The sequence below is a fragment of the Lactuca saligna genome, chromosome 8 (genome assembly GCF_052625555.1).
Source record: "Lactuca saligna cultivar CGN05327 chromosome 8, ASM5262555v1, whole genome shotgun sequence".
NCBI lineage: Eukaryota > Viridiplantae > Streptophyta > Magnoliopsida > Asterales > Asteraceae > Lactuca > Lactuca saligna.
Genome location: NC_136424.1, coordinates 83,438,521 through 83,510,609, shown reverse-complemented (window position 1 = coordinate 83,510,609; position 72,089 = coordinate 83,438,521). Strand labels below are relative to the sequence as shown.

Sequence of the window (72,089 nt, the reverse complement as noted above, 5' to 3'; positions counted from 1 at the left end):
CCGGAACACTACCTACATCCTTCATGGTCTCTATCTTTGTATTCGAGATATAAGCCAGAAATCCTGAACAACCATTTTATAGGAACCTCCTAGCCCTCGCAGCCGAACAGAGGGTTGGCCCCTACGATGCCCTATCACCATGTATCACCAGTTCTCCCCCACTTGGGGTTTGAACCCTCACCAACTGATGCTCATAGTCAATCATGGACCTGTTGGCTCCCAACCAATCTATTCCGATAATCACTTTCAGCCCTCACAACGGTATCGGGACTAGGTCGACACAAAATCTATCGCCAAGCATATTCAGGACACAGTCCCGATACACCCTCGCAGCACTAACAGTGTGGTCATCTGCAATCTACACCTTGAGTAGGGAATTCAAAGATCCCGGTGCGTCCCGAAACTTCTTCCTAAGCGCAAGAGATATGAATGATCGGGTAGCACCCAAATCAAACAAGACAAGAGTAGACATACCATTAACTAAAAAGGTCCCTATACAAGCATATAGTACCCATAAGCGAATCAAATACATATAGCAGAGAAGAATAAATACGTACCAGCCACGATGTCTGGTGTTGCCCGAGCCTCCTCGGTGGTCAACTGAAATGCACGACTCTTCACTTCTGCGACATCCGCCTTAATAGGGCAGCCATCAGTAATCCTCAGTGTGGCGGGCGTAGGCGCCGCCACTATCTCTTCCCATCCCAGCTACCGCGGACAGTCGACCTTTTTATGGCCAGTCTGGCTGGAGTGGAAACATATCAAGCCTTTTCTGGGGGAGTCCTTGCTTACGTGGCCTGATTGACCACACGTATAACACACCGGGTTCGACCCCCGGCAAGCTCCCCCATGATATCTCCCACACTTAGCACACCGGTCACGGCCCTGCTGGCCCTTACTAGATGGATCTGAGGTCTTAGGCTTCTTAGCCTGACCTACTACTGCATGCGCCAGCTCAGGCTTCCGCTTGGTGCGGAAGTCTAACTCCATCTCCCGCTCACGGGCCTTCTTCACCATTTCATTTAGGGTTTTGCACCCCGTAAAACTCACAAACTCCTGAATATCATCCCTCGGCATGGAATGATATTGGGTCCGCCTGATTTCCTCATCGGTAGCATAGTGCAAGATCAACAAAACTCATTCCTGAAACTTGGCGGTGATCTCCGCCACAGTCTTGGTGGTCTGCTGTAAGTCATGAAACTCCCTCACTAGTCGTTGCACCTCAATGGGTGGTGTAAACTCCAAATCAAATCGCCAAACAAACTCATCCCATGTCATCTCAGCCACCCCGGTTGGCCCCACCTGGCTAGTAACCTCGCCCCACCAATCTTGGGCCCTATCCCTCAGCATACAAGAAGCAAACCCAACCTTTTCCGCATCTGGGCAGGGACTCGTATGCTGAGCGTTCTCGATATCCGCCACCCAACATTGGCTGCCAATAGGGTCCCTGACCCCAAAAAAATCCAGCGCTCCGCACGCCTTGAACTCCCAAAACGAGGGAGTTGGGGCCCCAACCTGGCCCGCATCAATCTCAGCTCTGAATGCCCAGAGCCTCTCCTCCATAATCTCCATAATTCCCACCTTGACCGTCCCAAAATTGACTGGTGTAGCGTCAAGGATACCCCTGGTAACCTCGGCTACAATAAGATCGTGCAGCCTCTCATCAATGACATCAGTAGTGTCTCCTGATCCCGCCCTGGATCACGATCCTCCCACTCCAAATCGTGTCATCACCATGCCGAACTAAAATATCATAAATCACAATGATCAGGATTTCCATATAAGGGATCTTCCCGCGCTAGTCCTATTTGGAATCGTCAAATCCAACATTGATTTGGGTACATGTCCTGTGCTTCCAGTAGTACGGTCCCAATACTACCTTCCACACCTAGCTATACCTTTCCCCATTGCTCTACCTGAAAACTCCAATTTGTCCCGCGACCAAACCTTGTCCCATAACTACCGTGCACAAAAATCTCAGGTTGTCCTAAGATTCACTTTACTTATATCAATCAAACCACTCATAACATGTTGCCTTCATGCATGCAAATTGTACACAGAAAAGGATCAAATAGACTTTCGAATAAAAGATTCACCCTAGGACTACAACCAAACAAGGAACAGGAAATAAGGCCAAATCAATCATTCTGAGGCTATAAGCTCCTAACCGTATACAATTTTAAAAGCATACACATAGCAAGTTCCATATAATTAATAGGCTCGAATATCAGTATAACATTGCTAACATATTGGGGAACCACTTACTTGGCTCGGCTAATCACGCATGTCGCAGTCTCATCTTTTCATTTCCTTTTAAAAATAATTTTACCATTTCCTTAGTTTGAGTCCTAACAGACCCAAGAGTGTGCCCGAATCCCTCAAACCAAGGCTCTGATACCAACTTGTAACGACCCAAATTTTACAAAGAAAAATTTCATTTTAATTAATCAAGCACATTTGCATAAATCACGAAATCCCAACACAATTGTTTTCAAATCTACATTCATAAAATCTTATTTTTAAAACATCAGAATGTCCCCAAGCGATATTAGTGAAATAGAGATAGAGTGCACGTCGCGCCATCATACCTTGCCTTTGCCCTTGGGCTCATATGTACCTGAAACAAATCAACAACATGTAAGCAAAATGCTTAGTGAGTCCCCCAGAGCATATCCCACACACAAACCACATAACACATATAAGATTAGCCATAAGCTACATATAACACATAAGCCATGCATTTAACAAATAAGGAAGCCCTAGAAACCCTACCGGGTCTTACACCGAATGCCACGGGAACCCCCACGTGGTCTTTATCTGCCATCGGAACCCCCACATGGCCTTCCTGACAGGGGAACCCCCATAAGGTATTTTTGCCTTGGGAACCCCCACAAGTTCTTCCTACCAAACAATACATAATACAAACTATACGAACAAATATAATAGGATACCATGGAAACCCTCCAAGGTCTTATACCAAATCCCATGGGAACCACCAGGTGGTCTTCCATGTAATTGACATACTATCATATTGCATAATCAATGAATAAACCGCAACTCATAAAATGGGTCGGGCTTGGTGCCTTAGACCCATTGATGTGGTGAGAAGACTCACCTTTGGAATGCTGGACTGGTATGCTAAATTCAGATATATCCTATGTTGCCTCTTCTCAACTACCTATAACCAGCAAGTGATTCAATTAACACCATCCCATAAATTCCCTCAGAGTCAACCCTGGACAAACTCAAATTCAAGGTTAACAGTCAATGTTGACCTCAACTCATCGAGTGGAACCTGCCACTCGTTGAGTTCCTGGCATCTCTCACCGACTCATCAAGTCACCCGAGAGACTCGTTGAGTTCCTTGATGTTCACGGCCGTAAACTCCCAACCGAACACCCTTTACCATGAACCCTTGTCCGTGAACCTTCGACCGTAAACCCTTGTCCGTGAATGAGAAAACCCTCTCGACTCGCTGAGTCACCATAGCGACTCGACGAGTTCTCACGTATTCGGTCCTTCTAGTGGGATTAAGGCCTCAAACTTCCTATCCATAATATTTTATTGAACATGTCACGTAAAGTTGCAAACTTTACATGCATGCAAGGCCACATATGGCTAAAACACCAAAACTAACCTTCAAACAAGGTTTTCATGCATGGAGAGGGGATAAGCTTAATAAAAGGTGCAACTTTATTATATTTGGGACCTAAGGAGGTCCAAATCTGGAATCATATTCTTGTGATAGGTCTGGATCTAATTTTGCTTCCATCTCCTCAAGGTTGACCATAACTTCCAAAAAGAAATCAAGGCTTAAGGTAGCAGATTAATACCTCAGATAGATTCCAAACACGAAATAGATGCTTGATCTAAAACTTCTCCCTTGATAGTTCCTCTTCTAACTTAGAATCCTCCCCAAAATCTCAAAGATAAGCTCCCAATTGTTCTTACTTCACACACTAGAGGGTGTGCGGCTGTGAACGTCCTTCTATGGTGTTTAGGGAGGCTACTAGGGTGGATTATTTCGTTTATATAGGGAGCAAACCCCAAGACTAGGGTTTTCTCTAAACAGCTCTGACTCACCGAGTCGGGCCTTCTGACTCGCCGAGTCAGTACCGACCCGCGTCCAATGTGACATGACCCTACTCGACAAGTTGATCTCCCAACTCGCCGAGTCCATGCATAAAACCTTCCTAAGTTGGTAACTTTCCAACCAATACCCAAACCAGGTGGTACACACTGGCTATTATCGCAGGTTTATCCAAACTTTCTCCAGGATTACTAAGCCTTTGACCACCCTAACTCAAAAAGGTGTATCCTTTAGTTGGGGTGAAAAGCAAGACACTACATTTCAAACACTGAAGCAGGACTTATGCAACGCACCTATCATGTCTCTACTAGAAGGAGCGGAGGACTTTGTTGTCTACTACGATGCATCCAATCAGGGCCTAGGCTATGTGCTCATTAAGCAAGGAAAGGTCATTGCTTATACCTAAAGATAGCTGGAAGCGCACGAAGTTAATTATACAACTCACGACTTGGAGTTGGGAGCAGTGTTCTTCGCATTAAAGATATGGAGACATTATCTCTACGAAACCAGTTAATTATACAAGTCATGACCTGGAGTTGGGAGCAGTGGTCTTCTCAATTGTCTTAATGACTCATATAACCAGGTCAAAAGTCATATTCTTATAATGAAACCATTGCATGATGTTAAAAAAACTTTTTCAATTGTGTCCAAAGAAGAGACTAATCAAAAACATGGGAATATTTTTGTTTTGTCTAATAAAATCAAAACTCTTCTGCTTTTGCTGATAAAATGACCGATAATAAAAAATTTATTGGTAGAAATCAGAATCAAATTTGTAAAAATTGTGGAATTAAAGGTCATACCATTGAGAAATGTTATAAGCTTATTGGATATCCTAAGGATTTTAAACCCAAGTCTGACTTTAATAAGTTATTTACTGTGTCTGGTACTTCTTCTCATGTTAGTGAAAGTATTAATGCTTCAGTTGCTTCTTCTGAAAAGTCTGATCATCATCTTTTAACAAGTGACCAATACATAAAGTTAATGTCACTTCTTCATGGGAAAGAGTTATTAGAGGGTGTACCTGCTAATGCTAATATGGCAAGTATGACTTGTAATAATGTTTTCTTTAATAAAAGAAAAGGGATTGTTGATTCAAAAGCAAGTCAACATATGACTGCTTTTGAATAAAAACTTTCCGATGTGGTTGATGTCTCCAAACTTAATCTAAGAGTTGATCATCCTAATGGTTCAACTACTAAAATAGGTAAGATTGGAAATATTAATCTTTCTGACTCTCTTGTTTTGTCTGATGTCTATGTTATTCCTGATTTCATCTAAATCTATTGTCTGTTCAAAAGCTTTGTAAAGAAAAGAAGTGCAAAGTTGTTTTTTATGAAAATAACTGTTTTATTTAGGATTCACTGTCAATGGAGACTGTGAAGACTGGTAAAGAAATTGGAGGTCTTTACTATTTGGAAAATCAATTGTTAGGTAGGTCAAGTTCTATGATTAATAGTCATAAATGTTTTGTATCAAAATTAACATTGCATAATAGAATGGGACATCCAGTTGATAAAACTTTAAATTTTTTAAAACCTTTTTTGAATTTTGATAATGAGTCAGTTATTCCATGTGATGTTTGCCATAAGACTAAACAAACTAGGTAACCTTTTTCTTTGAGTGAGCATAAGTCTTTTAGTCTAGGGGAACCTTTTCATTTAGATGTTTGGGGTCCCTATAGAGTTCTTGCTATTGGTGATTTTAGGTTTTTTTTCTCACTGTTATAGATGATTTCACTAGAAGTACATGGGTTTTTTTTGATGAAATCCAAAGATGAAGTGTTTGGTTGCTTTCATGAATTTATTATGTTATTGGAAAATCAATTTAATGTTAAATTAAAAGTTATTAGATCTGATAATGGAACAGAATTTGTTAATCTAAAAATGAATAGTTTCCTTGAAACTAAAGGATTTATTCATCAGACTTCTTGTGTAGACACTCCACAACAAAATGGAGTGGTAGAACGGAAACATAGGCATTTATTGAATGTATCTAGGTCTTTATTGTTTCAATCTGGTTTGCCTAAAAAAATTCTAGGGAGATTCTATTTTAACTGTTGTTTTTTTTTTTTTTAATAAATAGAACTCCATCTCCAGTTTTAAATGGTAAAACTCCTTTTGAATTAATCTATAATCATGTTCCAGTGTATGATAAAATTTGTGTGTTTGGATGTTTAGCCTTTGCTACAAAATTAAACATTACTGATAAATTTTCTAAACATTCCAAGAAATGTGTTTTCATTGATTATTCAAATATTAAAAAATGTTACAATTTGCTTAGTCTTGATAATCGTTCTTGTTTCTTTCCAGGGATGTGAAATTTTATGAGTCTGCTTTTCCTTTTAAGTTGGATTCTAAATCAAATGAAGTTTCTCAATTTCTTGAGAAAACTTTTTTAAATAATGACTATTGGGATCCATTTTCCAATGATGAACTTTTGTTTTCTGGAAATTTTGATGATAATCAAAATAGTGGAGTGCTAAGTTGTAATAATCAGGATGGTGATACAGCTGTTGATCAACCATCAAGTGCAATTGATTTTTGTATTGATGGTAGTCCTAGTTTAGATGCAACTATATCTAATCAGGAATGTACTCTTGGTTGTGAAACTTCTGGTTTGCAACTTGAGATTGTTGCATCAGATTCCACTAGTAGTTCTAAGGACAACTTTAATAATAATATTTCTACTTCAGATTTCCAGTTGATAGGGGCTAGAAAATCTAATTGTGAGTCTAGATTTCCTCAAATATTTAATGATTTTGTTATAGAAGGAAAGTATAAATATGGAATTGAAAGATCTGTTAATTACTCTTGTCTTAGTCTTGATAATAAGTGTTTGCAACCACTTTAAATAAATCTGTTAAACCACAATATTATTATCAAGCATCCTTGGATCCTAACTGGGTTAACGCTATGAATGAAGAAGTTGAAGCTTTGTATATAAATAATACTTGGGAAATTTGTGATTTACATGCTGATATAAAACCCATTGTTTGTAAATGGATGTATAAAATAAAGTATAAATCAAATGATGAAGTAGAGAGATTTAAAGCAAGGCTTGTAGCTAACGGATATAATTAGAGAGAAGGGATAGATTTTGATGAAACTTTTTCACCTGTTGCAAAAATGGTTTCTATCAGGATTGTTATTTGTCTCGCAATTAATTTTAATTGGAGTTTATTTCAATTAGATATAAACAATGTTTTCCTATATGGTGAGTTGGATGAATATGTTTATATGTCTTTATCTATTGGTTATAATGATAATGGTAATAACAAAGTTTGTAAGATACTAAAACCTTTATATGTGCTGAAACATGTTCCTAGAAAATGGAATGAAAAATTGTGTGATTTTTTACTTGAGTTTGGATTTGTTCAAATGAATTATTTTTCTCTATTTCTTAAAACTTCTAATGGTAATATTTTTATTTTTCTTGTATATGTTGGTGACATTATTTTGAGTGGCAATTGTGATGAAGAAATTAACAACGTTAAAAGTTTTTTGAAATCCAAAATTTTAATCAAAGATTTGGGAAAATTAAAGTTATTTTAGGAATTTAAGTTATATATATATATATATATATATATATATATATATATATATATATATATATATATATATATATATATATATATATATATATATATATAAAGGTGTTTGTTTGTGTCAAAGGAAATATTGTATGGAATTGTTACATGAATTTGGAATGTTGAGTTGTAAACCAGTTAAAACATCTTTGGATTGTTACGTTGTAATTAGAGGATAAGGCATTAATGTTAATGATATACTTGTTCAAAATGTTGTTCTTTATAAAAAAATTATTGGAAAGCTCATTTATTTAACCATTACTCGTCGAAATATTTCATATGTTGTACCGGTATTGAGTCAATTTATGCATTCACCAAGGAAATCTCATTTTAATATTGCTATAAGGTTACCCATGTTGGGTTTTGTATACTACAACATCCTATGGTGCACATACAACCCTAACTGCCTTGGATCTATGTTTTCTCTAATTATACATGTAATGGTATTTCCAAAGCATTAAGCCTATAACTAGCATGCAATTTACATAAAAAAATACGAAATACTAGTTAGGATGACATACCTTTTATGTAGCTTGAAACCTTGTTGTATTTTGGCCTTAAGAGCTTAGCACCAAAAGTATGAATGCCTCAAATGGCTCACAACTCACCTAGGACAAAGGTGGCTCTTGAGAGAGAATCTCCATGCACCAAAAATACCTCATGAACTCCAAGAATATGTTTGTAGGTGTTTTTTTTTTGGCTAAGGAGTACATATTTATATGTTAGATTCCTAGGGTTATGGGTATAACCCAAATCCATACCCATTGGTATTATGATCCATGGTTCATGTGGCCTAACTCTTTATGTGTCCATACAAAAATTGGTCTAACATGGATCATAAGCCCAACACATATAAATATAACTAATTACCATAATTAGTCCCCACAGATTTAATTAGTCTCTTTTGATCACTAAATTAATTTCAAATTAATTCTTGATCAATACTAATTAAAACATATGATTTCATATTAATATATTAGAACTTATAATATATTAATAAATCATATATAACCTTCTCTCAAGAGTCCATCCTAACAAATTGTCCTGGTGTTATGCAACCTAAATGGACCATGCTACTCTCGTGTCGAGTACATACCAATAATAGTTATCGGATTAGACATCTAATCCAACATTCTCCCACTTGGATAAGTCTAAAACTATTATTGCAAGTATGACTCCAAAATCCAGACTAGCAATCGTAGCTCTTAAAAGCCGTTGTCGAACTCTAACCTAGTCAATCACGCGTCTAATAGATAAAGGATCATATATATTCCTCCATTATAGATATCATATGGACTGATACACGGATTGTAATTATTCTCTCTTTCCATCTGTTGTTTCCCGATTTCCGATTTTTATGACGACCGACTAATTGAACAAATCAAATCAGTCCAGGCCCATCCGAGCACTTAGGTTTGTCATCACTAAATCATCGAGGGGCCTACAGATATCGCTTTTATCCCTCCAAGGGAAAAAGGAATGGATAAACTTCGACTCATATGCTTGCTTTATTTACTCATCAAATCACACACAATAATATGTTTTATAACACCAAATTACTGGTGCGTGTTCACATTATCAATGTGTAACCGACTTGTAGACTGCAACTCATATCTATCAGTTTCAAGAATATAAGATATTATCGTATCATGATCACTCGTGATAAAATCCATGAAGTGATTCAAATGATCGTGGGTTTAATCCAATACTCGAATCTTATTCGAAGAGCACTCAGGAATACTGTAGCTATGTTTAGGCTACCTAGATAAACTACAGACCCATTCATGACATTCTTGCCTCAATACTTACTTCCAAAATATGATCGACTGTGGACGGTTTGAATAACCTAGTTATTCGGGAAGTCAAAACATGCAAAGTGAAACACAAGAATAATTGAATCCAATATGGTCTCAGAACTTATGAATATAAATAAAACACTTTTTATTTAATCACCATATTGATTACACATTAGTTATTGTATAATCTCCTAATACTTGAATTAAAGCAATAGTTATACCTTGCTCCAAGCATGCACACTATGTTTGTATATGGTCCTTACTTTGTGAAATAGATCAAGTGAAAAACATTTTGATGATGCTCATTTCACAATTCCAAATCCTTATGACAAATGTAAGAATACAAGATTCTTTGCCATTTACTGAAACCTGTTGGATTCTAAACTCATATGTAATGATCCTCTTGTAATGACTATGCACAAAAGTCACAAAGACTTAGCAACAGACATTACAAAGTATTCCAATGGAGAGCAATTCCATGGAAATGAAGTCTCATATTCGAAGTACATTCCTTTGAACATACTTCTTGCATTTAGTTTTCTAATTTTCTTATCTCCTAATATGGAAAAATTCCATATTTGCCATACTACAACTTATTATTAATAGACTTCAGTCTATTCATAATAATGTCAATATGGTCCATCCATTACTATACTCCCAACTGTCCTTAAGCGACCAATCATTGGCGAACCTTAGATTGTCCTTAACAGTTTCTCAAACACTTCAGTTATAACCGGTTCTAGTCATTTTCCTTCTTAATGCCCTAGGAATTTGGAAAAAATTAGAACACGAGAATATTATAGCATATGCAATCGATCCTATACCCGAAGTATATGGGAAGATTTACAATGTCTAACATAAAGACATGAGACTTGATGGGTCTTTTGCTATAATATTTCCTTTTTCCATGTTCTCATAATTTTGATTTCGAAGAGGGATGTCGTAATCATAATAAAATTTTGAGAATGCAATTAATATTTCCATATACATAATTTCCTTATGTTGAACCATTCCAACATAACATTCATATATATATATATATATATATATATATATATATATATATATATATATATATATATATATATATATATATATATATATATATATATATATATATATGAATAAACGTGATTAAAATCTCAACCTAAGCTTTTAGAATTAAAATGAAGTATAATTTCCTCTCCCTTAATTATAGCAAAACAACTTTTCAAACTTTACAACTCGCAAATTGAAACTTTTGTTTTCTATAATTAACATTGCTAACTTGCAACACTTCACATAATAATCATGCTTCCACTAACATGATAATTATATCCTTATTAGCATAACATTTATGCTCCCACTAGCTTTGACATGTATCCAGAAATTAGCTGGACTTCTAGAAATCAATATTTTTTTGACTTTCTTACCAAAGTTCAGATTTCTAATACAAGATGCTTCGATAAGACTTTATCTAAGCTTCCCAAAATCATACACCTTTCCTTAGATAGCTCACATGTGTCTAACCTTTCCTTAGATAGCAAAACAACTTTTCAAACTCTGCAACTTACAAATTGAAACTTTTGTTTTCTATAATTAACATTACTAACTTGCAACACTTAACATAATAATCATGCTTCCACTAACATGATAATTATATCCTTATTAGCATTACACTTATTCTCCCACTAGATTTAACATGTATCTAGAAATCAGTTGGACATCTAGAAATCAATACTTATTGACTTTCTTACCAAAGTTCAGATTTCTAATACAAGATGCTTCGATAAGACTTTATCTAAGCTTCCCAAAATCATACACCTTTCCTTAGATACCTCACATGTGTGTCTAAACAATTATGAAGAGGGATTCTGTAATCATAATGTTTAGACCTTTTTGCCATTTCTCACAATTAGAACTATGAAGAGGGATCCCATAATCATAAATGAATATGAGAAATGCAAATATCACTATTGCTAACTATTTAAAATCTACTAAGTGAAAGCATTTCCTCACCATCATTTTCATGAGTCAGAGAGAAACCTTATGATACATAGATTTTTATGGTGTATCTGTTTTTATCCATGTGAATTTGTCAAATCCATAATCTTAAGACAAGGTTAGTTACAAAACCAAGCTCCTATGGACTGAACTAATTCAATCTTAATTTCTTGCCACCTGGCAGCACAAGGGCCTACTATTGCTTCCGAGTTTTTATGCAAACATTTGAGAGCTCATAGAACTCATAAGCATAGTCAACTTTAACTGGAATAGGCACAAAAATCAGAATATGTCAATATGATAGATTACATACCTCAAGTCTTGTGCTAGTGATAAACAATAGGTTTTATTCCTTATTAGTTCTTGAAACTTTTCAAGATCTTTAAGACTCCCACTGACCTCTTGACATATAAGATTCTCTTTGTTAGTAACTATTCCTTGACAAAACAAATATTCAAGAGTTAGTGTGAATTCTTATCAAGATAAACACTTCACACAGTTGGTCTTAGTTGGTCTTTGTTTTATCCAAAACATCACAACTTACCAATTTCAAATGTACTAGAGTAGAAAAAATTTTACTCTACATTTGATAAGTGTTATAAACCTTTCTTAAGATTATGTCACTCGACTTACAATCGTGGAGTATGACTCTAAGACTTGTTTTGGAACGAAGTATGACGCATCTTCTTGATTTAACCATTTCAACAATTCACGATTCCTCTTCTTAGCCAAACAAATGCACCAAAATGTCCTTAGAGGATCAATTGTGATATGGCTTCATAATCACTAAGATAATCATAAAACATGATATTTCAAGTACACCCCCATCTATTCAGATTGGAGAAACTTTTTTCTTTCTGTTTAATTTGATTCTTCTTATTCGTTCTTCCAAACATTGAAACTTTTTTCAAAGATTCAGAATTACACTTAAACTTGTAAGCATAACCATATTTACTAAACTTTAGTAAATCATGGCGAATAGTCTTATCGTTCTTTGTGATGGACCTGATCAGCGCACAACCAAGTGTATCTGATCCCCTAGTCCTTCACTTGACTAACATATACATGTGAACAAGGAATTAGTCTTAATTTCCCAAAGATGAAAATTATCATTCATCACACAATACAAATTGCATTATTCCAAGTTTCTATCCAACTGAAACTTTGTTGATGAGAATCTTTCTTTATTTGGTAAATTATGATACTACCACAAATAAAAGAATCAAATCCATTTTCCAATATTGCTATTAATGGAATCATATAAACAACAATTTTCACAAATTCCATTGTAAGGATACTTAAAGTAAATAAAACTTTTCTTCATAAAATTTTCGGAAAAACTCTTCCTTAGAATGCAATGAAAACTATATTGTTATCTATTCCTAAGCAATTTATCATAACTCTTAAGCAACAACTCAAAATTTTGATCTTCGAATCATGTGATCGAAATCCATCTTCGCGATCAAATTCAGCATACTCTTCTTCTAAGCTTCCTCTTTTTTTTCTCGATTCTATAAAACATCAAAATGCAACCTAGTCACATCATGTAATAAGAATCTCCAAATAGGAAATTAATAGAGTTAGATAGTGGACTTACCTGAAGCAGAGTCAAACTTTTGACTTTACCATCCTTATGATCTTTCAGGTAAATAGGGAAACTTCGCAACCAATGCCCCTTCTTTTGGCAATAGAAACATATGGACTCTTTGAAATGGTACACGAGACTATCTCGGGCTTTGCCTTTCTCTTTACCATTGGATGAAATGACTTGACCATGGTCGATCCTTTTCCATTGGGAAGATAAAGCTTTTCTGGACTTCTAATGTTACCATTATCAATGTCCATGGAAGTTTGGGAAATAGATCTTCCAATCAAATTTTTTTTACCAGTGCTCTAAATCATTGCTGATTCAACAACAACAAGAAAATAGGTAAGATCATTAAGGGTCATGTCGTGGTTTGTCACATAGTAGTCCTTAATGAACTCACTATATGACTCGGGAAGCGATTGAAGAACCCATTCAACAGCCAACTTCCTTAAGACTTTGACACCCAACTCTTCTGACTTGTCAATATGTGACTTCATCTCAAAGATGTAAGCACATATAGACATTTCTTGCCAATAGGGATTGAGTGACCTTGAACTTTTCAAGAACTTGTAGGTTAGGGAGAATAATTGGAGGAGGTGGAGGAAGTGAAGTATGATTTCCAATCCCATTAATGCATGATAAAGGGATTAATCTTTCACCTTGATCGCCATGTGGGATATCATCTTCATTAGAAAAGCTTTGTCCAAAAGGATAAGGAAGACCATAGTTGTCTGAACTAGACATCTATGAGGGAGAAATTCAACCAAGTTGATTTAAGTCCTTAATATAACACCCAATATGAAATATCAAGGCTAGGACCAAACAAAATATTTTATAACTTGGAAGATGGATGTCGTAATCCAAGTCACAAAATATTTAAAGGTGGGTAAATGACTATTTACCAATTTCCACCACGAAAAATGATTTTTTTAGGTTTTAAGCGAATTGAAACTCCTAGATCTTTTAAGATTCATTGAACTATTCAATGACATGTTTAAATCTTTATTGTGCCCTTCAAGTTTGTGACTGGGCTGCCGAGGATCACAAACAAGGAGTGAATAACCATGCAAATTAGGTTGGTATACCCAATATTACAACCACCTAACCAATGAGCCGGTTAATCACACACAATCCATTGATCTATGATTAACATCAAGCTACCCTTTGCCACACATTGTCAGTCCCAGATTAGTATGCCGGTTAACCTCACACACTCCATTGATCTATGATATACATGGGGGTAACTTTACAAATTCAAAAACTTGAGGGCAAGTTTTGAACAATTCAAAAACTTTTGGTTTCCATAACTTATGAGTTTAATATGGTTTTTATGGAAGACTTTTCAAATTCCATAACTTGAAGACAAGTTATGGAAGACATAAAACATTTTATGATGACATTAAAAATAGAGACTCTTCCATTTTAAAAACCTATGAGACTTAATGTGCCTTTAAATGAAAAAAAAAACCTCTTCATTTTCCATAACATGAGGACAAGTTATGGAGTACATAAAAACCATTAAGATCAATTTACCAATTAACACAATCATCAAGTAATTTTCCTATGAACAAGATCAAACTCATAAGCAAAGATAATTCATATAAACAATTTTCAAGAACTTAGCTAATCAAATGAACTAACACAAATCTTGAAACTTTGACAATTATCCTTTATTTGGATGAGAATAAACAATACCATAGCATCAAAATCAAATTTTATGAACAAAAACACTTTGTGGTAATGATTCTAATCCAAAACAGGCAAAAAAAACTCGAAAATCTGCATCCAGGACTGCAAAATCATCGAGTGCATGAGCTGACTCATAGAGTTGGTCAAATATGTGAGTGTACTCAACGAGTCACTCATCCAACTCGGCTAGTCCAAGGCTAAAAACATGCGACTCAACGAGTTAAGCACTGAACTCGACAAGTTCGACTGTCAGAGCGCATAAAATTCAACTTTTTAGCTTTGAAAACCAATAAAAACATCAAATATAATAGAAAACAACATGGCTTTGATACCACTGTTGGGTTTTGTATAATACAGCATCATATGGTGCACATACAACCCTAAATGCCTTGGATCTATGTTTTCTCTAATTATACATGTAATGATATTTCCAAAGCATTAAGCCTACAACTAACATGCAATTGCCATAAACAATATGAAATACTAGTTAGGATGACATACCTTTTACGTAGCTTGAAACCTTGTTGTATTTTGGCCTTAAGAGCTTATCACCAAAAGTATGAATGCCTCAAATGGCTCACAACTCACCTAGGACAAAGGTGTCTCTTAAAAGAGAATCTCCATGCACCAAAAACACCTCATGAACTCCAAGAATATGTGTGTAGGCGTTTTTTTGGCTAAGGATTACATATATATATGTTGGATTCCAAGGGTTATGGGTATAACCCAAATCCATACCCATGGGTATTATGATCCATGGTTCATGTGGCCCAAATCTTTATGTGTCCATACATAAACGTGGTCCAACATGGATCATAAGGCCAACACATATAAATATAACTAATTACCATAATTAGTCCCCATAGATTTAATTAGTCTCTTTTGATCACTAAATTAATTCCAAATTAATTCTTGATTAATACTAATTAAAACATATGATTTCATATTAATGTATTAGAACTTATAATATTAATAAATCATATATAACCTTCTCTCAAGAGTCCATCCTAACAAATTTTCCTGATGTTATGCAATCCAAATGGACCATACTACTCTTGGGTCGAGTACATACCAATAATAGTTATGGGCTTAGGCATCTAATTCAACAACTCATATATTTGAAGTTAAATCCTAGAAGGGGTCTTCTGTTACAAAAAGTAATCTAAATTTAAAGAACTTTGTTGATGTTGATTGTGCTAAGTGTTTAGTATCTAGAAGATAAGCTACAGGTTATGTTGTTTTTCTTGGTGATATTATTGTGTCTTGGAAAAGTAAGAAACAAGATATTGTTTCTCGGTCCTCTACATAATCAGAGTATAAAGCACTTGGTGTAATATCCTGTGAAATTATGTGGATTTTGAAAATATTATTTGATGTTAGGTTGAAAGATCTAACACCTGTTTCTATTTTCGGTGACAATGAGTCAGCAATAAAACTTGTTCATAATCCAGTGTTTCATGAAAAAACAAAACATTTTGATGTGGACACTCAATTTATAAGAGATAGTGTGTCCAAAGGTGTTGTTGAAGTTCATAAAGTAAGTTCATATTTAATCTGGCAGATATTTTTACTAAGCCTTTGGGAGTTGTTCAGCATAAATGGATTTGTAAAAGTATAGGGCTTATTGAACCCTTTCAGAATAAGTGTTGAATCAGTTTTGAATTATAAGTTTGCGGAGGGGTGTTGAATTATAATACAAACTTATAATTCGTAGTATCCTTTTTGTATCATTTTAATATTTTAGTTTATTTATTAATATATATGCTTGTGTTTATTATGGTTTGGTGCAGGAGGGTATATTGTGTATAATTAATAAAAGTCTTGGACTGGAATGATGATGTGGTGAGTTATGATACACACGAGTTATAATTGACCCATGTTATTGTTCAGTGACCCAACTGACAAGTAAATGGTATAAATAATATGTTTGTGTAGAAATTGGGGATATACGCTTATTTCATCTTCATATAGATATCGTCTTCCTTATTTTGTCATTAGGGTTTCTTGTACTAGTCTTGCCTTCTGTTCTTAATCAGTCAGTCATAAGGTGTTTAGATTAAGGAGTGATTTGTAGTGAGGAACTTTGTAAAGAGACGAGTGCGATGTGTGGTGAGGTTTTGATTTGTAAGTAACCTTGAAAACCAACTAGTTCTTAATAAAATAAGAGTTGTTGATGTTGTGTATTTTTTTTCTTTGAGTTTCTTTTAAGAAATACTTTATATAAATGATAGGCTTTATATAAAGTTGGTATATTTATATTAACACTCAACTAACAATAAATAAATAATTTAGCCATCACGTTTTGTCTCCTTGAACTTACGACTGATTTTGACCTAAGATATAGGCTATATTTCTTTTTCATTGTTTAATATATGACCCATGCACTACTAGAAAAACAGCCTTTTACGACGCTCATTGCGCGTCGTAAAAGGCTCAGACGACGCGCAAATGCGCGTCAAGGAAGGCCCTGTCATAAAGAGAGACGACGCGCATTTATGACGCTCATTTAAGACACGCAATTATGACGCACATTTACGATACGCAATGCGTATCAAGGAAGGCCCTGTCATAAAGGAAGACGACACGCATTGGCGTGTCGTAACATTACGACGCGCGTGTTAATGACACACAATGCGTATCAAGAAAGCCCCTATCAAGAAAGGCCATGTCATAAATGAAGACGACACACATTTTTGCGTATCATAATTTTAAATGATTAAAAAAATTATTATTTTTAGATTTACTAATTTTCGAATTAATAATACATTAAAAATCCCACAATACAAAATAAAATACCATAAATAAAAAAGATAATTCATTTCACTAATATGTCAAATACATATAATTATTCCAAAAGTGAGTAAATGTTATAAAAAATGAACTCATTTATATACAATTGCATCATCTAGCTTACTATGTGCCAACAACTCTCTGTGTGTTTTCTTTTGCTTGAGTCTCGTTTCCTCCAAAGCTTCTAGCCATGCCAAAATATGATATCTTGAGTCTCGTTTCAAGAACCAAAAGAAATAACAAAAGTGTATAATTGATGTATAAATATATTTTATGCCAACTTATGACATGAAAATATGTTAGGGGATTAAGTCGAAGAAACTACCCAGGACCGAAAGAAAGAAGCTAGCTCAAACACCATCTGCATACGGATTGATCATGAGTTATGAAGTTGTGTTATAGCCCTAAAAACAAACACTTTGTGGAAATGAAGAATCAAATGCAATAAATGTCCAACCTTCGATCCATGATAGCTTCAATGTTGTTATTTCTCATTTTCTTTTGTGCCTCCACATCAAAAGGGTCTGCATAAAGTAGCTCCTGTGTTTAAGAGTAACGACCAAACTTTTCTCATATTGTAAAGAAGACGCAACGACCAAACAAAATTGACTTAGTTTAAAAGTAAAGAAAAATGCATGTAGGGCTACGGTAGACTGAGAGAAAATGACTTACTTTAAGAATAAAGTAGCTCCATTCTTGGATCCGATACCACCAGGTACCAACAAAAAATTCAGAGAAACTTTTAAAAATCTATACATAATAGAAGCTTAATCGCACAAGAATAAAATAATCAAATTCAATGATTAACCTATAAATTAGAGAATATGAAAGAAGATAAACGTGGAAAATAAACAAATCAATTTTCCCTAATTCAAAGAAACAAGTAGACTGAGAGAAAATGTTATGTTTATTTCATTTATATTATTCTATAATAACTCCTGTTTATGAAAATAGTTATAAGAAGAATTAGGGAAATTCACATAGATAACTGCTTGGAAAAAAATCCATTATAATATTATAACAAACACTTGGAGTGCAGTAAGACGATAGAACTTACATAGTAGCTTCTTCAAGCATCCATGGAGGGTTTCGTATTAATTAAAATCAGATTACTTTCGAAAAAACAAAAAACATGAAGAGAACAAAGAAGCCCTAAAACAAAATACAAATGATGAATGAAGAGATTTGAGGAGGTGAAGGCAGACATAAAGTGTCCTGTCTCACCCAGTTGTTAGACGCATGCTAGAATCCTAGGGTTGTTTGACAACTCTGAACAATTTCTATTGCAAAACTCCTGTTGTGATATGTATTTCATAGTATAAATCATTAAATAAGTGTTCTCTGCCATTGAAGATTATACTTTGTTGTAGTTTCTTTTGATTTTAAACTTATATTCTTTAAGAAAGAAGGAGAGGAAGGGTGTTAATGGAATAACACAAATTAAAGCTATTTAAAAAAAACCACTTGCCTGGAAGATTATTTGAAAGGAATATCCATATTTACCGGCATCTTTCTATCTTGACTTTCTCTGTAAACAAACAGTCAAACAAGATGAAGTGAGAGCTATTATAATGCTTCTACTCAGCATATATATATATATATATATATATATATATATATATATATATATATATATATATATATATATATATATATATATATATATATATATATATATATATATATATATATATATATATATATATCCTTGTATGGCTTGCAAAGGAGTTCCAGTCAAACGCAATCTGTGAGAGCTATTATAATGCTTCAACTCAGCATTTAACTTGCAAGAAGCATTTTTTATATGATGCCCTTCATCAATTATAAAATAACGCTAATGTATCTTGCTCAGTTTTGGCTTATCATGCTTCTTATATTATTCTTTTATCCAACTTAGTATATTTTAATTTATCATACTAAAATTATATTTCTTACCTTCAAGTCCACGTAAGTTTGATGGTTTGCATCATCAAAAGCACGCATTTTAACATCACGCCATCTGCAAATTTTTTACAAAAAAATATTAGAATTGATAATAATAATAATAATAAATAAATTTTTATTTTTTTTTAATGTAAAAAAAAAACATAGACATTCCAGCTCCAAGCAGGGTCTCAACAGCTTCCACAAGCACTTGTACTTCAGACACTGAAAAAGGTCTCCTGGTTCTTCTTTGTGAAAGTTGATATATTTTAATTGAATCTGCCACTTGTTTTCCTTCTTCTTCTTCACTTATTGCATTCACATGTTCTACTTCATTCTTCTCCAACACAGGACTAGGAGGTATCAACAATGGAGTTTCTTTCTGTATAGGATATGAAGATGGAGATGGAGAAGAAGGCTCAGGTAAAGTAGGCTCCAATGTGAATCCTAAAGATTCAAGATTATATTTTTGGGAAATCCCTATTTGTTCCAAAAGATAGATCCCAAAAACAAAATTCCACTGAACTAAAAAATAAACAGAAAATAACTTGCATTGTTGCTAAGAAACAACCCTCGAAAAGCATATAATTGTCCAAAAAAATATAACTATACCCTCTATACCAAAAAAACTAGTCCAACTCAAGAAAGAAAAACAGAATTGGAACCAAAGATCCATAGAAAAATCCAACACAAAACATCTCAAATATTCCAGACCACAAAACTGGGACAAAAACTAGTCAAAAGGGTAAATATGTCCAAATCCCAAAAAAAATTGAATATAACTTCACAAATCCAGGTAAAACACAAAAAAAAAAAATAACCCTATACTATTACTAACACTTACATTGTTATTTCGACCAATGGAAGCTCCCCAATGGATTCTGCAGAATCAAGTGCATTTTCAACAAGTTCTCTCACGGTATTGTAAAGTGATTTTCCAGGCTGAAACTCAAATACAACATATAATTATAAAATGTTAAATACATAACAACCATAAGGCCAACTAATTACCTTTGATGTTTTATATTATGTGGTAATAGATCACATCATGTAAAGTTATGCTGAATCATTCATAACAAAACAAACAAAACATATACTAGATTACACAATACAACTTTCGTTGTGAAACCCAGCAATGTTCTTATTCTCCGCAAAGAACTCAGCAAGAGAGTCTGAAAAAACCAATGGAGACTCTGAAAGAAACAAAACTTGAAATTAAACTACAATCAACACAATACCATCTCCTGGTATCGAGGTTGAACAAGATAAATACATTTAATTAAAATGAGAAGTGAAAAAGAAAAGAATTATTACTAGTCAATTCTTATGAAAATACCAAATGATGTTGTTATATCCTAATGTTATAAAACATGCCAATATATCTTCCGTTTAATTTACCTGTGATAGAATTGAGCTTACATGGCTATCCGATATATCCTCCATAAATATGTAATATGAAAAAAAAAAACTTGCATCCATAAGTTTAACCATGATCGGAAGCATATAAAAAAGTATAATATATTTGGAGCTTGTGAAATCAACTTTACCATAATCAACTTTACCAAAAGATTCGTTGTTTGCACCCCACCCTAAACTTGAGATGAAGTCAACCATTTGTGGTGGGCACTTCCAGCCTTGAACAACACCAAGCATTTATCATTCATTGGAGATGAAACCATAAACGAAATCAGGACCGGATCAACTGCATAAAGATATAAAAGATAGTTGTAAAACTGGAAGATGTTTGTTTAGGATAAGCAATAATAAGCTTTGAGAAGAGGCACTAACCAGGAAGATAACATAAATGAATCAAGGTGGCAATTCATCAAACAGTTGGTGTGCACAGCCAAAATCTACGTAAAAATAGAATTCCTCTCCATCACAGAACAATCACCAAACATCATATCCTCAACATCCATTTACGAACATGAAGCGCCACCTCACAACCTCACATTCAATTCAAAAAAAAAAAAGAAATAACAAGAATGAAGAAGAGGATGTAATCGAAGCAGAAAAGGAAAAATCAATACCTGTAGTTCTTGTAGTTCTTGGAGGTTCGATCGATTTCAAGAAAGGAAATAGATGACCAGTGATTTTAGGTGACCTGGTTTGTCGATCGAAGTTTGAAGAGGGAAAAAGACATCTGATTGATTAAAGGGAAAAGGAAGGTACAAACTTTGGAGGTTGTGACTGTTGATCTATAATTTAGAAAGGAACGATATGTAAGAAGGGTTTGAACATACCCTTTTTACGATCTCTTGTAAGTGTGGGAAGTTGCTATGAGCTATGAATTATGTGAGGTCCGGTTCAAGCCCTAGTATCTTTATTTATTACGTGAAGATGGGCCATATGCGAAGATAAAAAGATGAAGACGGACCACATATGAAGAATTTTGGGTAAAGATATGGTTAGATCTGATTCAAAGCATATCTATAGGTATCAAAGCGGCCATGGAATTTGCAGAGTTTCATTAATTAGGTCATGGAAAAGAGAAAGGGTTTTTAGCTGGTAGAAGATGAGAATAAGGCGGGGGTTTTAATTTTTTGGGGTTTGATTTCCCCCCTTAGCTACTAAAGATGGAGAAGGCGCGTTTGATGAAAATTTTATAAAGCGACATGCATAGACGATACGTCTTTTATGCTGAGTGCCCTCCGTGTTTTTATTTTTTTTTGTTCTGACACTAATTTTAAGGGCACGCAATAATGCGTCACCTAAATCCTTAATTTTTTTTGAAGAGATGACACTCTTTTACTGTCACTCTCTTTTGCGTAACATAAATCAGTGAGTGTCATAGTTTGGGCGTCGTAAAAGGCTGTTTTTCTAGTAGTGATGCCTAGCTTTTATCGAAAATAGAAGAAGTGACAAGACTTTCATGCCTTGTCTATTCCACATCCATGCTTGTCTCCGTAAGCTATGCTTTAACTTACTTTATGTAAGATGCTTTATTAGCTTTTTTCTAGTATAAAAGTTAAGGTATGGAAGCATAAGACTTCACTTCTTGCAAGCATTCTTCTTCTTCCTCTTGGAGTGCCAAAAACGAGAGATCCTTGCTCTCTATGGGGCTACCAAATTTCAAGTTTTGCAAGCCTCCATTATCCTCCATTCTCTTGCATTTGGAGGTTTAAGAATGTCCCTTTGTTGCTTCACCTTTGAACATATATTTGGTATATATTTCAAAGGCTTATGAATAACAAATTACAGGTGAATACTAGCATGTTTTGATGGTTCTACTCTTACTTGGTGGATACTTGTAAAGAACTCTTGTTTTAGAGTTTCATGCCACACTTTATCAACTTCCAACCTCCTATGAGGATCAAAGTCTTCAAAGGTTGTTATGATTTCCCTTATATGGTTGTTTTAATCTTTCTAACTCTTGCAAAATGATCATTGGTGGGTAAAATAGTTTTAGTTTTATTCAACAATTTAAAGCTTCCATTGTCAATTTTACAGGTTGTGAAACCGGATTTTTGAATAAATGCCCAACAGTTTCCATCACTGAAGGTTCATAGAAGAGCAACCACCCGATCCATGCGTAGGGGTAAGGGGGTGAGTACGGATCGATGATTTTAAGGCGACAACTGGAATCACACAGTTGTTGCTTCAAATTTCGCGTGTGTCCAGATGTTCCAGGTTTTACAAACTCCATCTATTCCTATTGGATCGATATTCGACATCTATATCTCCATCTTGTCTGCAATTTTGAAGCTTTTTTGGGGAGGGTTTTGTATAGTTGGATTAAAGGCGATGAAATGTTTGAAAATAAAGGGATCAAAATAACAATAAATATAGACTTAGATAGATTCAAGGATCGTGTTTATCTAATACTTTCTGAAAGCTGTCATTCGTCCCTTTTACCTAGGGTACACGAATTTAGAAGTGGGATAATCCAAGAATAAACCATTCCGAATTACAAGCCTAATTCAGATTGAAAACACAAAATACCTTGCTTGATGTGTTAGTGAGAGATAGAGAAATTATGATATAATTTCGAGTATATGAATGTTCAACCCTTTACCGGAACCAGAAAAAAGTTCTTATACTAGAGGGAAAAGTGGATACAATCGGTTAAACAAAAAATGGCGCCATAACATGGTAATTATTGGAGACAACCAATACCTACACCATAGCTAGGGGTTCTGCCCCTTGGACTCTAGTAGGAGCGCTGCCCCTAGACCCCCTAAGGGGTTGTAGCCCTTTGGAACCCTGCACCTAAGGGCGCTGCCCTCAAACCCCCTGTAATCCTAAGTTCATATTTTTTACACCAAGTGTGCACCCCACACCTCCAAACTCGGTTAACAAACGGAGTTCGACATATCTCATTATTGATAATAATTATACAAAAATATGTTGATAATATTAAAATCATCAATATGAAAAAGGGCTGGCAGCCTCTATAAGGAAGACAATAAAAAGGGTCCCTCCGAATTGGAGTAAAATAGAGAGAGAGAGAGAGAGAGAGAGAGGAATTAAATGAGACCCCTAATTTATTTTCTTAATAGATAAAGATAATTAGAAATTTCAAAAATAAATTAAATGGATTATATAATCATTTTATGTTGTTAGAGGTTAATCATGCAACATTTTACGTTTTAAATGACCATCCGAGTTTATATTTGAAAATAAAGAGTAAATGTATTTTGTTTTTTTTTGCCAAATACAAAAGGGCTATTTTTTTGCCAGAAACTTTCAATGTTGTTTCCGAATCGATAAATATGACATTCGTAGATAATAAAAGGATGAAAAGCCCGAGCTTTGCCCAGACCATTTTTTTTTTCATGTTTTTATGAAAAAATGTGAAAGTTTTGACTGCAATGACCAGAAGTGTCAAAATAACTAAAAAATTAAAGGGTGAGATTTAACAACTTTTTAGAAAAGGGATCAAAGTTGTCAAACCGTTAAAGTTTTGTGACAAAACTTTAAATATTAAAAGGTTCTAAAAAAGTGTAAAAATATTGATTAGAATGACCAAAAGTGTCAAAATTGCTAAAGAATTAAGCGTAAAGTTGCCAAAAAAATCATCCAAATTTACTATTCGTAACTTTGAAGCCCAACAATTGTATAGGGACCTGTTCTATAAAAAAACAGGAAGTTTACTATTCCTAACATTTATATATATATATATATATATATATATATATATATATATATATATATATATATATATATATATATATATATATATATATATATATTAATTTCATGTGTAGTAAACCTATGCATCCGACCACCCACATATTCTTTTGTGCTCCTTTCGTTTTCTTCCAACAACAATTAACAATTTTAAATGGAAAATTCACGTGAAATAAAGGGAAAAAGTAAAGTTTTCAATTTATTCTACGTATCCTAGTAACAGCTGTCCCCTACGGAATTACAGTTTTTGCACATATGCCACTTCACTTTCCGTATTTACAAAAAACCCGGTAAAGTAAATTTTATTGTAATCAACTCATTTTACGGTAATACTTACAAAGAGTGGCTGTTTATAGATTTTTTTTTTTTTTATTTATATTTATTTTATTTTTAAATTTAATTTTTACATTTGATGGCGAATAAATTCATTTGATCTACAAATACAATGGGTATAAGGATAAAACTATAGATGGTTCTTTATGTACTTGTATCATATGTGATATGTATTTACAAACATAAAAAATTAAATATTTTTTTTGTATAAAAAGTTAGAATATAGTGATGATCACTTAATTAATGTTGTTATCTCTTTTTTTGAGACACTGCACTATATTTAACTGTAAATACATATCCAAAGATATGTATATGTACATGATAACATGAACCAAGTAAAGAACTATCATATTGAATTAAAAAGATGTATGTAAATACATATCTTCGTAACAACTAAAACAACTAAGTTATGAGAATCAACGAAGATTCTTTTGTCCCTCCATGACCTTTGATATTCTTTTACAACTAATTCCAATATATTGTATATAAATGTTGTCTTTTAACCATTCAAATAAGAAACATATTTCACCTTTGAATATTAATTCGGTCTTTTTTATCTATGACCCAAATTAAACATCTGCCAACCTTTACTTCTATTCTTTTTTAGAAAGAGAGAAAAACAAAAAGAGGATTCGATATGTTATAATTTTTAAAGATTTGCCGAATTCGGAGGTGGTCTTAAATGAAAGGAAAGTGAGATTGGAGGTAGCAAAGTGTAAATAAAAGAAATGTGAGGACATAGTAGTAAAAAGATTCCACCCCACCACCCTTTTATTCTTCTACTCCCAAGTCAGCAACCACTGAACAAAAAGTGAGAGAGAATCAGAGACCCCTGCAGTAGCAGAACCCACTCAAATAAATCCCCATATTTAATTTTCACAACCTCCAATCTCTCTCTCCCTCTCTCTCTCTCTACCATTCCCCCACAAGTTTATCATCTTCAATCCTCAAACCCTAGCATTAATTCCTCAATGGGTTCTTCATATATTCCGTTTTAAAGTTCAGAAACAGGAGAAATTTACATTTACACAGGAAACATGGCCGCATTTCCCAGCTCAAGGTACTTCATAGTCCTCTATTTCTTGACCCTTTCCTTCGAATCCCTACTCGCAGACACCAATTCGTCTTTTTCTTTCAAGAATTTTGGTTGGAATTCAAGTTTTGAGTCTGTTCTTGCACTTTATGGTGATGCAAAAGCTGTTAACGATGGTTCGTCTCTACAACTCACTGCTCCATCAGTTTCTAGTGCTGGTCGAGTGATTTACAAAAACCCCATCAAGTTCTATGGTGGAATCCCCAAGAAATTGGTGTCGCTCTCCACATACTTCTCGTTTTCAATTTCGCCGGACTCGAAAAATGGAGATGGTTTAGCTTTTGTTGTGTTTTCAGATGGGTATCCCGTGGATCTGTTCGACGATAATGGGTCATTCGGGTTGCCAAATGGGGATAATTTCAAGTTCTTAAGTGTCGAATTTGACACATCGATGGACGATAAGTATGGTGATATGAATGAGAATCATATCGGGATCGATTTATCTAGTTTTGTGTCGTTGAAAGCAATGAACTTATCTTCCGTCAATTTGGGACTCAAAAGTGGTAATCGATTGCAAGTTTGGATCGATTACCAATCAAGTTCAAGGCGATTGGAGGTTAGATTGAATAGATATGGTGAAACCCGTCCTGTTGACCCGTTGTTATTCCATCGAATTGATCTGGCTAAAATCTGGCCTGGAAATGAGGGTTTTTTCGTGGGGTTAACTTCATCAAATGGGAACTCTTCACAACTCTGTAATCTGTATTCATGGAGCTTTAAAACAAGGCAATCACCAGATTGGATGCATTCTGAACCTTTGGATCCTATGGTTTTCAAAGAAAGGGAAGAAAACGAGATCAAGATTCATAAGAAAAGTGATTGTGTTATGAGGATTCTTTCTGCCCTCATACTTGGAATCGGATTAGGAGCATTAGGAAGCTTTATTGGTATGTTTATGTGGACAATATTTGCAAAAAGACGACCGATTGCCCCTGAAGATTATGCTATGAAACATGTGGTTCTTAATAAATCCTCATCAAATGAGAAGCAATAGGTAAGAAAGAAGCATTTCACTAGTTGTTTAGATGTTATTCCATATTTCTTGTGAATTGTAAATGGATTTTGCTTGTGGTGATCTTGTAACTGTTTGTTGTTATCGTGTTACTAAATTTCAGTTATTAAATCTTCTGAATCTAGTGTTTGTTTTGTTTCTAAATTCTAATTATGCTATGCACAAGATGATGATGGGTTTTTTTTGGTAGCATATTGTTTTCTTTTTTCATTTAAAAAATAATCTAATTGATATGTTGGCCTCAAATCACATAAAGAAATCCAAGATAGTGTTTTAGTGGCATTTGAATAGTGAATGCTTTTTGTGTTTTATTAGCTTTAGCATGTAACTTGTTTCTTACTTGATAACCACAGATACAAAGTGCTGATTCGGATCTGGAAAGTACGCACTTTACATTATTTAATTGGGCTAATTCTAATTCACAACCGATTTTATATTATTTTTGTTTATTTGGGTTACAAACTAATTTCTTTGCAAGTAGGGTGTTTCTTAACATATTAAAAATAAAAATGTTAATTTAGTAACACAAAGCATACCAATATCTACATCCTGATTAGATATATACATAAAGGTTATATATCAATATCAATCAAGGTTATATATCAATAAAGCCTATATATCAATAAAGGTTATATATCAATATCAACTAATTTAGTAACATATTAAACAAGAAAGTGATATTTCCACTTAATAAATTGATTCATCAACTTGAAATATATGTTTTACTAACTTGTACGATAATTGCAAATATATTGTAACTTATATGGATTAATCAAATTATTAAGTGGAAATATCATATGTCTACGTAGATATATACTACGTAGATATATACATCAAGTCATCAACTTTAAAAAGTGGTCAAAGTATAGTGATCTTTTTAACAAAAAGGTCTAACAATTTAGTAATGAGAGAAAAATTTACTACCTAAACTATTTGGCATGGTTCATATTCTATCTTTTTGGACGGAAGAAAAAAACAGCAAATTTTATATTACTGCCACAAAGACTGTCATGTACTGTGATATCATATTATGATATATTCATATGGTTGTTCGATCTTTTTGGTTGTGACAAAATACTGTAATTTTTATGCTATTGATATTAGTTGTAGTCTCAATCTGATCCAAAACAATACAGATGAAGATGGATGGGTAGACTCTTTGGGACCTCTGTACCTGGTTTAGTCGATTGTCGTGGGGTCATTGTCACTTGACATGTAGCAAAACAATGACAAGAGATGCATTAAAGAACCGGTCCCGGGTCATCGTCCTAACACGGTCCTTAAGCCTAATGGCATCTTGTCCTTCTTATTTCTCTCATTAACAAATCAAAACCATCTTTATGTTCCCGACATTGTAGAGCAAGTTTCACCAAAGAAAAAAGAAAAGTAAAATGAATGTGCAATACTCTTAATACCTTTTAAATTTTAAACAACGTAAGCAAAAAAAAAAAAAAAAAAAAATACCCGAATAAGCTACCCATCTCTGTCCAAACCCGTATTCGCCTTGTTCCTAAAATCTACGTTTTTTCAAAAAATTTCAACGTTTAATCCTATGTCACGGGGCTACCCTCTATACGCGTGTTTTAATTACTGTACAACCGACACCAAAAAATAACTATTTAGGTGACCGAAGCGAATTCCCACTGCCCGGTTTTTGTTCGGGCAGTACATGACTGCTTTTCTTCTTTGAAACACCACAAATACACCCGGGAAAAGGGTTGGCATAAAAACTCTCTTCCAATTTCGGAGACGGACCAGGCCTCCTTTTGTAAGGTGCGCCGATCCGGTCCTTATGAATGAGCTTTACTTGGGAACAAAACTGTTCCCAAGAAAGCTCACCTTTGTCAAACTGATCAATCAGTCTGACAAAGTTTAACCTGTCAGGGCTAATCGTTTTCAAGAAACCCTCAAACCGGCGGTGCCCTTGAACCGCCTTAGCCATGTTCCCGTCATACGAATAAGCAAACACGTCGCTTTTAAGCGCAACAATGTAGTCGAGGGCGGCTAACCGGTTTTGAAAATGTTTAAGGGTGGTTAACTCTTCTGGGGTTGCAAGGGTAGAATGTGAAAAGACGTTTGGGTACTCGCTTCTGAAGGCGTCCATGCTTTTATTACCGTAGATTTCACCAGCAACTATGTAGATTTTGGTGTTTGTGGGGTACCCCATGGCTTTTAGGAACAAAGCAGCTTCTCTTGGTGACATTGGACACCCTCCTTGTTGTCTCTTTTCAGTGCCATTGATGTCTTTTTCTTTCCAATGCTTCACATTATATCTCATTGTTTCAAGTTCTTGATGTTCTTCTGTTGTTAGGTTATGGCTGCAGCCTGTAAATGCCAGCATATCCTTCTCATACCTGCAAATTCATATCGCATGAATTCATTCGTTCATTGATTCTTTATGTTACAAATTAAATTAATCACTTGGCGTTTTTGCTACCTTAAATGTAAAGCGATATAGGGTTCATCATCGCTTCTTAGTCTAGCAACGAGTTTTTTACCGAGGCTTTCGATCTCATCTGAGTAACGAAGAGCCTCGTAATTTGCGCGGCATCTGAGCTTTTGATAAGACGACGGGAGACCATTGTTGACCAGCCTTGAATCGGAATGAGTAAATTTCACCACTTTGTGTTTTCGTAATAATTGCCTCATTTCCCCTCTATAGTAACTTGCCTAAATCATTAAAATATATATATATTTTTTAATATATTTTTATATTATGGTTTCAAAGATTGATGTGTATATATATATATATATACCTTTGACCACGAAACTGGAGCCTTGTCAAATGGCTTTTGGGTTTCGTATTCTGGTGGTAAAGACTCGACAATATGGACATCATCTTTCAAATCATTGATGAAATGTTTCCAATCAAAAATGTCCTTAAAATCACTAGAAAAACGAAATGTGACATTAGTTACTTATTACTGAGTTATTTACTGTGATTGAAATTTGAATGATAGAGTAAAAGTTGATCGAGATTTTACCTGGGATCTGTCCAAAATGATTGATGATCAAGAGATGGGAGAACGAGAGTGGCGTTCATCATCTTGGCGATAGCCACCATGTCACATATCTGACGTTATAAATAAGGTTGGTTTTATTAAAAGTAGATATCTGAGATATATAATAATAATTAACATTGGTTTAACCCTTACTAAAAATAGAAAAATTGTAACATTGTAAGAATTCTTAAAATAACAAATTTGGAGGGATAAGAACTCACCCCTGTCCTCATTTGGTTCAATCCGCCGTTAGCATGAACGAGAAGATATCCGTTTGTTATGGAGCTGCTCTCTAAAATGTAAAATAAAAAATCAGAATATCTTTCCAGAAATTAATAAATAATTGTCATTGAAATAAATATAAGTTTATCTATTCTTATTTGATTTTATTCAAATGTAAATATAAAAAATTATAATTTGTTTACAACTGAAAAGCCTAAAATAATCGTGACTTACTGCTTTGATTCCGAGGTCTAGCAATGCATTGATGATAGCGACTGCTGTTTGATTTCATCCAGATTTCTGGGGCCTAAGGAAACAAAATAAGTTGTTACAATTTATAAATTATTTATACAAGTAATTAAACTATAAGCTTAAATAAGATCTAAATAACAACAATAGCAAGTATTTATGAGGTTATTAAATGGCTACCATACTCTTTGTTATTTGACTGCTTGGTCCTTGATTTATTTAGACTCAAAAGTAGAAACTGGTATGGAACAAGGGTAAAACGGTACTTTAAGTAAACAGCTGCCCAACGGTCAATAAAAGATCCACGTGGGCAGGGTTTTCACGCGGTTTGGTTTATGTGTTTTGTCAAACGCACAAATGACAAAACATTCCACCAATTGAATACGTTGGCTGCCCATCACTTATTTTTATGGGTCAATCCATAACGGAAAATTTATTACTTTATAATATCAAATGACTTTTTTAACCTTCTTTTATTGTCCTTTCTTTTCTACGTATTACAGTTTTATACGCATGAACTATATTGTGTTTTGATTTTTGTATATAAAGCAGAAGTACAATAAATCATTTGTTCAACAGATTATTTTTTGATTGGCACATTTTTTAATTTTCTTTAAGGTACATAACAAATTATTTTGTTTGGATTATTTAGTTACTGATATTTTGAATAAAACCATGTCAATACAGAAAGAAATAATATTTGCCCCAATTTAATGAATAAATTGACAAATAATTTGTTAACCGAATTAAAAAATATAATAATAACAAGAGAATTAGTTGATTGTTGTTATACATGGTTTAAGTTGAAAGGTTAATAAGCAAGCTTACAGGATTGTAAAGGGACTTCTCATACACCCTTTTAGGCATGGAAGATGTTGAGGAAACAATGTCTGCTAAAGCTCTCTGAGCCTTGATTATATCGCGTTTATAGTCCCTCAAAATCAACATTTGGGCGTTGGAAGCTCTCCTCCCCACCACCTCCACCTCCATCTCCGCCACATTGGTTACGGCCATGTATGAAAACTTAACAAAAACACTTAAACCCACCAGAAGAATGAGAATCCCGAGCACCGTGCGCCTGAGATTGTTCCCTAGCTTTCCATAATTACGAACCTCAATCGAGCCTTTTCGGTTGACGTTATTATTGTTACTGTTATGGTGAATCTGGATGTGATTGGCGGTGTAGCTACGAAAACAATCAACGGCAGCTTCCGCTATACAGTCGTTGATGTTCTGATGCCGGTGTTTCTCCTGTTGCTGTTGTTGCTGTTGATGAAGATGAATGGGGTGTCCCATTCCCATTCCAATTATGTTGTTGTTGACAGCGTCGGAGTCTGTGGATGCCGCCGCGACATCGTTTGTTTGTTCCAAGCCACGGCGGCGGTGGGCTGATACACCCCCGAATCGTGGACTGCCGGTGGTGGATATGGGGGTGGCGCCACCGGTTGTCATCCAATAAATTAATTAGTGATCACCAAAGCAACAAAAGACAGGGAATCTCGAAATCGAAACAAAAGAAACGAAACGTGAAATTAAGGATCGAAAATCGGTAGATTGATAGGAGGAGTGGATTTGGGCGTTGGAATGAAGGGATTAGAAATAATATTGAATTTAAAAACAGGGTGGAAAGCGGAGAGTGGAAAAAGGCGTAATAAAAGGCGGCCACAAGGGTGTTCGTGTTCGTGTTCATGTATCATTTGTGGTAATCGGTGTATTTATAGTCATCCCTCTTCCTACGCGTAAACGTTAACACAGATCGTTGAATTTTAAGAATGTTTTCTCTTCGTTTCTTTCTAATTCTATGGAAACACTTTTCTCTTGTGGATAAATAAATATTTTACAATATTAAAGTTAGTTACATATTTATAACAAAAACCTTATTAATAACATGTTACCATAGTAACTAACTCAGTGTTTGAAAATTACATTTATAATTACTAATCACAATCGCGAAAGAACATGAAGTTGATACCAAAGCTAGACACGCAACAACATGTGGAGTAATGTGTAATTGACAACTTGAAGGACATCTTTACTATGTTTCAACGTTTTTAACAAATTCATCTTTTGACGGAATTTAACCCTTTTTCAGTTAATAAAGGAATGTGTATATATGCTAAGTTTTCAATCATTTTTTTTGTAAACTATAGTTACCGATAAAAAATAAAATAAAGAGTGTAGCTATCTAAGTGCTAATAGTATCGATGAGATTTGAATATAAGTGGAAAGTGTTGATGCTCATGAATGATTCAACTGTTGTTTTTGATGATACGCAACCATTTGATAAATTGGAAAAAGCAAAGTTGGAGAAGAATTGTTCACCTGATGGTCTAAGCTACTACGTTTCATCTATGGAGCATTTTGTTTCATGTTTGATTTCGACATGGCCTCATGAAAATCGGACGAAATCACTTGGAACTCATGAGAGATTATATTGGACCCAATGGGCATACTAAGCTATAGTTTTTGTCATATAATTTTCTTCAATGATTTTCTTAAAGATTAAGCTCTTTCTATCCTTCTTTTGTTCACATTATAAGTGATTTATAACTCCCGATTTGAATTGATCGACGTATAACACGTTCGTTTCTCCTTCATCGACATACACCATCCCCGTGGTGGTAGAAACACATTAATTGATCTCGTCTTTGAGTTTCTTTATTTGCTTTATCTTAGTCATTTTATTGCATTTTCATTTACGCTTATTTTATTAAACTAATTATTCGATATTTTTCGTGATATATTTGGATTGCTAATTAATCATTTGAATTCGTGATAGGATCCCCACCGAAACAAAAACTTCACTAACAAGTTCTTACGTCAAATCATATTTTATGATATCATTAACAATATCTAAGATTTTATAGATACGTGTCGTACAAATTAGAAACTATGAAATGTTAAACAAAATTATAAACTTTATAATCATGATCGATTAGATAAATTTTGTAATTATACCGACGAGTATGTTTCTTTGATATAAGTATTATAGTTTTTACAATTATAAGGAAACATTACTTTTTCAGAAGAATAAACTACTAAAATTGGTGATTAGAATAATAATGCACTATTGTTCTTGCCATGAGTGATCATCATGTGTGCTCGTGTCTTTTTTACACTCTTTGTTCCACTCATAGGTGACATGACAATTAGCCGTTATATATATATATATATATATATATATATATATATATATATATATATATATAAAAGTTCCCCGAGAACCCGAAAACTGAAAGTGAAGTGTTGGATCAAAAATAATTTGTTAAAACATAATCGTCATTTTACAAATCTCATTTAATGTTTAATTTTTTTGTGTTTTTTATTATATTAATATAAATGTCTAAAAATTAACAAAATAACTCAAATTTTCAGATTTATTTTAAAAAAAAATAATTTTCGATATTTTTAAAAAATTGAGATTTTTTAATTTTTTTTCAAAAAACATGAACTTTTTAAAAAAATGAAAAAATATTTTTTAAAAAACTGCATCTTTTTTTCAAAAAAAAAATTGCATTTAAAAAAAAACTGCATTTTTTTTTAGAAAAAAACTATATTTTTGTTTTTCAAAAAAATTGCATGTTTTTTTTTCAAAAAAACTGACTTCATTTTTTCAAAAAAAACTGCATTTTTTTTTTCAAAAAACTGTGATTTTTATAAAAAATTGCAATTTTTTTCAAAACCGCATTTTTTTAACAAAAAAATCAACGTTTTAGGTGCATATATGCATATTTTTTCAACTGATATATGCATATTTGTTATACTATAATATTCGTAAGTAATTATAAAAAATCTCATTTTTATTGATCAATCTATAAACATAATATAAGTATCTTATTCGATACAAAATAAAATATAAAAAAATACAAAGATTCACAGTGTTATCATTTCTTCATATCAAGATTTTCATATTTTCTTCAATTTATCACTTTTCACATCTTCAATATTTTCCAAAAATTCTTCAAAATCTACAGAAAAAAAATAGATTAATGCAAGAACATGCACATGTATATATCATGTAAGATTCATAAGTGATTATATAATGAGATATTCACATGTGATTGTATCTTTTAAGATTTAAATGTGAAATTCATAAGAAAATTTTAAAAAATAATTAACGAAGAATACTTACACAAAATGCATGTGTGCATATAGACGTAATTCATATGTGATTTACATGTGAATCACATCTGATTCACTTGTGATTACATGTGAATCACATGTAATTGACATGTGATTCACTTGTGATTTACATGTGAATTACATGTGATTTACATGTGAATCACATGTAATTCATATGTGATTTACATGTGAATCATATATAATTTATATGTGAATTACATGTGAACCAAATCTAATTCATATATGAATTACATATGATTCATATGTGAATAACATGTGATTTATATGTGAATAATATGTGAATCACATCTAATTCATATATGATTTGCATGTGATTCATATGTGAATAACATGTGATTTACATGTGAATCACATGTAATTCATATGTAAATCACATGTGATTTACATGTGAATCACATGTGATTTACATGTGAATCACATGTAACTCATATGTGAATTACATGTATATCACATTTGATTCATATGTGATTTACATGTTAATCACATGTAATTTACTTAATAAGGTTCGAAAAAAAAATCAAGATGAGAAGAAAAAAAGTTACACAAGGGATTTTCTAGAAAGTTGTGATTGTTGGTTCCAATATCAATCATGATAGGAAGAACCTATTACAATGAAAAAAAACTGCAATAACAAGTGAGAGCAAAAAAGAACCATAAATTATACCATTAATAAGAGCCAAGAAACTGGCATTTTTTTAATATAATTTGAAACAATGTTATGGTAAAACCTCAAATGTCTAATTGCTCCGAAAAACTGGGTATCATGATTCATGACGCAAAAATTCATGGATAAATAAACTTACAAATTACCATTTTAACCTTTGCAAAGGGCCACAAACATATATATACAAGTTGGAAAACCAAACAAACGTTTCAGTTTTCAGTTTACCTGATAGTGACAAACTTGTGTGTGCTATCTTTTACCCAATGTGCCCTTAGGTCAATTGTATTAGCAAAGTTATAGCTTTCAGATCCAAGTTTCTCTAACACTGTCTTGAATGCCCCTTGACTCATCTTCCTCCCTGCAATTCTAGCACCCTTGCGTTTTGTGTTCACTGGTAGTGGATACATAGATATGGAGGTGGTGCAACAAGTTGATTGCCACCCACCTACACCCCATTTGTAACAATGTTGTGTGACCCCTGTACATGAACAAACAAATATTGGAATCCATATTCCTCTTGATTGATTTTGACCTTTGATTCCCTGTTTTTTTGGTATAGAAGTTGCTTTCTTTAGTTTCTTAGCTCTTGGTTGTTTTGGAGTAGCACTCACTGTGGCTCTTGCTCCTCTCTTCTTTACAGAACATCCACCACCACCAGTGTCACTGCCACCAGATGGTGCTTGGAGGTCTTTAAGATTCATTCTGATTTCTTTTGTGGAATCAGGTGGTGGAGCTGGTGGCATCATGTGCATTGATTAGGAGGTTGAAGTATCGGGCATGATTGAGAAACTAGGGTTTCCATTGAAGATAACGGATATTAAATCAATGTAGGTTAAAAAAAATTAGAAATCAAATGCAAGTGCAAATAAATACTTACAGCTTGATGTGCAACAAAAGAGATATAAGGATGGAGAGAACTCAACAGTAAAATAGATTTGTAAGCAAACCATAATCGATTCATACAACAATTAAGTATGAATTGTTGATGATCAACGACAATTAAGCCTAGATCATTGGAGGATTTTGGATTCTATGTCGATTGATGATAACGACTATGAAATATGGATTGATTGTGGATCCAGATCTGAAGGTGAGAAAGAGACAACGAGGAAGAACTTGAGCGAGGAGGCGACAGACTTTGGAGGCGATGTGATGATAGAAGGACAGAAGAAGAGATCTCGCTCATCAGAGATGGAGAGGATTCTAAATGGTGGAGTTTCTTGGGGAACGATGGAGAGAGAGAGCATTGATATCAGGTCATTGTAGTGGTAGTTGAAGATGAAGATAGTGGTAAGCCGGTGTAGGTGGTGGTCGTTGACCTCTAAGGGTGGTCGGTGAAAGGCGGGGGGAGGTGGTCGTTAAAGGCATAGAGAGAACGTTAATAGAGGAAGCACTAAAGAACGAGAGAAAGAGGAGATGAGAGAGAAAGAAAGAGAGAGACTATGGATATTTCATTAACTGTGAATTGTTATATATATATATATATATATATATATATATATATATATATATATATATATATATTTGGTTTAATTATTTTTAATTCCATATTTACCCTCATGGTATGTTGATAAAAACCTAAAATGTCATTGCATCCATTTATATTTACAAAAATGACATGATCAATCAAAGCCATTAAATAATTCAATCCAACGTTCCACCTTTAGTTCTCGGGTTCTCGTAAAACTATAGGTTCTCAAATTATCCTTCCCCCCCCCCCCCCCTCTCTCTCTCTCTCTCTCTCTCTCTCTCTCTATATATATATATATATATATATATATATATATATATATATATAAAAGTAAATTCAAATAAAAACAGTAAATAGTGTGAGAACGTAAAAACACTATGTTTTTGTTATTATTCTGTAATGAATGTTGTATATGTGTAGTTAATTCTAATATGAATATTAACGTTTGATTATTCCTATATTCATTAAAATGTTATTATTGAATTATAAATTTATGTATGTGTATTTTTGTAGTAAATTCTAATTTAAGTTTTAACTTGTGACTATTCATTTATTCATTGTTGAATAATGACATAAAGCTATGGAAATAAAATTCAGTACAAAATAATAAAATAAAAATAGTGTTTTTACGTCCTCACAATATGTAATGTTTTTATTTGAATTGTCACCTATATATATATATATATATATATATATATATATATATATATATATATATATATATATATATATATATATATATATATATATAAAAGATCAAATGAGAACCCATAAAGGTTAAGAACCACTTCGTCAAGGGTATTTTTGTCTACCTACTTTTTTCTTACCATTTAACATCAAAGGGTACGTTGGGCGTACTAGGCTCAGAATGAAAACCCTAATTGTTGGGTGTGTCCCTATTTAAGGAACATGATGGCCACATTTCTGGTCACCATTTTCAGCCTTCAACCCCCTTAAAACCCTAATTCCCGTTCTCTTAGCTTGATTGGCCATTTTAAGCTTCTAAGTATTCTTATGGGATTCTTTGAGTGAAGAAGGAGCTGTGAAGAGAATAGAGTTAGAGCCCAAACTTTGGATCTGAGTTTCCCTGTGGTTGGTGCAACATTTGAAGGTATCAAGTTCAAAACTTTCTCATTGTTTTGATTTATGCATATTATGGTTTATTTTAGGGTTTGTGTCCCAAAAGCTTAAAGCTTTATGAGTTTGCTGAACTCCAAAGCCGAATACCTATCCCTTTAAGTGTCTTTAGTGGAGTGGACTCATAAAAATGGGATCTTGCACGTCAAAATCACCCCATGGATGAAATATGAGCACTTTGGTGAGTAAAAATTGAGATTTTTTGGGTTTTAGACTTTCTCAGCCATGCAAAGGCTTAAAGTCACAAGCTTTATGGAGTATAAGCCTTTAGTGAGTCCAGATCTGAGAGTATAGCTATGGTCTTTATAGATTAAGACCAAGAGAGTGGGAAAAGTAAGTTAGGGATGTATGGTTAGCGTACTCCCAGATACGTGTAGCGTAGTGTTAAAGATTCCTAATGCATGCATGGCGAAGTAGTACGCCCAATGTAAAGGGCTGTATGCCTAACATACATGCTTGATGTTGACTTTTGTTGACTTTTAGGATTTGGTTAAATTGTGGACTTTAGAGGCTATGGGAGGGTAAAATGGTCTTTTAGAGTGTTACAAGTTGGTAACAGAGCCTTGGTTTAAGGGGTTCGGATGTGCCCTCAGGTATGTCTGCACTCAAACTGAGGAAATTGAGAAAATATTATAAATGAAAATGATTTTTCTAAAATGAGTAAGAGTTTTTAAAAGAGAAAAAGAGACAGAGCAGTGTGTACAATCAGCCACAGCCCGAACGGTGATTTCCCAAAATACCATTATTTGTTTATATTATGAGATATTAAAGCTGCATACTAGCGAATAGGCAAAGTACTTCAGAAATTAGGGCTAGAGTTGTCTGATTCATGATGCCTTAGCCTAGGGTATGCTATTGATTAATTTTATCTACTGTTTGCTCTGTATGTGTAATGAGTAGGGAGAAACATAGCATAAATCTTTAAAGAGAGTTTGATTAATCTGGGAGAGATACCTAGATGAGCAATGAGGAATCTACTGAGAGAGTAGTTGAGATCCATGAGGGATAGAGTACTGTGAATTAGGATCCTGGGAGGAGGACTTGATACGACTATAGATTGGTGTGGAAGGTAGTATTGGGCCCGTACTATTGAAAACATCGGATCTATATGCAACCCAAGTAAGAATCTTAGGATGCTAAGGAGCGTGTAGGGGTGGGTAATCGAGTGAGTATGTGTATTGAGCTAGTATCTGATGATTTTGTATTTCTGTTTTAAAGACACTACGGTGATTACCCCGAAACAACCCCGGGGGCAGTGGTGCTAGAGACGAGGAGATCCACAAGATCATTCATGAGGAGGCGGCCGCAGCTATCTGAGAGGCCATACCAGAGATGTTTAGGTCTATTAAGACCACATTGATTGAGACATTTGATGAAAGATACACTACTGTTACGGAGGCTGCTGCTGCTGCTGCAGCCACCGCGGCCATAGCTACAACTAGGCCACACGGAGGTGACTCGTTGTTTTTTCGTGAGTTTAGCAACACAAAGCCACCAGATTTTGATGAGATGCAGGATCCGATCAATGTCGTGAAATGGATCTCCGACATTGAGGGGTGTTTTTATACGTGCTCATGTCTAGAGAATCTGAGAGTCCGGTTCGCGTTGAACCAGCTTCGCTTGGGAGCGAAGGACTGGTGGAAGTTTGTGACGACTAATTTTACCCCTGCAGATCATGCAGTAGTGACTTGGGAGAGGTTCACTAAGTTGTTCCGAGAGGAGTATGTTCCCCAAGTGGAGAGGGAACATTTGATACAAGAGTTTTTTGTCTCTTAAGCAGAAAACAAAGTCAGTGACTAAGATTACGAAGATGTTCCATGAGAGGGTGTTGTTCTGCCCTGAGCACGTGTCTACTGAGCAGGTATGTGTGAGTTGGTATTTGAGCATCTTTAGGAGAGACATTCGGGAGTTCGTGGTGAACTCGTCTTATTGAACATTGGCTGAGTTGCAGACCAATGCCAGGAGGAGAGAGATTGAATTGGAGATTCATACCAGGGAGGAAGGAGAACAACAAGGGAGAGATAGGAGATCGGTACAATCGCAGTTGGAAGCTAAGTGGGCTAAGCCTGCTGATTCGAGAGCTGGAGGCCAGAAGGGCCGCACTTGTAGCAAGTGCGGCAAGAGCCACGAGGGGTCTTATCAAGCAGGGATTTGCTACAAATATGGAAAGGAGGGGCATATGGCGAGGGACTGCCCCAAGGGATTTTATTTTTGCTTTTACTGCAACCAGATGGGCCATTGGAAGGCTGAGTGTACCCAACTTACTTAGGGATCAGCCCAGGCTGTTGCTCCTGCTGCTTTACGTGTTACTGATGGCTAGTCAGGAAGCCCGAGCCTCCGAGGGATCGTGGGAGAGCATTTCAATTGACCGTGGAGGAGGTCCGTGCCGCCGCCTGATGTTGTTGCTTGTACATATCTCCTTATTTTATGTTGTTTTGAGATTTGTTTATGCTTATATAGTGTTGTGTATAGATACTTTTCTTGTGAGTTCTGTGTTGTGTATAGATACATTAGTGTCACACGAGTGGCATTGAGTCGGCCATTGAGGGTTTCTATAGCCGAAGAGCTTGCAGTTTTTGCCACTGATGTATTCTGGGGATGTGTATTAGAGATTTTCTGTGTTGAGTTCCCGATCGATCTGGTGCCGATAGCGATGGATGATGTCTGTGTCATAGTGGGCATGGATTGGTCGAGCCAATTTGGAGCTGTGATTGACTTTTAGCATCAGATGGTGGCCATACAAGACCCTAGTGGGGGAGTTCTTACTGTATGGTGAGGGGACCAGATTAGGATCAGCTTTCTGTTCTGCCACTAGGGCGGAGCGGAGTTTACAGTAGGGATGTATGGGATATTTAGCATATGTGATAGATACGAGGGTTGCCACTAAGAGGCCTAGTTCTATCATCGATTGTCCAACTATGTGTGAGTTCCCATATGTTTTCCCCGAGGAGTTACCGGGTGTGCCTCCCGAGAGGCAGGTGGAGTTCCGGATTGATTTGATTATGGGTGTCGTGCCTATTGCTAAGGCACCTTATCACCTTGCACTACCCGAGATGCAGGAGTTATCCTCGTAGCTCCAGTAGCTGCTGGGGAAGGGCTTTATTAGGCTGAGTAGCTCACCGTGGGGAGCGTCGATCGTTTTTGTCAAGAAGAAGGATGGTTCACACTGGATGTGTATCGACTACCAGGAGTTGAATAAGTTGACGGTCAAGAACCGTTATCTACTACCGAGGATCGACGATTTATTTGATCAGTTGTAGGGGACATCTTGGTTTTCTAAGATTGATTTGAGATCTGGGTATCATCAGATGAGAGTTTGCAAGGAGGATATCCAGAAGACGACCTTTAGGAATAGTTATGGACACTACAAGTTTGTGGTGATGCCTTTAAGATTCACCAATGCACCGGCAGCGTTCATGGATCTCATGGACTGGGTGTGCAGGCCCATGTTGGATCGGTCGGTGGTAGCATATGCATCGAGGCAGTTGAAGCCTCACGATATAAGGAATACCACCCACGATTTAGAGTTAGGGGCGATAGTGTTCGTCCTCAAGATACGGCGCCACTATCTCTATAGTGTTCGGTGTACCATATATACACACCATAAGAGCCTAAAGTACTTTATGGACCAGCCCAACCTGAATATGAAACATAGGGGCTGGTTGGATGTAGTGAAAAACTACGACTGTGATATCTTGTATCACCTTGGCAAGGCTAATGTGGTAGCCGATGCCCTGAGTCGTAGAGCGGCGAGTGCTCCGATCCGAGACGTATGCATGAGGATGACGGTGATGACTCCAGCCTTAGATACCATCCGAGAGGCCAAGGTAGTGGAAGCGAGACCAGAGAACCGTAAGAGAGTGGGTGATCGGGCAGATTTCCGAGTTTGGGACGGATAGTGGGGGGATTATGACTTTCCATGGGCGAGTTTCGATGCCTTATACAGGCGGAGCTCGACGTATTTTGATGGAGGAGGCCCATCGGTTGAGATTCTCGATCCACTCGGGGGCCACCAAGATGTATTTGGATTTGAAGAGGGATTACTGGTGGCCCTGCATGAAGAGAGATGTGGCATGGGTATTTGAGAGATGCTTGACTTGTCGTCAGGTCAAGGCAGAGCACCGGCGACCACATGGCCCGTTGCAACCTATAAAGATTCCCCAGTGGATGTGGGAACATATTTCCATGGATTTTATCACCAAATTCCCGAGGACTATGTGGGGGTGTCGATGCGATTTGGGTGATTGTAGACCGATTGATGAAGAGTGCTCACTTCTTGGCTATGATTGAGAGCTCTTCTGCGGAGAAATTGGCCAAGATCTATGTTCAAGAGGTGGTGCGTGACATGGGGTGCCGACATCGATAGTGTCGGATCGAGATGTGAGTTTTACTTCCTGGTTTTGGAAGAAATTTCATGAGGATTTGGGTACCCGGTTGCACTTTAAGTACCGCATAACACCCACAAACAGATAGGCAGAGTGAGCGGACAATTTAGACACTCAAGGACATGCTGCGTGCATGTGTTATGGACTCTGAAAGGACCGATGTATCGGGGTCCCATCTTTCCCATTTTCTGAACCGAATCACCCATTTCCACGGGGAAACTTTTAGGAGTACAAAATCTCTGACCTGGAACTCGAGCTCGGATCGTCGCCTATCCGCATAACTATTCTGGTGACTATAGGCCTTCAGTAACCTCTGTCTGACCTGCTGAATCTGCTCAGTCGTCTTCAACACTATCTCAGGCATACCAATGCTCGAGTGATGGATTTTGTTGTAAGAAAACTCAGGCAAGGGTAGGTATTTATCCCAACTCCCACCGAAGTCCATAACACATGCTCGAAGCATGTCCTCGAGCGTCTGAATCGTTCACTCGCTCTGTCCGTCTGTCTGTGGGTGGTAGGCGGTACTAAAATGCAATCGCGTTCCTGTTAGGGGTGTCAAACCCAACAAATGATAGGAGTACAACAGACTCCAAATACACTGCTTTAATGCACTAAAGAGTAGTACAAGGCAAGCAGGGTCGAACCACAGAGACACAGGATAAAAGTGTATACCTCTTTGCGCAAGGTACTTTGGTCACAAAGGGGGATTTGTTTGCAAAAGTCAAATAATTAAAATAACAATCAACTTCGAAACATGCAGAAAATGAAATAGATTTGTAAACAAGTTGTGAAAGTGCTTTAAGTTCTAGTTCTCAATGTTTTCATTTAACCTAATTATGACTTGATGTAATTTGTGATTGCTATTCTAAGTTGGTACTGAAAGATATTAACACGCTCTAATACCTCTCGCTTGCCAAATTATCTAGCCAAAACACGCTCTTTGACTAGACCTAGCTTTACTAATTCAACCTAAACACGCTCTTAGATTGTATTAAAAACAACATTAAGTTTTGTACAAGCTTCCCAACAATGTCCATTTCTTCTCATACACTCGGAAGTGTGAAAACATGTGATATATGTTTTACAATAAGAAAAATTATTGTTTGTTACCGATTATTAACTCAATAGAACGATTAGGTGACCTAAGAGTTAAATAACTACACAAAAATTCAATTCATGAAAGTGGACAATAAAATTCAAGGATTATAGTTTAAACAAAAACATAATCACTAGAATAGAATCACAAATCAAACATCAAATCATATGCTTCAAGTCAAGCAATCAACATGTTTTGAACAAGAACTAGAAACTAGGGTTTCTTAGCCACACATGGCTAAGAACAAATCAAACAAGAATAAAGATGGAATTGGAATGTTTAATTCTTAGAAAAAAGAAATCCAAAGTGTTTGCAATGATTAGTTCTTCTTAAAAACTCCAAGAATTCTCCCAAAATCACCCAAGATTGCCAAAAACTGCTCCCAAAAACCATCTCCTTAAAAAAATGACGTCTCCTCCTGTTTTAATTAATGTTCACGTGCATGCCATGAGGCCATGCATTTTTGGCATGGCCATGCCTTTTTCCCATGTGTTTTTGGCATGGCCATTTGTCTTGCCCATGTATTTTTGGCATGGCCCATGCTTTTTGCTAAAGCACAAATAAGTCTTCACTGTTGGCTCCATCTTCGGTCAAACTTCACTATGAGTCATGTTGCTCAACTATGAAATGATAAAGGACAAACACGACCAGTGTCAGTGTGACAAGAACCGCGTTTCAAATGTAGTCCTTTGCTATGATGACAATGCATAATGACTCAGGTTCCATCTTCATGTTTTCTACCATGGAATGACCGGTTCATCTTATCCTCATGCTCCAAAGCTCCAAGCATCCATGCATCCAACCTCCACGTTCCATGCTCCATAATGCCTGCAAAATAAATAAAAAATGGTAAAGTACCATGCATTCTTAATGAAATATGCAATTGGCCAAATAATTAATTAAATGCAAGAATTATGAATTAGAATGCTATGAAATGATAGAAATAACATGTAAAATAGGTGTATAAAATGCACCTATCAGTTCCCAACTCCTCATGGAACTTCTTTTAGAATCTGGAAGTAAAACGCATATCCTGGTTCGACACTATGGACGTTGACACTCCATGCCGAGCTACCACCTCTCGCATATAAACCTCTACTAGCACTCAGCCGAAGAGCTCTCACTAATAGCAAGGAAGTGAGCTCTCACTAATACCCAATTAATAATTGGGTTCCAAGCCCAAGGTCCAACTCACACTCCAAAGACCCAATAGTCAAGTAATGGGCCAAAGCCCAACATATGGCCCAATTTTCCAAATTGGGCCCAGGCCTCTACATGGTCTTTCCTTAAGGCCCATCCATTAATTCTAGTCCAAACTATCGGTATACCAATGGCCTAATATCTCATAATCATAAAGGCCCAGTTATGGCCCATCTATGGCCCAATTTTCCAAATTTGGGCCCCATTCCTCACATGGGCCTTATTCTAAAGCTCATCTAATTATTTTGGTCCATTAACTTGTTCTTGGATAGCCCATCAATAGTCCAATCGCCAAAGCCCAATAGGAAGGCCCAACTCAAAGCCCATGTGAAATTAGGGTTTTCACATGAAATGACGATTAGGGTTAAGTGTTCCTACTTAACCCATTAAGGACTTAATCCACTATGGACTTAATCTATTAAGTCCAATATTGCTTTAGGTTAATTTGCAATTGATCATTAATTAATATTTTAAGTTTACTATCAAATTCCCGTACATGTCCCGATCAATTTCCCTAATTAGGGTTTTTAGCCATTAGGGTTTTCCGAAGCATGTTGGTTAATATACTTGCTCCTTTGCTCCTCGACTTCACTGTACTCTTCCTAAAGCCACCGTCATGTACATTGTTAATGCCATGCAATTTACTTATCAAAAAACTCAGTCCAACAACAACATACATAGCACATCGAAAATGGATATTAATTTTGTTCGTGAACAAGTAGCAAAAGGAGAAGTTCATGTTCTCCATGTTCCTTTTTGATGATTTCCAGGACAACCCTAGTATCCATCAACCTCCCGTTACGCCTGTAGGAGACTATTTGACTAGATTACCATTATTTTGTGTTGATTATACTTTTATATAAAAGTTATATCCTAGGCTAGCAATATTTTTCTTAGAAACACTTTTCATTATAACAATCTTGGAATGTATATTTATATTAGATAAGTTAATGAGAGTAGCCATTAAGATTTCTACACTTTCACAATTGATAAAAATAAGGAACATAAAATGATCATAACATGTTTGAAATTTTTAAAAATAAAGATTTGAAACAATATGATACTTTGAAAATTCATGAAACATAAACATGATATTTAAAAGTATACTGGATAAATATGATATTTCATGTTTAAAAAGAATATGTACAGAATTCTCTTTCATAATAAAGATTAATAGGAGTTGAAAAGGCCAATGTGGGTGTGACTTCCTACGTAAAGACTTTGTCTCTTAGATTGAAGGTCTCGAGTTATAATCTAAATGTTCCTAATACTAACTTCTAACCATTAACCCCACCATTCAAAATAAATAAATAAATAAAAGGAGTCAAGAAAACAAACAATCTTTATTTTTCATGAGATCATAATTCAAACAAAACATCTACTAAAACACAAACTAAAATCGTGATACATATGAAATTGAAATCATATGTCAATGTCAACCATCGTCAACAGTCAACGCGACAAATAACTTTAGAAAACTAAAGTCCTCTCAATGGCCAATGAATGTGATGAAGAAAAGGTGATGATAATCTATGAATAGCATGTAGAAGGAGAAAGCTTCAAGCTAAAACCATCCAATGAAATAATTGTTTGGACGAACTTTAATATGTTTCTATATGAATATTTTGTGTTTGGACATCTTCCTAATAAATAAAAATGATTTTGTTATTTGTCATTTTCTAATATATTATGTTACGTGTCATTTTATGGTTTTTCTATTTTATTAAATTAAATATAGTATTTAAATATAATACATAATAATAAATGCATATTAATTTCATTAATAAACATTATTTATAATTTCAAAATTATTAAATCAAAGCCTTATTAGTTTCCTTTGTTTATTTATCTAAATTGTTTGTTTAAATTTAAAAAAGAAAAAAACAATTTAATTTTAATAATTCAATATTTTTTTCACTTTTCTTATAAATTCAAACTTTTAAAATGTTCAGAATTTTATATTTAATTTTTCTTTTATATGAAATCATATAATACATGATCTCACATCTAATATATTATAATTTATAATTAATTTGTAACTAAACTATAAGTACATTGCTTTCAAAAATATTTTTTAGGGATTCAATAATCAAAAGAAAATAACACAAATAGGTAGTAACAAACTCATCAAATATGGGATGACTTCTTTTTATAATTGAAGGTATTCATGAACATCTAATTTAGGAATAAGAATATAATTTGTTTGAAGGATAGAACTTGCTTGAACAATTCAACAATAAAAAGTACTCAAGGTTAAAAAAGTCTAAATATTGTTAGCTAGAATCCAACGCTATTTGTATTATTAATAGATAGTAAAGCTTTTTATGTCATTGTGAAAAAACATTTAAGGTGTTTTATATAAATTAGAGGAAAATATGTGTGTACACACAAAAAAAAACAAAAAAAAAATCTCTATATTTTGGCTCTATAGATAAAATAGTCATCCCTAATTTATTTATTTATTTGACAATTTTACCATTAAAACCGGTACACTTGCAAAATAATCATTGTAGCCGGTTAGTGTTAATTTTAAGGGTTAAATTGCAAAAACAAAATCATGGATGATTTTTCCGTTAATAAGAATAAAGTTTAAGGACTTTTCTAGAGATTTTCTTTTTTATAAATACTAAATTTATTTGAAGAAAATTTTGTATTTATTTAATAAAAAACTCAAAAATAAAGATATTTTTTTTATTAAAAAACATAATAATGATAATTTACATATCATTTTTGGATTTTTTTGTGATTCTCTTTAATAAATATCATTACTACAGTCATAAAGATACCATCTGTATTCTATATATACTTAAGAGGACTTTGTTGATTTGCGCAGCGAAAAGTACAGTTATAAACCAAATGCTACTTCATTATTGAATTTTTAGGTATTAAGCGTAAAACGTTTACCATAAAACTACAACTTACTAAATATCATTTCACAATCAAACGACACATCAGAAAATAAAAGCTTATCAGAGGCTGATATTCCTAAATATAACTTATACTATGTGGCTTAGAAACGTAGTTCTTACAAAAAAATCAACAAAAGTCTGTTTTTATGTTCATTAATGTCTCATATTTGTCAAAAAAATTCCATTTTAATCTTTTATCATGGTTTGCACCCTCTTACGCAATCATTATTGTCATAAAAACCCTCATATTACACATCACTATCACCATACTCTATCACCACTGCCGGCCTTTGCGAAAAACAACACCTTCTTCACCACAAAACACTAGCAGCCTTACTCAGCACCATATCCAACTCACCTTCTACATTCTTCATCTCCGACCCCCACCCCCATCATCCACCTATGTTCTTTCTCTTCACAACTTGATAAAAAGTCCAACATTACAAAACTTACCTAAATGAACACATATATGGACTTATGACATTACCACACATTTCATGTTAATATCAAGGCTTTATGGAAATAACTTTAATATAAGAGTTGCAATAGTTATAAAAACACATGCTAAACATATTTGCTATATCCTGATTGATTTCGGTGTTGTAGACGTTTCGAAATACGATTCTTTTTTAGAGCAAGAAGATGAAAAAACAGTTTTTGTTTGACTCTGTTTTTTTTTTTTTTTTTTTTTTTTTTTTTTTTTTTTTTGTAATAGAAATCGTAATTCTTTAGAATGAGTGGATGAAAAATCCTCTTATCAGCTAACTGTTTTTGGTTTGCTAGTGTTTAGCTAGCCTTTAATGTCATATAGTTGCTCAAAAAAAGAGACTTTTGTTTATTTTTTGTAAGAAGTGTGTTTCTATATCACATACATCACAGAGCTCTATTTAATAATTATATTTAGATAATATCTTAATGATTGTAGTAATGATATTTATCATGATTCTAAAAAGCATGTCATGGCGCACCACCAGATATGTCATGGCGTGAGACGTGTTATAGCCGTTACGAAAACGTACAAGACGAGTCTGATAAGCGTGACATCCAAATAATGTGTCAAAGTGCGTCTTATCGCGTTATGACGCAAGTTTTTTCAAGCCGTAATTTTTGTTTTTTTTTTATTTTTCTATTTGAACTAAAATAATTGAGCTTTTGTTAACTTTTTTTTATATATAAATATTAATATAAATTTCTAAATAGTTGATATATTTGACAAAAATAAATAATTATATGATTTGTCTTTTTTAATGTATATAAAATAATTACGCTTTGAAAAACATTATGACTCTTCATGGCTCGTCATCACTTAACTTTAACATTATCGTCAAGCTCACACCTTACGTTATTTTGAACATTGATATTTATTAAAGATGATCACAAAAAAATCCCAAAAATGATATATAAATTATCATTATCGTGTTTTTAAATAAAAATAAAAGATGAGTTTTTTTTTATTAAAATCAATGTAAATGATAACTTTATTTTATGTTTTTTCATAAATAAATATACGTTTTCTTCAAGCAAATTTAATATATATATATATATATATATATATATATATATATATATATATATATATATATATATATATATATATATATATATATATATATATATATAACAAGAAAAGTCTTTAAACTTTAATTTTATTAATGAAAAAGTCATCCATGATCTTTTTTTTTTTGGCAATTTGACCCTTAAAACAAACACTAACCGGGTACAAGTATTGTTTTGCAAGTGTTTATCGGTTTTAATGATTAAATTGCATCAAATGAATCATGAGTGAATTTTTTATCAATAGAACCAAAAGTATAGGGACTTCTTTTTTCCATATTTGCCTAAACTAGTTGGAACAAATGTACCATAGATTATGATTATTAAAAACAAATTTTATTTTGTCTAAGAATTTTTTGCATATCTTTAGAAAATTTGAAAAATAAATGTTTTAACTTTTTTACTTTTGAAAATTTTAGAAGAGCTTGATAAAATTAAACTTTTTCCTTGTTAGGTGTTTTGTGATTTTTTTTATCAATTGTTTTGCTTGGCTTAATGAATCACTTATGTAGTTGAGCCAAAATAGAAATACATTATGTTTTTTTTAGGGATTGTGTTTTTTGAAAACTTATTGGTGTAACGTAGGATGTGAAGAACATAACAAGCTTCGGTTAGACTTACAATGTGATTTATTTGTATGTTATGGTTTCTTACACAAATATTTATCATGCAAAATGTGGTTTATATATAGTTTTAGTTATTTATTGATTCAAGTATGTTTTATGATAAATATAGTTACATGCAAATGTTATTTGGACTTGTTTTATATACTATGTGACTTATTGGGATGACACTTTAAGTGCAATCATGTGAGTTTAATGGGTGTGAACATGACAGATGTGTGTAATCGTTCACTTATGTGTAACACGAACTCCCTAGACTCAAAGCTTACCCAATTAGAACTTTAAATATACACAACCTAGTAAATTATTTAACAAGTGGAAGTAGAAATGAAAAAGAGAAGACTTAACCGGCAAGACGATAGACGAGTTTCGTGAAGACATAATACATGAAGCTCTTCAATTGACAACCCTTTATTGCTTCGATTATAGTTTAGACAATAATAAGAGTAAGAATTAATCATAAAAAATGTTAAAATAATTATTATTTTTCTATTTACTATCTTTGTAAATTTGGATGTTACAAGTTGGTATAAAATGTTGATGATTTTGGTGTCACCATGTTATTTTAAGTAATTGAAACTAACATGTGAGCTAAAGGGCTTCATAATTTGTACTCATATATATATATATATATATATATATATATATATATATATATATATATATATATATATATATATATATATATATACGGGGTTGTGCAGAGTGCACACATGTATAAGATCGAATTAGAAGTCGGTTCGATGACTATTCGGGGATCCAGGGGCAGCGCCCTTAACGGGGTCCAAGGGGCAGAGCCCCTGGATGGGGTGAGTATGGTAAGACTAACGAAACTCGTTAGTTTTGGTAACCATAAATCCTCATTAAATCCATATTACCATGACTTGCTTCCAAAGCAACTAATAATAGCCTAACCCTAATGAAACCCTAATCTTTTTTAATATATAAACAGTTCTTCCTCTTTAGAAGAGGGTTACAATCTTAAGCTCTCGTTTTTCATCATACTTTCACAGAATCCTCCAGCATATTGGCTTACGATTTCTGTACCTTGAATCGTAAGTGTCCACTTGGATTATCCTAGACTGAATTTCTTGTAACCCAGGCATAAGGTAGAAATATCAATTTGGAAAGTGATATCACGATCCAAGTTGGTATCCAGATCTCCACCACAAACCCTAAATTTTCCCTACATCAAACTTGTGTTTAAGCAGATTAGGAGTTTTTGTGAACACTTAAACTTATACCAAAGTAATGAGGGGTAATCCAATGACTAATTTGGAACACAACTCTCTTGTAGTTATCACATTTTCACAAATATTTGGGACAAAGTCACCTCGAAGAAGCAGACAACCTAATTGGAATTAATGTCACTACACTATGAAGAGTACCAGAGACTCCTCTAAATCCTATTATGGGTGTGACCACGAAAGAAGAGAATGGCGAGGAATAGGAAAAGGAAGAAGAGTTGTAGCAATTAGTGAAGGTTCAATGGAAGTATAGTAAATGATCAAATGTGATTATGAAAACTAGGGGTGTTCATCGGTTTAAATCCAATGGATTTCGATGGAACCGATACAATCCAATCATCCATTGGATTTTGGATTTTGGATTTTGTCAACTAATCCAATCCGTATTTGTATAAAAATATAAACTAAACTGACCCACTTAGATGTTGGATTGGATTACTTTTATCCACTAGATATTTTTGATTTGTTTAATAAAGTGCTTATCTATTATGCAACTAATTTTAATATTTTTGTATTGAATAACCAAATATAACTATGATAACTAAATATAAAATCGTTATTGGTTGGATTTGCTTCTGTGTAAGTATAAGAAAAATAAGATTGTGGAATCGATATTGGATACTACTTTTTGGATCATTTGAAGTTTTAGAAATATGATAAGGTGTTTGGAAGAAATAAGTTCAAGAAAGAGTTGATTCTTGACTCTGTTAAGGAGTTTTCGTTCATTTGGTTCAAAAGTAGAAACCAAAAAATTATAATTTCTTGGTTTTCTTGGTTAAAAATCCAGTCAATGCCATTACTTTGTAAATTTTGGTATTCTCTAGATTCTTGCTAGAGCTTTTTGATGCATTAAGTTATTCTAAAAAAACTAGAAATAAACCCACACATAATTACTCTAAATAAGACTAACAAAGTAACATCAACTTCAAGTTTTCAACTTAATTATTTATTGAATATACAATAATAGTAACTGGATTTGGATAATAATACTGGATTTTTATTGGATTAAATTGGATGTATAATTGGATCGCATCGTTTCGTTTATCCATTGGATTTTCAGGATGATCCAATAACTGATCTGTAACGTCCCAAATTCCAGAATAAAATTTTTCATTTTTAAAAGAAAATAAACACCCTCTTGATGAAGTTAGTTTCAAGCCAAACCATTTGCTCATAAATCATAATTCAAAATCAGAGTTATAAGGAAAACATTGTGGAATCTCGAATCATTAAGTGGCTGATGTGCTTGTATACAGTCCCGCCTTCGCCGTCCGATAAGCACCTTGAGCTCTTGAGTGGTTTATGGACCTAGGGTTTGGTTTTGTTCCCTTTTGATCCATGAAAATACATAAAGCGTATGACTTTATCATTTAAGACGTCCTTTAGGTTTCAGATATGAGAGTTGGACATTTGTTCTTAAGGTATTAAGGTCTTAATATGAAAGTTGACAAGCAACATGATTACATAGGGCATAATCCTTGCTATGCAGCTTGTAACCTAGTTTTTCCCCATTTTTTCCATCGGAAAGATCTACATGGTGCGTAGAGAAAGAGTACGCATGGCGTATCTCTAGAAGACCAGCTTTTGGTCAAGGTGGATGTTAGGTCAAGAGGGTAGGTCCTAAGTCCTAACCATAGAAGGGTAAAATGGTCTTTTAACCATGTAATTCAATCATAAACCAAGACTTTTATTGCTTGTTACCTAATTCTAATTAGGGTTTTATGATGTGTTTTTCAGTGTGGGGAGTTTAAGTCTAGGCGGAACGGGTGTGTGATTTAGTTATCTGACTTCAGATTGAGGTAAGTCTTCCCACTATACTTATGGGTCGAAGGTACCAATATCAGCCCACTGGATTATGTTATGTAGAATGCTATCTGTCTTTGTGATTCTTGCATGTATGACTGAGTTGAAATACACCCCAAGGCTAGGCATATTATTGTATGTTTGGGTTGAGATATACCCCATGGTTGGGCCTATTGTTGCATGTTTGGGTTGAAATACACCTCAGGGATAGGCCATGATTGTTTGTTAGGTTGGAACATACCCTAAGGATGGGCCCAATGATTGTATGACATGTGGTATCTTAGGGAATTCACTAAGTTTTGTGCTTATGTTTCATTTTTATGTTTCAGGTACTTCTAGTTCGAAAAGGAAGTGCCCGACATGATCCTACAACATCCCATTTTTTATTCCGCACTGACTTTTGATTTCACTATGATATGTGGGATACTTTGTATTAAGTTATTTTGGAACAAATAATTGATATTTTGGGTGTTTAACAAATATAAAATAAAATTCCACTGTGTTTGGGATGTTACAAGTTGGTATCGGAGCCTTGGTTTGAGGGATTCAAGTATAATTTTGGGAGTGCCGGAACTCAAACTGAGGAATTGGTAATCTTTTCAAAAAGGAAAAATGAAATTTTCTAAAAAGTTTTACAAAGAAAAAAGGGTATGATGCATGCAATTAACTGAGCTCAAGTAAGTGATTCCTAAAATACTCAAACCAATGTATTATGACTAGTATGTCTGATATGTAAGCTGCATGCTGGAGTAGGGATAAGGATACCTTCAAGAATCGTATGTTAGAATTTCTTGATTTGTGTAATGCCTTATAGCTGAACAGGAATATGTATTATTCGGATTAATAGCGACTCGGTAAATTGTTAAGTGTGTGCTTTAAATCTTGTATAGAATTAGGATTATATAGCCCTAGAATCATTGGTTTAGCCATATTTCATGTTCCTTGTTAAGTTATGGGCTTAGGGAAGAATCATTATTCGAAATTCTATGTGGTCTCATCTTGTGTACAATTTGTATACATAAGGCAACCAACGATGTTGGTTGAGGTTCCTAGTATTGTACAGACTGGCGAGTTGGGAATTCTTAGGAGATCCTAGGAAATGCCATAATGGGATTTGTATGTTACTTTAGCATAGGATTTTTATGTTTACGGATTTATTAGGTTGACTTATATGATTCAGGATGGTTCTTGAGGAAATTATGGATAGGTATGGAATGTAGTATTGGTCTTGTACTAGTTAAAGCATAGGATATGTACTCAACTCAAGGATGGTTTCGGAGATTCTAAGGATCCTGCAGCTTGGGAGTTCCCTTAAGTATATTTAATAATCTGTATGTTTTTTTCCAGTATGGTGACCACTTGAGGAAGAGCTCATGGTTACGGTTCTGGCTCTGGTGCAAAACAAATTGGTGAGCGACTGCGCGAGCTTATCAGATTATACATTACTTATAGTATTATGGAGGCCACACCCTTGATTTTTGATAGCATCAAGGAGGGATTATGGAGCTTTTGGATGAGTGACTCGGGGCCTCTCGGGTTGAGACCGCAACAGGAAACTTAAGAGCACGAGATCCTTCTTTTCGGTAGTTCAAGTCATGTGAAGCTTCGGAGTTTTTTGGGGCTAAGGACCCCATTGCTAGTCACCGATGGATCGCTGACATGTAGAATTCTCATCTAATGAGCTTCTTCATTGAGAGATCGAATGTAGGGTTTTCATCCTGCCTTCTAAGGGACCTAGCCCGTGATTTGTGGGAGGAGGTTTGTCGTGGTTTATGGATCTGCGACTATGATGGCATGACTTGTGAGGACTTAGTGACTACGTTTCATGAGGAGTTTCCACACGCGATTGAGGTGCAACAGCTGGTGAAGGAGTTTTAGGACCATTGCCTAACTACTGAGATTGTGGCGGTGATCACCACCAAGTTCCAAGAGAGGGCTTTGTTGGTTCCTCAGTATGGTATGGGTGAGAAGATGAAGAAGATGAGATATCATGATATGTTGGGAGATGATATTAGAGAGTTTGTGAGATTGTCGTAGTACAAAACCCTTAATGACATGATTTCGAGAGCCTGGGAACAGGAGATTGAGTTAAAGCTTCAGGGAAAGCGCAATCTGGAGCAGGTACAAATAGCAGTGTTCTAGGAGAAAGGCCCAAGATTACTGATTATCATCCTATGGGCCAACAGAGACAGAGTCTTTGTGGCAAGTGCCACAATCCGCATGGCGGGCTTCTTGAGCTGCAGACGTGGGTTGTTTCAGATACGACCATATTGAACATTTGAGTAGGGATTGCCCTCAGGTGTAACATCCCAAACGCCATTATAATACTTTTTTCATTTTTTAAAAACCATTTTAAAAAACCATACTTCATACAAGACATTGTTTCCGAATCATAGTCATAAAACCAGAGTATAATGACATCTCTCAAATCATAAAAATCCATAGGATGATGTGTACGATTAATCCTATGCCTTCCCTCGATCTTCCAAAGTACCCGAAACATTGTAATCCACAAATGTAAGTCCAAGCTTACTGAGTTCCCCCAAAATACTCCACACAATAATACAATAACAGTTACATTACATGCATATAGGGTTTGTTAGCATGTGGCCTCAACCAACCATCTAGGATTTGTTGGCATATTACCTGAACTCAACCATCCTGGATATGTTGGCTTATAGCCTCAACACCACCATCCTGGTTTTGTTGGTCTACCATTCGAAGCAATACCACCTCAACCCACCGTCCAGGGTTTGTTGTCTTGCCACCTCAACCAAACCACCAATATGTCGACATATGCAACATATAAACAACAATTAGAAGGTACGGGTAATCATACATATCGACCAATCTAACAGATCTCTACAGCATAGCAACATACTACATATATATTAGGATATATAACACAACTTGGTGGGCCAGATTTGGTGCCTTTGACCCACGAGTATAGTGAGGAAAACTCACCTCAAAGTCCAGAAGATAGGTGAACTAATCATTGATCCAAATACCGGCTCTACAAGTTACCTAATCATCAAACAAGGACCAAGTCTCAATATACTACTCCAATTACCCTATATGACCTAAAGTCAAACTTGGTCGAAGCTAACGGTTAATGGTCAAAATGTGAAAAGTATATATTCAGCCCGAGCATGCCCAACATACCAGCTCTACGCCCAACATAGAGTCTAAGATGGAAATTATGGGGAAATATGGCTCTAATCCTTGCGTAAGGAAAGTTACACCTTGGATACTCCCAGAAATTTCAACTTAATCATTAAGTCATAAATTCAGACCAATATCCATTCCAACTTCCTGGTCTTTCTTCTCCCAAACGTCCTAATGGATAAAGTCTAAGACTTTATCCATTTTAATGCATACCAAAGTTAGAATATCATAATCTTAGTTCAAAAGTCACCCAAATCTCCATAACTCCTACATGGATGAATGAGAGTGACCAACCTCTCATTTTATAACTTATCAAGCCTAAAAACTTCTTGAAAGGATACTCCAATGGTCTGGAGTAGCTTATACTCATATACACCATGGTTATGGAGACATACAACATGAAAACCTCAACGAAGCTAGATCTAGAAAAGAAACACATTAAGATAGGAAATTTATGCCACTTGGAGATGTATGAGGGAATGGACCTTTTGGATCCAATGTTGATTTGAGCTTCTAAGCAACCCCACCACCTTCTTCTTTCTTAAAAAGCACACAAACACAATCTTAAACTCACAAATACACCAAAAGGGAACTAGGGTTTCAAAGGGAAAGTTTAGAGGAATGGAGGCAGTGAATGGAAGGGAATAAAGAGAGTTAAATCCCTTAATAAGGATCAAAACCCCGAAGTTAAGGTTTGGACTCTGAGAAAGTATGCATTGTATACTAAGATCTATACCCAACATAGATCATTTAAACTCCACTCCAAGTTTCTCCTTCTACGCAGTGCATAGAAGACTATATATTCCCTATGAAGATCAAAATATAACATTACATTTTAAAAGATAAGGAAAGGAATTTACATGCAAGGATCGGCTGTTATAATTTTCTCCACTTGAATCAGACTTCTTCCTCAAAGTATGATGCTACGAATAAATCTGGGTAATGTTCACATGTCTCCGCCTCGGGTTCCCAAGTCCACTCAGAACCCACCCTTTCGATGTCGCCACTGGAACTTGACCAAAGGTACCACCTTATTACGTAAGGCATTCACCTTTATGCCTGGAATCATAATTGGTCTCTCTGTATAATTCAGGTTCTCATCGACCTGAATGTCATCTAAAATGAACCAACACTGAATCATCAACAACACACTTTTGAAGCCGAGAAACATTAAAGATGTTGTGAATCTGATTAAGCTCCTCAGGTAGATCCACTTGATAGGACACCTTGCCTACTTTGGACACTACTCGGAACGGTCTGAAAAATCGGGGAACCAACTTGGATCTCTTTCTAAATCCATATCCCCCACTTGAAACTCTACCTAGGATCGTTGTTTTTCGGCATAGTTCTTCTGTCGACTCTAGGTCCTCTGTAATTTCTGTCTGATCTGTTGGATGAGCTCCATCATCTGAAGAACCACCTTAGTCCTTCCCATGATCATATAGCGACCTGTACCGAAAAAACTGGTGTAAGAAACTTCCTCCCATAGAGAATCCCGTATGGTGGTGCACTAATACTAGACTGATAGTTTTTGTTGTAAGGAAACTTTGTTAGGGGAAGGTAGGAGTCCCAACTCCCACCGATATCGACGAAACAAGCCCTCAACATATCGTCGATTGGCCAAATGGTCTGCTCAGTATGACCATCAGTCTGAGGGTGATAAGAAGTGTTGGAATGCAACCTCATACTCAGCTCCTCATGAAACTTCTACAAAAATCGAGAAGTAAACTGAATATCAATGTCAGATACAATAGAGACCGGTACACTGTGGCGAACAAAAATATCGCGCACACACATGTCGACCAATTTCTTGGCTGCATAACTCTCCCGAATGGCAAGAAAATGGGCACTCTTGGTCAAACAGTCAACGATAACCCAAATTACATAAAATCCCTTAGTCGTCCTCGACAACTTGTTGATTAAATCAATAGTGACAGGCTCTCACTTCCACGTGAGCACCTCCAAATACTAAAGCTTTCCCTGCAGCCTCTTGTGCTCTCCCTTAAACATTAGGCAATTTAAGCATCTCTCCACAAACCATGCTCTCTCCCGCTTCATGTCGGGCCATCAATAACTAAGCCTCAAGTCCAGATACATCTTTGTGGCTCTAGTATGGATCCATAACCTAGACTTGTGTACCTCCTCCATCATTGTCTATCAGACCCCTCCGGAAAATGGGACCCAAACCCAACCACATTGGCTTAGAAGTCCATGACCATCAGTAGAATATTTATCAATCTTACCTTTGATCCTTTCCTTCTTCCAATTTTACTTCTTGACTCCCTCAACTTGAGCCTCCCTGATCAAATCCAGAAGTGGGAGCCAATGGACATCCTCAAATAGTGCTCACATATAGAATTACTAGTTGCCTTGCGGCTCAAGACATCGGCGAGCACATTATCCTTCTCTGGATGATAAAGAATCTTTGAATCATAATCATTGATTACATCAAGTGTAACTCCCGCATCTTTGGGATAGACAAAATAAATAATAATCAAAATTCAAATCCTCGATTAGGATTATCATTAGTTGTGTGCATTCCAGATTATGTATTATCAAGCCATTTTAGTAAATTATTGATAAATGACGAAATGGAAATCTTGATAGAATATTATTTAGGACAAATAATCTTGACGGAAAATATAAGGTTTGTGATATGAATCTCATACATATAAAGCATACTTAAATCCAATTTTTTACGCAGAAGTTATAGACTTTTGAAGTTTCATGACCAATCAACATATCGTAAATAATTAATCGGAGATAGGTTGCTTATTAGCATAAGTAACCTAAACGAAAGACATAGCAATCATCAAACCGAGAGCATGCATATAGAGAAGACTCAAATCTGACTTCATAATAGGAAGCTATGATTTTTCTAAATTCCAGTATAGCAGTGTGCAACACTAATATCAACTTTTAGATGGTTCATTGTTAGCCAAAACAATCTAAACAAGAACCAAAGGTTTTGTTAATAGGAACTCGAAAATATAAAGACAATCAAGAACGAGCATCAAAAGAAAGAGTTATGAATTTTTAACGGACTTTACCAATTTAATCATGTTAAAATTATAATTTTAAAAATAAATTCAAAATTAGTCGACGAAGTCTCAACATTAGTTGTAGATCTCATCGATAGCTACGTATGGATAGCAAGCCCATCAAAAACAGAGCTCGTATGAGAAAGTTATAAATTCTTTAAGAAAAACAACAAATTCCACGTGCAGGTGCACATACAGACAGCATGTGTGGCACACACTGACACACCACCCAGAATGCGACACATGGCACCATGAAAAAGACGACACGTCACCTTCTTCTGACCAAATGCACGGCGTGCACCTTATCTATGCACAATGTGCACTCCAATTTAGGTTATACAAACCTCCAAAAATCAGTTCATTCATCACACCATTCTCCCAGATTCTCTTTGGTTCACCTTATAGATTTTAGCCCCTTTTACTCCCAAGTTCCTTACCCCTTCGGTGCAGCCTTTCCATGTCAGATAGTCGGTGAATAGAAGCTCCTAGGTATGAGTTTTGCACACATAATTCCTGGTTTTCATTAGATTACTCTGTAAGTTAAGTTATGCTTATTTTATGTTAAGTGTAACTTTTAATTATAGTCATAAGTAGTTATTATGAACCTATAATTAAGATTTATCATTGATTTCAAGTCATTATGTTGTTTGATCTACTTTCAGGAGTGATGTCTAGGTTGGATTTCCTGAGGTGTTTAAAGTGGGATTTCCAAACAGTTACCATGTATACCGAATGGACCCTACCCGATATGATCCTACCTGGTTATTCCTTCCTTCATAGATCTTGATGTAGACATTAGGATTAATAAGGAACTTATACTATAATTATTATAGTCGCCATGATTATGAAACTAGACTAAGGCTTAGTGCTTTATATGTCTAGGTCTCTTTGGAAGTGTGAAGTGAAATGCTGCTGAAATTGTCGGTCACACATTTTATCAAGTGAGTGCATAGCCTCTTTCATGAACATTATTTAATAGAAGTATTAATTAAAATTATTAAATAATTATTAGAAGTCATATGTGAATAATATTCTTATTGCCTAGATTATATGTTAAGATATATATATATATATATATATATATATATATATATATATATATATATATATATATATATATATATATATATATATATATAACATGCTATGTGCAAACTAGATACAGTTCTATTTTATGTTAGCATAAGTAGATAATACTATATAATAAGATTAGAAGTAGCATTGTTGAGAAGATAAAAGAATAATAATACCTAACTACTTTGTAGGGAATATATATATATATACACACACACACACACACACTAAAGTTAGGTTAGTGTCACCTAAGAATAGAGTTGGTATTTGGAATTGTTTACGGGCATTGTAATCTAGACTAGGGACAAACCTAGACTTATGGAAGATATCTAGTTCAATTAAGTTTGATCTTGGGTAGAATCATTAGGAGAATGTGCGTAATATAGGAACGGAGAGTAAAGTTATGTTCTATGACACTTTTTGGTGTCGATGTATGGTAGCTCCATACCGGAGTACATATCAGTATTCCATCATGGGATGAACAGAAATGATGGGTCCCAATCAGACAACTATTAATGGTATGTCTCATCATCTCCCAGAGGAGGATGACAACACCTGACCATTCTAGAGGGTCTAGTGAATTATGTTGCTAATGTTGGATCATAAACTACAAAGATAGATGAAAGGTAAAATCATATTCATAAAAATAATCAAATGGCTCATGTGCCTTTATGACTTACACTGACCAAAGAAGCCCCTGGATGTGAAGTCAAACCCTTTAAACGATTAATCGTGTAAGATAAAACTTCTTGATAATCATGGACTAGGATCTACGAGGATCGATTATGACAGGTAGAAGGTTCTAAAGATAATTAAACCTTATTTATACTATTTGATAACCGTTGGTTTTGCAGGTATAATAATTAAGGAATATTATCATTAAAATATTATGGGATTGAAATCCATCTATATCTCACCAGGTTTCCCAACCTGACCCACTCAGTTTATATGCATCACATGTTTCATACTTAAGCTACTGAAACTTGATTAGGATGCTGAGTGGTTAAGAGATAACATGTAATAGAGTTCAGGACCATCAAGTCTTTAAGTTGTAACTTATGTATATGTATTGATTATTACATCCTTAGGGTTTTAACATTTTAGAAACAAACATTTGTAATCAAAATGATCTTTTGTACTGGGATTTCTGCAAATATAGATAAGTGATTTTTAAAGCGTAAATAAAGTTTTATTTGGTTCTGAAAATCAGAGAATGTCACAGTTAGTATCGGAGCATTAGTTTAAGCGACTAGGAATAAGGATTTATATCTCAACTTAAACTTATAATGCTAAGCGGTGATGGTGAGATACGTGTCCAGAACAACTTAGGTTGTATACCTAAATAGACACATGCACTAGCATAATTTAGGGCAAATGGCATAAATAACATTATATGCTAAATAGGAAATATTTATATAGCATAACTTAGTTTGAATACCTTACTTGCTATAATATGTACTAGCATACTTTAGGAATAGATGCCTTATATGTTAACTGGTATGTAATAGAGCATACCTTAGGTGCTTACCCAGATTGCTATTATGATAAAAGTTAAGGTCTGTTGGTGAACCAGGAAACTTATGTGTTCAGTATTCTAAATGTATCATATTGTATTAGAACTGGCATGTGACATTTCAAAGTGATAAAGAGGACATATGTATCTAAAACATAAATAAAACCTTCTTCAATATAATTAACTCACCTCTTAGTACACTAAACACCTGCTTGGGTGTATAGAACATCCTGGTGAGAACACATACCAGATTGGGAACAATAATGGAAACCACCATATTGAGCATCGTGTGAGCGAGAAGTAACAAGAATTTGTGCCAGTAGCTGAACACGTCACAATGGCAGGAGTTCAAGTTATGATTTAGGCAATGTTTTCTGAACATACGGAAGAGATTAGACAACTAATATGATAGAATAGGAAAGAACCTACTACATTGGTTGTAGAACCAGTTTTGAATAAAGAAATGTCCAAGGAAAGAGGCCATAGCAGGAATGTAGAACCCTAGAGGGTTAGAAAGAACAACACCCAAAAAGAGGTGAATAGAGGTGGATGCAAGTATGAATACTTCATGGAATCCTAACCACCAAGCCTTTCTGGTGAACCAATGCTAGTAGCAGTCATGGATTGGATCTATGAAATGGAAATGGTGTTTAAAAGTTATGACTGTAGTGACTAACAGAAAACAATCTTAGCGATTAGACATCTAAAGACTGGAGTCATGAGCTGGTGGAAATGGTTAGTTGGCGCTAGGACAAAGGAGAAAACAAGGAAAGAATACTGATCAGAGAGAGACCTTTTGGAAATAGCTAATGAATTCCAGAACATAAAGAAATGAGAGATGAGCGTCAGAGAGTACACTGCAGCCTTCATTGAAAAGATGGAATTAATCCCATATCTAGTTCATTCTAGAATCTCCAATGTAGAAAAGTTTTCTAATGGATTACCAATGGACTTTAGTCCTTTGGTGAAAAACGCTAACACCTTGGAATCAGTCGTCCAAGTGGCCAGATCCTTGGAATTCATAATCGAGGGGAGAATCGCCACCAAGGAGGAAGTTAGAGAAAAGAGGAAGGGTAAAGAAAATTTGGAACCCAATAAGAAGGGTAGAATTCTAAAATATAACCCTAATGAAAAGAATCTCAGAGGTCGCAATGAAGCAATATGGTGTGATAAATGCGGAGGGAAGCATTTTGGATAATGCATGGAACAGGTGTGTCAAAAATGGTCACTATGCTAACCAATGTGCAGCCACTCATAAGGCATGTTTTAAGTTTGGAGTTAATGGGCATATTTCACAGGATTACCCAAGAAAGAAATATATTGCACCAGTTCTGCGGATGACTCTCATCACGGTAAAGGAGGAATCAGAAATCACTTCAGAGAGTCAATAGAAGGAAGCTGCTTATTCAGAAAATTAGAAACATAGAGTGGTTGTTCCACCTAGAAATAGTGTAATATGTGACCTGGTATAAGAGGCGTGGAGTTTAATAAGCTTTGAATACAATTATAATCATTTCAGAAGATATAAAAATCTCCAATTCTGATATACTAATTAATGTATTAAGTTGCTATGTGATTTCGTTCTTGTATGGTGACTTAGAAAACTGCAAGAAAATTTTCGGAAGAGTATGAGTAGGTGTGAAAGGTAGTAGAGGCCTATATCACCAGAAGCATAGGACTTGCACTTGGATTAGGACGAGTAGCAAGGTTACTAAGAAACTAGTATTCACGTCAAGTTTGTTCATTGATATCATTATCGTTGTTTCGGTAATGACTACGGAGACCACTTTCATTTAGACCATGACGGTCATAAAGAGCTGAGTCCAAACAATATAAATCTGTGAAATTAGTCAATTGGTTCTAAGAACCATGTCTTCTACAGTAACTAACCTTAGTCGACAAAACTGAGAAGGTGAACAAGGAAATCGACATAAAGATTGCATCTCTCAAAGAAAGTAACTGGTAGCTAGAAGTGCTACTTGCAATAATGTGGTTGTGCCACATTAGAACATGATGGTAGGCGAACAACCGATGGTTTTCCAAACACTATCGATGAACCAGATGGTGAGAAATCAAACAATGGCTTTCCAAACACCGCCACTGGACCAGATGGTGAGAGATCAAACAATGGCTTTCCAAAACCTCTGTTTGTGACAAACATACCCTTCAACACCACAATCCCATGTTATCAGCCACTTTCTTCAAATAATATCCCTTCTTACCCACCCAAACACTAACCTTCCTATTTGCACAACAAGCATTTTACAGCCCAAATCCTGGCCACTCCTCAGCATACAACAACATGCTCATGCAACCTTACATCACCACTCAGTTATGTAACCTACAGGTGCCAATTTATAGGGGTTGGGCCCAATTTAGAAAATTAGGCCATTAGTGAGCCACTAGTGGGCTTAGGAAGTCTACCTAGTATTGGGCCTTCCATGTTATGGTTTTGGGCTTTAGTTTTGGACCAAAATTAGATCACGGGTAAAATGGGCATTTTACCCTAAGGAGGGTTTTTGGTTTCTGGACTAAGTGTTATTTTGGTAATGTTAGCTTGGGGAGTCGAGAGATCAGCAGTTCGGGGATCTACTAGCTAGTAGCCAGAGGATTATCCATGAGATTCTGCTTTGCGAAGTGAGTTTCCTCCTGTTTGAGTGGGTCGAAGGAACCAATGTCGGCCTGTATTTAGTTATGTGTTTCCATATTACGATCTGATGTCAAGTTGTGCCCGAGGAATGTCTGTATGCTTTCCAGATTACGGTCTGAATCTAGGTGAACTTTGGTTTGATGTCAGGTGGGACCCGATGAAGCAATGCATGTTTAGTTATAGTTGTTGTCTTTGTGATTCTTGTATGTGCCTGTTAGGGAGGTGAGCGTGAGCAGGGTCCTGTATCTCATCACTAGCTGAGTGTGGACGGGGTTCTATATCTCATCATTAGTAGAGTAAGGGCGGGGCCCATGATAGGTGAGGCCTTAGGACTGGAATATATATAGTACTGTGAATGATTCTTTATGTGCTAGCATTATTATATGCTACTGTTTGTATGTGTAACACTCGTGTTTCTAGCCTAGGCATTTATATTGAGGTGATAGTCTAGTTTAACCTTTGTAACTCATTTTAAAGAAATGAAGAAGAATTATGTAAATATTATGTGAATTATGTGTTTTATGATTAATTATTAGGGTTTAATTAATTAAGAATAAAAATGAGCATCAAAAATAAATATTAGATAAAGATGATATCTTTACATAAAGTTGTAGTGGTCGAAACAAGGATTTTGGGAATATAAAGAATACCAAAATCCGAGTTATAACAAAGAAGTTATGATCTGTCGAAGTTTTGCGACAAAACCGACACGGTGGTGAATGTCGTAAAAAGTCAGTTTTTGATAAACTACTTTTTAGCCTTAGTGATCTAAACTAAAGTCGTAGTATTCGTTAAACCGAGAAGTTCAATAAATAGAACGCCCAAATCTGACTTCGTATGAGGAAGTTATGATTTTTCGAAGTTTCAGCTTAGTAGTAGACAACTAAAAACTCGATTTTAGATCGAGTGATTTTTAGCCGACACAACCTAAATGAGAATCGAAGGTCTCGTTATTAGTAGCACAACGGTAAAAAGTCTGACGAAAACGGAGGTCGGATGAAGAAGTTATGAATTTTTAATGGAATTCCTGTCCCGGTATGTTAAAAATAATAATAATAAACTAATGCTCTGATACCAACTGTGATATCCCCACAATCTCGGCCAGAAAAGACCAATTTTCATTTATGCTTTTAAAATAATTTTAGAGTAAATCCTTTTGATTTGAAAGAGTTGCGGAATTTGTTCCCAAAAACAAAACGTGATAAAATAATATTTACCAAAGCATTTCAAAAAAGAAATGTATTTTCATTATATATTCAAAACTCAGGATGTCATATTCCGATACAGACCATAAAGCATAAACGATAACATTACAAGTCATTCAAAAAATATATACATATACAGACTTGTAAACAAAATAACTTGATGATTCATCCATCTTATGTCATTGCGCCACTTCCTGTAATACAAATAAACTGAGTGGGTCAGACTTGGGAGTCTAGTGAGTATATAGGTTTTTTAACCCACAATAAATAATTATATTTAATTCCACCAACCACAATAACCCAATTACCCATTCCCGTTATTCTCACTTTACGTCCTTAAAACAACTAACACAAGGGACCTAGTCTTAGAATATTTCATCGCGACGACAACACATGCATTCGGGGGTTTCCCGACAATATATGTCAAATAAGGCAACCATGAGGGGGATGGAGTACAACGAATGAACACCCAAGTTCATTAACACCTACAGGTGGCGAACCTGCTAGCGTTCCATAGGACTGTCTACAAAAGTCTGTGGTCGTCATCTAAACTCCACTAGATGACTGAATCATAAACAACAACGAGACCTCTCATCTGTTTATCACACAACTATCTACCCATGTTCTACCCGACATATTAGTAGATAAAACCATATATTTTTATATATAGTTTAAAACCTGTATAGCATTCTCATTCAATACATATTCCAAACAACAAATGAGACACATACACATAACACGTGTTTCATAGAGAATAAATCATATCTATGAGATAGAAGAAAGTGAATATACATTCACGCATATAACAACAAAATATACACATAACACGTATTTTATATAAAATACTTCATAATTATGCGTTAGAAGAAAATAAATACATACTCACTTGATCAGAAGATGATCGGACAACACTACGGCTTATAGAAGTAGTATTATTCTGTAGATCTGGAAGATCTTTACAAAAAAAACCGGAATCCTCGAGGGCAGAGCTTCGGCTCAGAAATTGTACTTCTCGGATCTTCGGGGCTTCGGGACTTGCTTCGGGGCTCGCGAATGATACCGGGGCTTTGGGATAATTATTGCACGAAAAACGATGCAAAAACACGAGAAAAAGGGAAGAAATGAGTAAAGAACTCGGTTGCCCTCGACATCCTTTTATAGGGGCTGGAACTTCGAATTACGCTGGGTGTAATGAGGATCAGCTCGTTGACTCCCCCCCTTGGATAATATCGGATAATTTATATTTAAATTAAATTTCGAAAATATTTAATAAACTTCAAAAGTTCATATCTTCCTCATACGAACTCCGTTTTCGACATTCTTTATATCCACGCGTTGATGAGACTACGCTCTACAACTTTCGTTTAGACTCCGTCGGCTAATTTTGAATTTATTTTTATTATTTATTTTTAGTAGGCCGGGACAGGAAAACTCCGTTATAAATTCATAACTTCTTCATCCGACGTCCGTTTACGCCTATCTTTTTATCGTTTTACTACTATTAACGAGACCTTTGATTCTCATTTAGATTGTTTCGGCTAAAAACCGCTCGATCTCAAATCGAGTATTCGGGCTGCATACTGCTAGGTCGAAACTTCGAAAAATCATAACTTCCTCATACGAAGTCAGATTTTGGCGTTTTTTTATGCACACTCTTGGTTTAATGAACTCTACGAATTTCGTTTAGATCACTAAGGCTAAATACCGCTCTAACGTAAATTTCACTTTTTACGTCATTCAGCGTTGCCGGTTATGTCGTGAAACTTCGACATGTCATAACTTCTTCGTTATAACTCGGATTTCGACATTCTTTATATCTTCGAAATCCTTGTTTCGACCACTACATCTTTATGCAAAGATATCGGGCTTATCTCATACTTTAATTTTGATGCTTATTTTATTCTTAATTCATTAAATTATAATAATTAAGAAAATAAACACATAATTCACATAATACTCAAATATTTCATCATTAATACTTCAAAAAGAGTTACAAGGGTTAACCTAGACTATTACATCAATGATAATGCCTAGCCTGGAAACGCGGGCGTTACAATTCTCTCCCCCTTAGGATGATTCCGTCCCCAGAATCACACATCAACAAACAAATGCGGATAGCGACTCAACATGTCATTCTCCGTTTCCCAGGTGAGATTTGACCCATTCGTATGTTTCCAACGGACAAGCACTAATTCGACCATCGTGCATCGAAGCTTCTTAGTCTTTCGGTCAACAACGGCCTCAGGTTCTTCAATTAACCTCCTGTTTTCATCAATTCTCAATTCAGAAATTGGAATTATATCGGGAACTTCTCCCGTGAACTTCCTCAAATAACACACATGAAAAGTGTTGTGAATTCCATCCAGTTCTTCGGGTAATTCGAGCTTGTAAGCTTGGTTCCCAATTCTCTGAAGAACTTTAAATGGTCCAATAAACCTTGGACTCAACTTTCCCTTTTTACCAAATCTTATAAGTCCCTTCCACGGCTAGAATATAAGCAAAACCAAATCTCCAACCTCAAAAGTTATCGGTCTTCGCTTCTTGTCAGCATAGCTCTTTTTTACGATCCTGAGCTGCTAAAATTCTTTCCCCGATCACTTTCAACTTCTCAGCAGTTTGATGAACCATCTCGGGACCCATAAACTGCTTTTCCCCAAACTCAAGCCAACAAGACGGCATACGACACTTTTGTCCGTACAAAGCTTGATAAGGTGCCATCTTTATGCTTGAGTGGAAACTATTATTGTAGGAAAGTTCTACCAAAGGTAAATGTTCGTCCCAATTACCTAGGAATTCCAGGGTACATGCTCTTAGCATATCTTCAAGGGTTTGTATTGTTCTTTCACTCTGACCATCAGTCTGCGGATGGTAAGCTGTACTTAAACACAACTTGGTACCCAATTCCTCTTGTAGACTTTTCCAAAACCTTGAGGTGAAACGACTATCACGATCCGATACAATCATTAACGGAACACCGTGAAGCCTCACAATTTCCTTCACATAAGAATTCACAAGCTTTTCCATAGACCATTTCTCATTGGCTGCTATGAAATGCGCACTCTTAGTGAATCGATCAACGACCACCCAAATCATGTCGTGACCACTTTTTGTTCTGGGCAGTTTAGTGACAAAATCCATCGCACTGTCTTCCCATTTACACATAGGCACAGGTAAAGGTTCTAAATTCCCGTATGGTTTCTGATGTTGTGTCTTGACTCTCGCACAAGTCACACACTCGGCCACGTACTTTGCAACGTCAAGCTTCATCGTTGGCCTCCAGTAGTAGGGTTTCAGGTCCTTATACATATTAGTGCTACCAAGATGAATCGAGTACATGGTTTTGTGAGCTTCTTCCATCAGAAGATCTCTAATTCCTCTTGACTTAGGTACCCAAATACGATCTTGGAATACCTTCAGTCCATGAATGTTTGTACTAAACACCAACGTTTTGCCCAAATGTTCCTCCTTTCGGTCATTCTTCTCAGAAGCTTCCTCTTGAGCTTTCTTTATACTCTCCACAATTGTCAAGACAACTTCAATTGTCAAGGTTCTTGGCCTCCTTCTTTTAATATTGACTTTCCAACTGAGAGCATCAGCAACAACATTAGTTTTACCGGGGTGGTAAAGTATCTCACAGTTGTAGTCCTTGAGTAACTCTAGCCAGCGTTGTTGCCTCATATTTAACTCTTTCTGATTAAAGAGATATTGGAGACTCTTATGATCAGTGAAAAGTTTGCATTTCGCGCCATAGAGGTAATGCCTCCATATTTTTAGAGTGAAAACTACGCTGCCAACTCCAAATCATGAGTCAGGTAATTCTTTTCATGCTCCTTCAGCTGTCGAGACACATATGCTATCACCTTTACTCTTTGGGTCAAAACACAACCCAATCCAACCCCAGATGCATCGCTATAGACAGTGAAGTCTTCAACTCCATCAGGTAGAGAAAGTATCGGTGCCTCGCATAGCTTCTTCTTTAGCTTCTCGAATGCTTCTTTATGCTTATCACTCCAACCATAAGTAGCTCCTTTGTGGGTCAAAGATGTTAATGGAGTAGCAATCGAAGAAAAGCCTTGGATAAACCTTTGGTAATATTCGGATAATCCTAAAAAGCTTCGGATCTCCGTGGGAATTTTCGGTTGTTCCCACTTCACTACAGCTTCAATCTTTGCTGGATCAACCATTATCCCTTCTTGGTTGACCACATGACCCAAGAATTGGACTTCTTGAATCCAAAAATCACATTTGGAGAACTTTGCATATAGCTTCTCCTTCTTCAAGACTTCTAACACTTCTCGCAAGTGTCTGCCATGCTCCCCTTGGCTTTTCGTGTAAATCAGAATGTCATCTATGAACACTATCACAGATTTATCAAGGAACGGATTATAAACCCCGTTCATTAAATCCACGAATGTTGCGGGAGCATTGGTTAGTCCAAACGACATAACCAAGAACTCGTAGTGTCCATATCTAGTTCTAAATGCAGTCTTCTCAATATCTTGTTCTCTTACCTTCAGCTGATGATACCCTGACCTTAGATCGATCTTTGAGAAATAGCTCGAACCTTGCAATTGATCAAACAGATCATCAATCCTCGGCAACGGATATCTATTCTTTATTGTTGCCTTGTTCAACTCTCTGTAATCGATGCACATTCTGATACTTCCATCTTTCTTCTTCACGAATAACACCGGAGCTCCCCAGGGTGATGAACTAGGTCTAATGAAACCTTTGTCCAATAACTCCTGAAGTTGCATCATTAGCTCCTTCATCTCCGTCTGTGCGAATCGATAAGGTGCTTTTGCTATTGGCGTAGTTGCTGGTAACAAATCAATTCTGAACGCCACTTGTCTATCAGGTGGTAATCCAGGAAGATCTTTGGGAAATACTTCCGGATAATCACACATCACTTGAATACTTTGTATCACCTTCTCTTCTTTCTTAGCATCGATCACGAATGCTAAATATGAGGTACATCCCTTGGTCAAACACTTTCTGGCTTTCATTAGGGAAATGATTCCAGAATTTACTCAACGTTTATCCCCATACACCATAAACGAATCTTGCCCAGGTAGGTTTACTTTAACTATCTTCTTCTTGCATAAAATTTCAGCATCATTGGCGCTAAGCCAATCCATTCCCAACATGACATCGATACCATTAAGTTCAATAGGCAATAATTCCTCGTGAAACTTATTCCCACTCAAGTCGATTAAGATGTTTTTAATACGATGTCTAACATGTACAAACTTGCCACTAGAAAGTTCGACTAATAAAGCATTATCTAGTCTATCAATAGGCAAAGCTAGTTTTCTACCAAACTCATGCGAAATAAAGGAGTAGTTGGCTCCAGAATCAAACAAAATTTGAGCAGGTAATTCGTTTACGAGAAAGGTACCTGAAGCGACATCAGCTTCATCTTTAGCAACCTCAAGTGTCATCTGGAAGGCTCTCACCTTCGGCTTTGGTGGAATGTTGGGCTTAGTTGCCTCCTTCTTCTTCGGACAGTCTCTCAAAATGTGCCCCTCTTCATTACAACCAAAACATATCCTTTTGTTGGACGGACACTCATTGGAAAAATGCCTAATTTTTCCACACTTGTAGCAGGTTACATCCTCACTACATTTCCCAAAGTGCTTTTTCTTGCACTTCTCACACCATTTCGCTTCGCCTCCTTTTACTCCAAACTTTTTCGAATCATACTTCGAAAATTTGCTTTTCTTATTGGAACCTGAAGTTCCTTCAAACTTTCTCTTCTCGCCAACTTCAACCTTGCTGGCGGATCTTCCCTTGATCATGTCCTCAACAGACTTGGCAGCCCAAATAGCCGCCTCTAGAGTAGGTGCATGACGAACTGGCACTGCGTACTCCTATGAGAGTCCATTTGGTACCGGTCAACCTTTGTCAGCTCATCTGGAATGATGCGCAAGGCAAACTCCATCTTGTCTGTAAAGTTATTAGTGTATTCATCAACTAACATGCTGCCTTTCGTCAATGTCAGAAACTTATTCTCGAATTCCAACAGATTTTGAGCAGAACAGAACTTGCGCTTAAACTGCACCAAGAATTCTACCCATGTCAATTGCAGTGGCTCATTAGGGCTTAAAGTCTTCCCTAGAGTGTTCCACCAACGAACAGCTCCACCTCGAAACTGACGCACTGCATAGGTAGTCTGCAACTTGCCTCTGCAGCCACAAGTCATGAAGGCTAACTCTATTTCGGAGATCCAATCCATCACTCCGATCGGGTCCTCCTTTCCAGTGAAGGTCGATGGTTTGCAAGTCAGAAAATCCTTGTACTTGCAGTCCATTCCATCATTCCTTCCGTCATGGTTGTTTTGCCTAACTATCGGTGGGTTGGCTTGACCAACAGACCCACTGAAGTTTCCAAATTCCGAGTGCCCTTCATTTAATTCGGGCTCTTCCACATGAATTGACAGTTCTTCACGATTCTGTTGAAGCAACCGCCTAGTTTCCTGCATTTGACGATCTAACATTGTTTGAATCATCATTTGTACACCAGCCATTGTTATTGGCTCCGGTGTTGCATCTACAACAGGTAATTGTTCAATCACTGGTGGTTGATTCCTATTTTCATCAGCATTTCCAACTCCACTTATTGTTCTCACCATTTTTGATCTATACACCAAATAAGGTGAAATTAGATCCTTATTCACGATAGATATTCAAATCATCCTTATCACTCTGAAACGTTTACATG

General features: G+C 35.4%; 2 protein-coding genes and 1 pseudogene across 2 annotated transcripts; 1 reads left to right on the top strand and 2 right to left on the bottom strand.

Moving 5' to 3' along the window:
* The first annotated feature begins 25,701 nt into the window (after positions 1-25,701).
* On the top strand, positions 25,702-27,160 carry LOC145011098 (Concanavalin A-like lectin family protein). The gene has a single exon (XM_078969729.1). The coding sequence runs from the start codon at positions 25,949-25,951 to the stop codon at positions 26,996-26,998; it is 1,050 nt and encodes a 349-aa protein (XP_078825855.1). The 5' UTR covers positions 25,702-25,948; the 3' UTR covers positions 26,999-27,160.
* Positions 27,161-28,403: 1,243 nt separating this feature from the next.
* Positions 28,404-32,187, bottom strand: LOC145011097 (O-fucosyltransferase 28-like). Its single transcript, XM_078969728.1, has 7 exons — positions 31,318-32,187; positions 30,475-30,547; positions 30,240-30,310; positions 30,001-30,089; positions 29,773-29,905; positions 29,454-29,686; positions 28,404-29,370 (listed from the first exon to the last, which is right to left on the bottom strand). Exons 1-7 carry the CDS (start codon positions 31,939-31,941, stop codon positions 28,632-28,634), a joined length of 1,962 nt encoding a protein of 653 aa, XP_078825854.1. The 5' UTR covers positions 31,942-32,187; the 3' UTR covers positions 28,404-28,631.
* A 3,330-nt stretch (positions 32,188-35,517) lies between these two features.
* LOC145009822 (protein BASIC PENTACYSTEINE1 pseudogene) lies at positions 35,518-36,132 on the bottom strand (annotated as a pseudogene).
* Positions 36,133-72,089: the final 35,957 nt, after the last annotated feature.

Bases quoted from the DNA above. Each gene is read 5' to 3' on its own strand.
- LOC145011098 (XM_078969729.1), top strand. From the start codon at position 25,949: ATGGCCGCATTTCCCAGCTCAAGGTACTTCATAGTCCTCTATTTCTTG.
- LOC145011097 (XM_078969728.1), bottom strand. From the start codon at position 31,941: ATGACAACCGGTGGCGCCACCCCCATATCCACCACCGGCAGTCCACGA. The intron at 30,311-30,474 runs GTAAGTCACGAT...TTTACATTTTAG, and splicing joins TAGACCTCGGAATCAAAGCA to AGAGCAGCTCCATAACAAAC. The intron at 29,906-30,000 runs GTAAAATCTCGA...TCGTTTTTCTAG, and splicing joins TCATTTTGGACAGATCCCAG to TGATTTTAAGGACATTTTTG.